At 34.3% G+C, this 69,310-nt stretch overlaps 9 protein-coding genes, 1 long non-coding RNA gene and 1 pseudogene across 13 annotated transcripts; 6 read left to right on the forward strand and 5 right to left on the reverse strand.

Moving 5' to 3' along the window:
- The first annotated feature begins 8,090 nt into the window (after positions 1–8,090).
- Positions 8,091–9,797, forward strand: LOC120206585 (spastin-like). Its single transcript, XM_039206194.1, has 5 exons — positions 8,091–8,279; positions 8,345–8,483; positions 8,666–8,734; positions 8,804–8,929; positions 9,684–9,797. The coding sequence occupies exons 1-5, from the start codon at positions 8,104–8,106 to the stop codon at positions 9,795–9,797; spliced, it is 624 nt and encodes a 207-aa protein (XP_039062125.1). The 5' UTR covers positions 8,091–8,103.
- A 615-nt stretch (positions 9,798–10,412) lies between these two features.
- Positions 10,413–11,080, reverse strand: LOC120206697 (heavy metal-associated isoprenylated plant protein 39-like). The gene is made up of 3 exons (XM_039206276.1): positions 11,035–11,080; positions 10,851–10,926; positions 10,413–10,771 (listed from the first exon to the last, which is right to left on the reverse strand). The coding sequence occupies exons 1-3, from the start codon at positions 11,038–11,040 to the stop codon at positions 10,443–10,445; spliced, it is 411 nt and encodes a 136-aa protein (XP_039062207.1). The 5' UTR covers positions 11,041–11,080; the 3' UTR covers positions 10,413–10,442.
- Positions 11,081–16,761: 5,681 nt separating this feature from the next.
- On the forward strand, positions 16,762–18,536 carry LOC120206696 (40S ribosomal protein S10-2-like). Its single transcript, XM_039206275.1, has 5 exons — positions 16,762–16,889; positions 16,991–17,039; positions 17,142–17,418; positions 17,507–17,636; positions 18,281–18,536. The coding sequence occupies exons 1-5, from the start codon at positions 16,887–16,889 to the stop codon at positions 18,362–18,364; spliced, it is 543 nt and encodes a 180-aa protein (XP_039062206.1). The 5' UTR covers positions 16,762–16,886; the 3' UTR covers positions 18,365–18,536.
- A 589-nt stretch (positions 18,537–19,125) lies between these two features.
- On the reverse strand, positions 19,126–21,080 carry LOC120206586 (BTB/POZ domain-containing protein At1g63850-like). Its single transcript, XM_039206195.1, has 2 exons — positions 20,082–21,080; positions 19,126–20,007 (listed from the first exon to the last, which is right to left on the reverse strand). The coding sequence occupies exons 1-2, from the start codon at positions 21,078–21,080 to the stop codon at positions 19,129–19,131; spliced, it is 1,878 nt and encodes a 625-aa protein (XP_039062126.1). The 3' UTR covers positions 19,126–19,128.
- A 3,046-nt stretch (positions 21,081–24,126) lies between these two features.
- LOC120206699 lies at positions 24,127–24,964 on the reverse strand. Its single transcript, XM_039206278.1, has 3 exons — positions 24,887–24,964; positions 24,443–24,688; positions 24,127–24,189 (listed from the first exon to the last, which is right to left on the reverse strand). The coding sequence occupies exons 1-3, from the start codon at positions 24,957–24,959 to the stop codon at positions 24,167–24,169; spliced, it is 342 nt and encodes a 113-aa protein (XP_039062209.1). The 5' UTR covers positions 24,960–24,964; the 3' UTR covers positions 24,127–24,166.
- Positions 24,965–25,031: 67 nt separating this feature from the next.
- LOC120206588 (hydroxyproline O-galactosyltransferase HPGT1-like) lies at positions 25,032–25,872 on the reverse strand. The gene is made up of 3 exons (XM_039206196.1): positions 25,553–25,872; positions 25,409–25,502; positions 25,032–25,172 (listed from the first exon to the last, which is right to left on the reverse strand). Exons 1-3 carry the CDS (start codon positions 25,870–25,872, stop codon positions 25,032–25,034), a joined length of 555 nt encoding a protein of 184 aa, XP_039062127.1.
- An 874-nt stretch (positions 25,873–26,746) lies between these two features.
- Positions 26,747–27,941, forward strand: LOC120206698 (annotated as a pseudogene).
- Positions 27,942–28,080: 139 nt separating this feature from the next.
- Positions 28,081–28,518, forward strand: LOC120206700. The gene is made up of 3 exons (XR_005524137.1): positions 28,081–28,130; positions 28,219–28,287; positions 28,378–28,518. It is a non-coding gene; the product is annotated as an uncharacterized LOC120206700 (long non-coding RNA).
- A 2,981-nt stretch (positions 28,519–31,499) lies between these two features.
- LOC120206701 (mitochondrial aspartate-glutamate transporter AGC1-like) lies at positions 31,500–36,443 on the forward strand. Of its 3 annotated transcripts, none has more exons than XM_039206279.1 (10): positions 31,500–31,706; positions 31,784–31,877; positions 32,526–33,857; positions 33,957–34,075; positions 34,220–34,344; positions 34,529–34,628; positions 34,893–34,970; positions 35,090–35,173; positions 35,631–35,716; positions 35,904–36,443. In XM_039206279.1, exons 3-10 carry the CDS (start codon positions 32,591–32,593, stop codon positions 36,052–36,054), a joined length of 2,010 nt encoding a protein of 669 aa, XP_039062210.1. In that variant the 5' UTR covers positions 31,500–31,706; positions 31,784–31,877; positions 32,526–32,590; the 3' UTR covers positions 36,055–36,443. The 3 variants fall into 3 exon arrangements, with proteins under 3 accessions (XP_039062210.1, XP_039062211.1, XP_039062212.1); XM_039206280.1 differs by having other exon boundaries at positions 31,500–31,685; XM_039206281.1 differs by lacking the exons at positions 34,893–34,970; positions 35,090–35,173; positions 35,631–35,716; positions 35,904–36,443 and adding an exon at positions 34,717–34,793.
- A 1,967-nt stretch (positions 36,444–38,410) lies between these two features.
- Positions 38,411–44,261, forward strand: LOC120206702 (glutamate--cysteine ligase, chloroplastic-like). 2 transcript variants are annotated; one of them, XM_039206282.1, is made up of 16 exons: positions 38,411–38,500; positions 39,653–40,001; positions 40,326–40,476; positions 40,638–40,745; positions 41,065–41,157; positions 41,339–41,422; positions 41,507–41,575; positions 41,654–41,724; positions 41,816–41,884; positions 41,991–42,084; positions 42,255–42,344; positions 42,432–42,512; positions 43,134–43,226; positions 43,402–43,482; positions 43,614–43,683; positions 43,965–44,261. In XM_039206282.1, exons 2-16 carry the CDS (start codon positions 39,664–39,666, stop codon positions 44,051–44,053), a joined length of 1,581 nt encoding a protein of 526 aa, XP_039062213.1. In that variant the 5' UTR covers positions 38,411–38,500; positions 39,653–39,663; the 3' UTR covers positions 44,054–44,261. The 2 variants fall into 2 exon arrangements, with proteins under 2 accessions (XP_039062213.1, XP_039062214.1); XM_039206283.1 differs by lacking the exons at positions 43,614–43,683; positions 43,965–44,261 and having other exon boundaries at positions 38,414–38,500; positions 43,399–43,417.
- Positions 44,262–45,728: 1,467 nt separating this feature from the next.
- LOC120206703 (serine/threonine-protein kinase BSK7-like) lies at positions 45,729–51,730 on the reverse strand. Its single transcript, XM_039206284.1, has 11 exons — positions 51,437–51,730; positions 50,830–51,107; positions 50,525–50,745; positions 50,010–50,145; positions 49,642–49,775; positions 49,293–49,398; positions 48,700–48,785; positions 47,971–48,159; positions 47,412–47,564; positions 46,763–46,876; positions 45,729–46,453 (listed from the first exon to the last, which is right to left on the reverse strand). Exons 2-11 carry the CDS (start codon positions 50,906–50,908, stop codon positions 46,208–46,210), a joined length of 1,464 nt encoding a protein of 487 aa, XP_039062215.1. The 5' UTR covers positions 50,909–51,107; positions 51,437–51,730; the 3' UTR covers positions 45,729–46,207.
- Positions 51,731–69,310: the final 17,580 nt, after the last annotated feature.

The raw sequence follows: 69,310 nt of genomic DNA on the forward strand, positions 1-69,310 counted from the left end.
ATTGAACAAATTTTAATCTTTAGTTCTTTGAATATCGAATGAATTACATATTCTTTTAATTCTTCAAGAATTATAGATTTTTTGACATATGGCAAGATTAGACCTTTTTTTTATCCTGTCTAAAACCCAAAATAAAATCTCTCGATTTTTTTTTACCCGAAATAATTCCTGGTCACTACCAAATAACCAATTTTTGACATTCTATCTCTTTGAGACCTTGAAATATTCTTTTCGACCTTGAAACATTCCCTCTCTTTGAGACCTTGAAATATTCTTTCCACCTTGAAACACTGTATTTATTTTTTAAGACAAAAGTCATACCCGTACATTTCTTTGAGCCAATAAAGTCATCATCGTCTTCTTAGACGTAAAACCAACATTTTCTACCAATAAAACCTACAGACATTGAGTACAAGATGTTCAATTGAACATGAACCTTCCTACAAAGAAGACACAGTGTGAGGCATCTCGCATCGATTTTCTGAAGACGAGCATGAGCAATTGAGACATGTTGAGAGCAAGAAGCGAAGAGAAAAAAATAGAATTCATTCAAAATAATTCTATCATGCATTAATTACTGTTTTCATTTAAATAAAAATTAATCCTGAAAATCTATCCCCCTGGGGATACCTCTTCTGCAAGGACTTCTGTGTATGAGATGATGAACAGCTTTCTTTCTTTATCCCTTCACAAAAGGAGAAAATATATCCCTTGTGTCCCCATTTGAGCCTGAATGATATTTTCTTCTGATTCAACCCTAACCAAGGATCACCCTCCACACTGGGGGGCAAGTTGGAGGAAATCTGCGCTTGAGTAAATACATTGATCCAGATGAGATACTGAAAGGTGAACCAAACATCAAGTGCGAAGATCCAAGCAAAAACAAAGAAAAATCAAAGCAAAAATAAAAAAAAGGCAGCAAAGAACAAAAAGAGGATAAAGAATACAGACGAAGAGTCCCTTGACTCAAATGACGCATTAAGCTTCAAATCGTGAGATTAATCAAACACAATCACTCTAGAATCATTTGACTCGAAGATCATAAAACATCAAGAGAAAGACATGCGAGTAGATTCAAATTGAGCAAAACAAGATCGAAGGCATCAGAGTTAATTGATCCTTGGTTCAAATACCCTTAAAACACATGTTTGGGCCTTTTATCCCTTTCTTTCATTACCCTGAACCATGACCCACATTACGTGCCTAAAAAGTCCCTTCTAATCATACATGGATTTCTAAACAGAAGAGACTATCTTCAGATTTCATCCCGCTCATCAGGATTAATATTTTACTTATAAAGATTTTCTAAAAATCTTTAATGCATGATAGAGAAAAATAACAAAGGGGGGTTAAAGACGTAAAATTCTGAGTAACGTCTTGAAGCCAAAGGAGGATTCGAGTTGAAAACCTGAAAGGGCGGCTCGAATATGAAGATTAGTACATAGGAGACGATTGCTCAAATCCCTTGATGAGACATCACACGACATGAATGAGAACATGAGAGTTGGGAGTCAGAGCACACTTCCAATAACTGAGTACAGAAGCTACTCCATCAGATCAGAGAATATCAAATAAATGAGAATATCAAACCTTTGACCAAAATTAACCACTTGAGACTTTTTTATCCTTCCTTACTTAACCATATCTCAAAGATAGCATTGATCTTGACACTTGTCAAAAAAAAAAAAAAAAAAAAAGCTATAATTTATTGAAGGATTAAAAGAGTAATTAATTCTTTGATATCCAATGAACTCTTGTTTTATGACTTGTCAATTGTGAAACCTTAAAAGCGGCAATATTTTCAAATCTTTTGATTAAACATTTTTCAAAACTATTGATATTTTCAGACTTTTGAAAATAAAAGAAGAAGAAAAACATTTTCAAATAAGATAATCTCTCTGGAGGCATATCTTAGAATTCAACAAATATCTCACCGAAGCTCAGAATCGAAGCTGGGGCAAGAGAAAGTTAATTTTTGGACAAAATTTGATGGGACAAACAAATGGTCTCAGGTAAAGGTTTGCAAGAGTACACCATGGTGGAAATACGGACAAGTTGAATCAATGATAGACTGCTCTCGCGATCATTCTCCTTCTAGATCGAGAAAAGTATATACATACATACACATGCATACATACATACATACATCCATGATACATAAAATTTGCATTAAACATTTATCATCATGTGTATTAAAGACATTTTTCTCCTCACTTGAGGACAAATTCAATAAAAGAAGATCAAATAAATTTCATCTTGACATCTATCATAACTTCCAAAATAGTTAGTCAAAATTGCATCATTCTGATCTTTTCAGGAAATTAGAGCTCGGAAATAACCAGGTGTTTTCAACCTGAAAGGACAATGCAATCCACATATTTGGCTTCCTGAAGTCAACAATCAGATCTTCTGAAGATGTTTCCTCAACATGCAGGAATCAATAGATAAACTTTGAGCTATTGAGATTATTTTCTTTTAAAAAAAAATAAAGTGTCGTCTCACTTGAGATAGTTTTCTTAAAAACAAATTTTATTTTGTCTCGCTTGAGACAACTTTCTCTTTAAAACAAATTTCATCTCGCTTGAGACACTTTTCCCCAAATTTTGAGAATTTTAAAACAAATTGTGTTTCGCTTGAGACATTTTTCCTTTGAGATACAAATTTTGAATTTGATTCACTAAAAACAAAATTAATCTCACCTTAGATTGTTGTTTCTTTCAAAACAAATTTTGTCTCGCTTGAGACCTTTTCCCTTTGAGATCCAAATTTCGGATTTGTTTCACATTAAACAAAGTTGATCTCACTTGAAATCGTTTCTCAAAAACAAACTTTGTCTCGCTTGAGACAATTTCTCTAAAAACAAATTTTGTCTCATTTGAGACTATATCTTAAAGCAAATTTCGTCTCGCTTGAGACATCATTTTCTCTCATAATACAAATTTCAAGGTTGTTGTACTTAAAGCAAAATTAATATCACTTGATATTTTCAAAGCTGATTTGTCTCGCACGAGACATTTCCCCTCTTAACAAATCCTGAAATTGTTTCATTTGAAACAAAATAAACGCTTTTGAAAACACCTTTGAGATTATTTCCATATAAACAAAATCGACAATATTTGAATCTTTTAAAACGATTTTTTATCTCTTAAAGACAATTTCTTTTGAAAAAAAATCTTTGGGTTTGTTTCTCTTGAAAAAAAATCTTTGAGTTTGTTCCTCTTGAAAAAATCTTTGAGTTTGCTCCTTTTGAATAAAAATCTTGGAGTTTGTTCCTTTTGAATAAAAATCTTTGAGTTGTTTCTTTTGAAAAATATCTTTGAGTCTATTTATTTTGAAACAAAGTTTTGTCTCTCTTGAGACAATTTCGTGAAAAATCTTTGAGTCTGAAACAAAGTTTTGTCTCTCTTGAGACAATTTTGTGAAAAAAATCTTTGAGATTGTTTCTTTTGAAAAAATCTTTGAGTTGGTTTCTTTGGAAATAAAATTTTGTCTCTCTTAAGATAATTTCTTTTGAAACAAAAATCTTTGAGTTTGTTTCTTTGGAAACAAAATTTTGTCTCTCTTAAGATAATTTCTTTTGAAAAAAAAAAATCTTTGAATCTGTTTCTCTTAAAATGAATTTTGTGTCTCTTGAGACAGTTTCTCTTGAAGTAAATCTTTGAATATGTTCATTTTGAAAATCTTTGAGTTTGTTTCTCTTAACAAAATCATCTTTGAGTCTATTTCTTTAAAAACAAATGTTGTCTCTCTTGAAACAGTTTCTAATGAAAAACTAACTTTTGAGATTGTTTCATTTAAAACAAATTTGGTCTCACTTAAGATGTAATCCATCTTTGAGTCTGTTTCTTTTAAAACAAAATTTTATCTCTTAACGACAATTTCTTTTGAAAAAATCTTTGAGTCTGTTTCTTTGGAAACAAAATTTTGTCTCTCGAGACAACTTCTTTTGAAACCACCCACATTTTAGATCGTTTCTATTAAAACAAATTTTGTTTCCCTTGAGGCAGTTTCTCTATAAATATAAAATCTTTGAGTTTGTTTCTTTGGGAACAAAGTTCACCATCTTTGAGTCTGTTTCCTTTGAAACAAAACAAACAAAGTCTTTGAGTATGTTTTTCTTAAAACAAAAAAACATCTTTGAGTTTGTTTCTCTCGAAACACTAATCTTTGAGATCAATTCCCTTTAAACGAATTTTGTCTCATTTGAGACAATTCCCTTTAAACGTCATCTTTTGAGTTGTTTCATTTGAAACGAATTTTGTCTCTTTCGAGACATTTGCTTTTGAAACACATTATCTTTGAGCTTGTTTTTCTTGAAACAAAATTAATCTCCTTTGAGACAATTTTTATCAAAATCCAATTTTTGAGTTTGTTTCTATTGAAACACATCTTTGAGTTGGTTTCTCTTGAAACCATAGCTCCTAAAGATGGTCAGCCGTCCTCATCATGTAGGAACCGTGTCATCCCCAGACCAGATTTCCTTATCACGTAGGAGCCGTGTCAACCATAGATAACCAGCCGTCCTCATCACGTAGGAACCGTGTTATCACCTTTAGATGGCCATAACTCTTCATCACGTATGAGCCGTGTCATTCCCAGACCAGATCTCCTTATCACGTAGGAGCCGTGTCAACCATAGATAACCAGCTGTCCTCATCACGTATGAGCCGTGTCATTCCCAGACCAGATCTCCTTATCACGTAGGAGCCGTGTCAACCATAGATAACCAGCCGTCCTCATCACGTAGGAACCGTGTTATCACCTTTAGATGGCCAGAACTCTTCATCACGTATGAGCCGTGTCATTCCCCGACCAGATGTCCTCATCACGTAGGAACCGCGTTAACCTTAAAACGACCCGAACTCTTCATCACGTATGAGCAGTGTCGTCCCCAACAACCAAAATTATCTAATTTCTAAGGGAGAGAACCAGACAAAAACATGATGTCTTGTCGTCTTTGCCCTATTCTTGTTAACACAAGAATGGGCAAAGAGGGGCAGCTGTAGACACCCGTTTTTGTCCGGGTCTTTTTTATTATTATTTATATATATTTATTATTATTTATTATTATTATTATTATTATTTATTATTATTATGTTTATTAATTACATATTACAATTTTTGTAGGCCACTAAGCCCAGATTACAGAAGGTCCATTCCCGGAGCCCAACTAGCTAAACCTAATGGCCCAGTACCCTGAACCAACCCATCAGATTAGGGTTTTAAACCCTAAAACAAATTAGGGTTTTAACCCTAATCCCCTAATGGCAGCCGCCGACTTCAACTCCTCAGCTTCCCAGCCATGAGCCAATCACCGAGCCACCAAGCCGAGATGTCCTGTCGCCACCGACTGTTCTCCTGCATGAATAGTGACCGAACATCCACCTACAGTGACACCTACAGTGACCAAATCAACCAAAAACCAAACCCCAAATTAAAATACCAATAAATCCCTAAATATTCAGGATTTATATCTTGCAAAATCAGAGAAAGCCATGGGCTATTCTAGACATCATCATCTCACCAAACGAAGCAAAAATCAACCACATGCAAAGCAAGATAAAAGGAAGGAAGCAAAGAGAATAGGGAGAGAGGCGGTGATAACAAAAAAAGAGAGAGGCATTCGGGTTCAGAGAAAGAGAAAAAAAGAAAACAAAAAAAAAACAGAAGATAGAAAAAAAAGAGAGATTCGAAACAAAAAAAAAGAGAACAGGGGAGGAGAGAATCTCACCGTGGGTTAGATACTAGTGGGGGGAACGTCAAAGGTCGCTGGAGTCGTTTTGCCGAGAGATAAACCTCGAAGATCTAGGGTCCTAGAGGTCTTTTTAGGGTAAAAGGAGTTGAGATCGGGGTTGAGAGTTGAGAGAGGAACGCTCTGGGGTTTTTTTAGCTTCCTCCGGCCGCCGCCGCCACCGCTTGCCACCACGAGCTCCGCCGTGGCTCCATCTCCTTGACGAGGAGAGGTTGAGAGATTTTAAATCTCTCTTTCCTCTCTGTTTTGGCTGAAGGCAAGCAAATGAGGAGAAGTGAGTGACCTAAGCCCGATTTTGGGCTTATATTATTCAACCAAAACGGCGCCGTTTCAGCAAGGGACCTTCAGCGTGTTTTATCTTGTGGGGTAACTACAGTTTAGGTCCCTCCTCGTATGTAATCTGTTATTTTGGTCATTAATAAAAATTATGATCTTTTACTTTGGGCATTTATCTTTCGATATTTATGATTTAGCCACTGAGTTCATGAATTTGAATATTTTCCTTGCTATTTCGAGTGGCCATGATATTTATGTTTCTTACATTTTAGTCACTGATTCTGTGTTATGTTTTTTATGTTCGAATTTGGAAGCAATATTTGTAAATCAATCATTTTAGTCACTGGTAGCTTGTGTTGTGTATTTTTGTTGACATTTGAATCTGGTCATATCATTTCTAAATATTTTATTTTAGTCACTGCTTCACTTTTGGTTTAATTATTAGTCGGTCTTAATGTTTTGTTTTAATTCATTTTAGTCCTGTATTATGTCTTTTAAATGTTTATATATCTAGCTGTTAATTTCATGTAGTTTTCATTTTGGTCATCAAGTAATGATTTATATTTATTCTATTTTGGAGTTAATATTTTATACCTTTTTCATTTTGATCCCTATTTGATCACTAGTGTGCTTTGGGCAAATACTTTGTTTTGAGCCCTGATTTGTGATTTATTTCATCTTAGTCACTAATTTTATATATGGTGTATTTTCTTTGATGTTTTGATTTGGCCATGTCTTTTGTAGGATTTTTATTTTAATCATTGTTGGGCTTTTGGTTTAAGTATAGTTTGATCCTTTATCGTCCTGTTTATCTCATTTTGGTCACTAACAATATTTATGAGCTATTTTCATTTTTAACACCGGTATTATTTAATATGTGCAATTTGAACTATGGATTACTTTTTAGCCCTGTTAGTTTATGCTTTTACTAATTTAATCCATTATGTTTATGTATTTCTATTTTAGCCCTATTAATGTATGTTATGTCATTTTTGTGGATATTTGACTTTAGACCCAATGTTTGTAATAGTTTCGTTTTAGTCTCTGATTTCATATGATAGATATTTTGGTTGATGTTCGAATTTATCCCTGATATTTATGAATATTTTATTTTAGTCATTTATGTATGATTTTATTGTACTTGTTATTCGGTTATTTGTATTATGTAAATAATGTTTCATTTAATGTAAATATTTTATCTTGTATTTGCAATTACATTTGTTTATATTACGTTTTTATCCATGAAATAATTTTTGATTTTATTTTCAAGTACGTATGCGTAGAATGAGCGTGGAAAGTACCACTTGATCGAAGTGGTGTGATCCGGTACGGCATTTTAACGACATAGAAACTTGAAATAAGTCGAGTATATTTTGCTAATTAATTTGTTCAAACGATGCGATGTGTGTTATTTTAAGTAGTAATTTATTTTATTTTATGTAAATGTCAATTTCAAATTTTGCAGTTGTATTCAATTCACATTTTAGTTAATCAATTTATTTTGTTGTATGCAAACATCAATTTTATTTATATTCGATTCACATTTTATCAAGAGGGAAATATTCTTTATGGATGAGAAATAGTCGAGTTAGCTTTCCCGATGGAGGATTGCTAATTTCGAGATTTCTTTTCGAGTTAAAGAATTTTCTCTAATTATTTAATTCGAAGCAAATTAATCAACGTTCGATAAATAGATCATATTTTAACTTTATATTTGATTTATAATTTCCACCATTTACAACGATGTGTAAGCGACACAGTACCAATTTTGGGCGTTGTGGGGGGTGTTTACCCTTCCCCGCACGTAACCGACTCCCGAATCCATTTAAATGAATCTTTGGTAACGCAGACCGAATCTTGTCTTAAAAAATGATTTTTCTTAAAATTGTTTTAAAAGACGTTTTTAGGTATTCGACCTACCTAACCCAAAGGTTGATGGCGACTCTTTTTAATTTTATTCAAATCAATGCAAAATCACCCATTTTTTCCAAATTAAAGTCATAATTGTTTTTAAAAATAATATTTAATAGTTCCACCTAAAAAAATGGTTATGACATGTAGATGAGGTAGACAGCATGCTCGGTCAGAGGACTCGAGTCGGAGAGCACGAAGCTATGCGGAAGATCAAAAACGAGTTCATGGCTCATTGGGAAGGGCTCTTGACGAAGACGGGTGAACGCATCCTCGTCCTCGCTGCAACCAACAGGCCGTTCGACCTCGATGAAGCGATCATTAGGCGATTCGAGCGAAGGTACTTATACTCACTGATTTCGGCAAATTATGTGCTTTCATATTAATACTTGCTCGTTTAAGCAGAATCATGGTGGGGCTTCCAAGCATAGAGAACCGGGAAAAGATTTTTAGAACTCTTCTGGCCAAGGAAAAAGTAGACCAGAATGTCGATTTCGCAGAGCTTGCTTCCATGACTGAAGGATATACAGGAAGTGACCTCAAGGTATCGTAACGTTTTTCAAGCTCAAGCAACACCGCAAATATCATCCGTCACATAAAATCATAATTATCTTTATGAAATAAATCATGCCGTAATGTCCGCAACACCCGCTATCGCGACCTCAGTATATTACTATGTTACAAATAGTAGAAATATAATCACTCTCCCTTGTTGTTTTAAACCAGAACTTGTGCACAGCGGCTGCTTATCGTCCGGTCCGGGAGTTAATAAAGCAAGAGAGATTGAAAGATCAGGTAAGTTGTTCACAAGTGAATGTCAAATACAGATGTATTCTCATGCATATTCAAACAATCAATTTGCAGAAGAGAAAGAAGAAAGAAGCAGAAGGGAAGAACTCGGAAGGGTTGTCCACTAAAAACGAGGCAGGGGAAAGAGTTATTACCTTGAGGCCATTAAATATGGAAGATTTAAGGGAAGCCATGAATCAGGTAAACCTCACATAATCAAAGTAATTCCATTGTAATGTTACAGTTAGGGACGTAAATGAGACGAGACGGATGGCTAGTTATTTGAGTTTAATTCGGTTGAAGTTTTATCAACTCTCGAATTAAATGGCTCGACTCGGACTCGAGTTCTTAACTAGTTGATACAAACTACTTGATACCTGACTCGAAAAGCTCTTGAGCAACTCAAAATGATAATATTACATTTTTAATTTTAAATATTAATATTTATATATTGTTCTTTTAAATACAATATAAGGATTTTATATATTTTAGGTCCGAGTTTAAATTGACTTTGAGTTTGAGCTTTAATCGAGTTAAATATAAGAAGTTTCAATTTCGAGCTAAAGTTTTTTTGAGTTCAAGTCTAACTCCAATTTTTTTTTTATTTCGAGTTTGAATCAAATTTAACAATTTAAGCTCGTGAGCTTTCGATTCGAGTATCAATTTGCTCTTGAGTCATATATGTATATATATATATATATAGCTCGTGAGCTTTAGAGTCGAATCAAACTTCAATTTATAATTTCGAGTTCGAGTCGAGTTTGACAACTTTTAACTCACGAGTTTACAACTCGAGTCGAGATTCAATTTGTGATTTCGAGTCCGAGTCAAATTTGACTATTTTAAGTTAACGAACTTTCGAGTCAAACCTAACAATACTTAAGCTCACCTCGACCCGGTTACAATTGCAAAAGGTCTAGGGAAATACTCTACCTTGTGTTTTCCATTTGAGCAGGTGGCAGCTAGCTTTTCTTCGGAGGGAGCCGGACTGAATGAGTTAAAGCAATGGAATGATTTATACGGGGAAGGGGGTTCCAGGAAGAAGGACCAGTTATCCTACTTCCTATGAGATGCTCAACACTTATGAATACACTAACAGTCGGTGACGGATCGAGAAATTAAAAAATAAGGTCCAAAAATTTAATTACTTTTTTTTAATATAACGGGTATGCAAAATTTCTTATTTTTTTCCTTCTTTCTTTAATATATTGAATTATATTTAATATCTAATATAAAATAATGAATATGCATTTGATCTCCTACGGGGCTATGTGCATCCACCCCTGCTAATAGTGGTGTTGTTTTAGTTTTACAAGTCATAAAATTTTTCGCAACTTTTTTAGTTTTAAGCTTTAAACGTCCAATATTAACTTTTCGGTTACAATCGAAAATGTTATGAATTTGGGAGTACTTTGAACTCATTGTATAATGCATAGTGAATATGTTCGGATCTTATAACATCATAATTTTATAATATGTTCGTTTATAGACTTCATATTCTCGAAATTTTATAACTTTGTACTCTGAAATTTATAATATAATCTTTTAGATTTACGCTCTTTATATAAAATTATATGTTCGTCCTAATAATATACAAATATGTTTTGGATTGTAAATATTGAATACTGAAAGTAACAAAAATAATTATCTAAGCAAAGTAGGTAAAAATTTATTCTATTACCACTTTTTTTTTTACAGCACAGGTCTGGGAAATTTAGCAGATGACACACGAATTCGGGTTTTCTTCGGCACTTACGACTCGGTAAGGCATAGTCATGTAAGGGTTATAGGCCTTGTAAGCCTCAACAAGCTTAGCAATCTGATCACTCTCCTTCTTTTTATCATCTTCCGACTTCTTTCCGCCGCCGCCGCCGCCTTCATCTTTCTTGGCTCCGCCGTCTTTTTTCTCTTCTTTGGCCGGCCCGACCGTTAAAATCTCGGTGTGCCATTGTTTTCTTAACTTGCCCACAACGTGAATCGGGTCAACGTCTCCGACCACCGTCAGCTTCTTGTCCTTCATGTCCATCGCAATAGAATCGATACCTACACGAGAAAAGGGGCAGCAGCCGATGGTATTAAACAAACATTACAGAACCAGAAAAGATGTTTTTTGATTCGGTACCTGAGAGACCAGAAACAGCTTTCATGGCTTTCCGTTTATCTTTGCCATCGTGTACATCCAGTTTCAAAACAACTTTCTGTAAGAAAAAGAAAACAAGAATCAGACAGAAACATAAGTGAAGATCGAATATCTTGGTAAGAAAAACTTGGAGGAAACTAAGATGGAAGGGAATGAAATTCTTGACCTTCATGGCACAGCAAAGTAATGATTGATGTGATCATAGAAACCATCTACACACGCAAATTGTAAGACGATATATAATAAGTGACAAACTACGTACCATCGGAAAATCAAAGTGAATAAAATTTTATTTTATTTTATTTTATTTTAAAAAATATTGGATTTTGAGTTAAAGGTTATAAAATAAAATTCGGATAATTTTAATAATAATTTATTGTTTTAATTAGTGAATTAATTTTTAAATTAATCATTGATATATAGAGATGGATCAAGGGGACGGGTGCAACAGTCGCCCCTGAAAATTTAAAATTATAATACATTTTAGATTTTTTTTTCTTTATGATTCAAACTCCTAACTTTGCTTAAAGAATTTAGTGTCTCATCCAAATAGACTAACTAGTTGTTGGTGATTGATTTTCAAGTTTGAGTTGAATCTCTTAATCAGTGATTGAAATATCGGCCGGATAATGGTATAGCGACCGCTATGGCATCTGAGCCCAACATCACGGAAAATAGCGGTGTGAAGAGGAATCACACCAATAGTGGAGGGTCGCGGTTGTAATTTAACGGATAGCGAGCAATCGCGACAATAGTGGATCGCCATTCCGCTATTTTAATTTAAAAATTAGTTTTTTTTTAAATCAACTCGTTTGGAAAAAAATTCATGATCGCAATACTCGCAATGACCGCAATAACATCCGTTATATATCCGCAACAACGATAAACAAAACGCGACCGAAAACGCGGCCGCAATTGCAATTTAAATCCCTACTCTTAACCCTGAATGACATAGGCATATCACATATAAAAATATGAAGAAATATATGTATATTGTATATGGTTATAGAAATTCATTTAAATCGAAATTAAATAGTACTGTAATATTATAAATATTTACAATTAAATTTAAACAGAGACTCGAATCATTCAGCTCGACCGAATTTTATAATTTTGAATAAAAAATTCAAATAAAATTTGAGTTATAAAATATAACTCTTCAATTCAAATAACTTCAACTTTTTTTAACTTGATGCGACTTGATCGAACGCTCATCCCTAATTTCCATTACCATATATTAAAAATTCAATTTATTAATTAATTTATGTGATCGATGATCGGATTGGTTATACTTTAAGTCGATCAATTATTTTTATATTAATTCAGTTTTCAATTGTTATACTGAACTAATTTAGAACATATTAAATCAATCTAAGTATATTTTAAACTCAACTTGTATGGACTGACGTTATCTAATCGAACGATCAACATCGTTGACGGCAGATTTGAAGAAGTCAAATACTTTGGTTTGGTTAAATTCTTGGGTAAACTACGCATTTAGTACACAAACTCTTAATTACTTTTTGTCTGTTTTAGTATCTAAACTTTTAAATTTTTAAAATCATACCTAACGTTTAGTTCTTATTTAATTTTAGTACCTAAACTTCCAATCTTTTCAAAACTTGACGTTAAATTTTGAACAGGTGTACTAAAAAAAACAAAAACTAAAGTTTTTAATAACGAGTACTAAAATGAAACAAAAACTAAACTTTATATATGGTTTTGAATAAATTAAAAGATTAGGTAATAAAATAGACTAAAACTAAAAGTTTAAGTACTAAATGCATAATTTATCCTAAAATTCTTTTTGGGTAAACTACATAAATGGTCTCTTAACTTTTAGAATGCTTTCATTTTGGCCATCAAGCTTATAAAACTTCCAACAGAGTTGCAAGTTTTAAAGGTTTAGTAACCAAATTATAATCGCCCTAAAATTTCAAGGGACATTTATGAAGTTTACCCATTCTTTTATTAGCTCTATACTATACAAATTTAGCCATTATGTTCTAATTTATTTATTTTAATCCTGATTTTTTTAAAGAAATATAAAATTTGCTTAAAAAGTGAAAGGGTTCAACTTTAAAATATTTTGACATGTACATTGGCATAATAAATTAGGTGTGTGGGAATAGTCCAAACATATATGGTGTTGTATGATGTTACATGGGATTCAAGTTAAACCTGGTGAAGAGAGAAGTTAACATGACTTTATAAAGAGAAAAAAACAAGTTTATTTTAGGGTTCATTATACGGATCATCATTTATATTTATGTTTTGTCCATTTTTTGTCACTGATTTCAAAATATAAATTTAACTTTCGCTCTTATTTAATTAAAATGTGGCCATCACGAGTTAATTGTCGTTAAATATTTTGGTATAATCACACATTTGATATCTGTTATTTATATATTCTCTCAATGTAGTCATACTTTTAATAAATTTATTCCAATCGAATGATGCTACTGTCATTGGTACCATATGTTGTGTCATGTGTTACCATTCGATTAGAAGACTAACTTTATTTTATTTTAATTTAACAAAGCAAAGCAAATTGGTGAAAAATAAATATATTAAATCAAAATAAAGTTAGTCATCTAACCGAATGGTGACACGTGACACGAAATATGATACCAGTGACACGTGACACGATACATGGTACCGGTGAGACGTTACATCATTCGATTGGAGGATTAAATTTATTTTAATTTATTAAAAGTATGACTAAATTGATAAAACATATAAATAATAGGGATCAAATGTGTGATTATACCAAAATATAACGTCACTTAATATTTTAACTGTTGTCGACAGTTAACCCTTGGTGACCTCATATTAAATAAATAAAAATTAAAATAACTATATCTTAATTAAATAAAAACAAATGTGATCATACCTTATGTATATTTTGAAATCAGTGGCCAAAAGTGAACAAAACACAAACATAAGTGATCACCTGTGTAGTTAATCATTTATTTTATTAGTTTGAGGTGATTATAAGATAATATTTATTCGAAAAAATTTTAGGAATTAACGTGTAACCACTCTTACAGATGTTGTGCTCGAAAAACCCAGAATCTCTATAAAAAAAATAAACATCCCTTTAATCACAAAAATCACCGCAGAAAAAACACAAATTAATATAACGTGGGACTAATTGTCTTTTATTATTTATTTAATCCATATTTTAGTTAAGGACGGCACCTCATTTCACAGCTGAAGTTGATATCTGGGGGGAGATGATGTTGATTTGTGGTTGTTTTTTTCCTCTTTTTTAATTGAGGGAAAGAAAACCATTTGATGTAATCTATATGCATGAGAAATATCTTCCATAATTTAATAAGGAGAAAAAATGGCAAATTCCTCAAATAGTGTGTGTTTTTTTTAATTCTCTTATATTGTATTGAGAGAATTATTTTTTATCAGGTGTCAATGTTACGATTCATGTCGAAAGATGTTTAGACGACACAACAATTTTGAGAAGACATTCGGATGATACAATAACTTCCCTCAAACTGCATGTATGTTCACAAACCGATAACACCACAATCTTTTAAAGTCGTCGAGTGATCCGTACGTCTTTTTAAAGTCGTCATGTCATCCGGGCGTATTTCGACATGTACTATAACATTCACACTATATAGAAAATAATTTATCGACGCCTTATATAACATACGGGGACATAGCTCTGTTGAGGCCTAAAGGGGCTCCAGCCCCATAAAAAATTTGTATATTCGATAAATTTTGGTCTAATAGTATTTTGGTTCATGTGAAAATAAGTATTCAAATTGAAAAATGCTTAATAGAAAATAAGTACTCAAACTATACCGCTTTTCCGAAATAGGTGTCCAATTTTTTTGATTCGTCTAGGTGCCTAATGTTACAAAAATTACCATTTTAGGTGTTCGGGTCGTAATGGTTGTTAAAAAATTACGTTAATTGCCACATGTCACGTTCTGGTAAATTTAAAAATTTTATTTTTAATTTTTTTTAAAATATTATATTTATAAAAAATCTATTTTTTCTAAAATTATAAAAAGGTAACAAATCCTTAAAAATATTAATTCCCTAACTCTAACCTTCCTTGTCGGCCACGATTGCCGTCGCTGATGCCGCCCTTGTCATCTCCCTTAACGGTTGTCGTCTCGTTTGCCATTGTGCGCATCGTTGAATCTCCTAGGTGTCGCGAATTTGGAGGTTTGAATTCGCTGGAGATGTGGTTTTGGGCGTTTCGATTTTGTCATTCCTTCGTCGAAAACGCGATGTTGTCATAGGATAGAGGTCCAATCGATGTCAAACGGTGACGGTCGTCGTGAGTTTAGGGATTGAAATTAGAGTTTTCTAAGTTTTGAGTTTTTTTAAAAGTTTTTTTCCAAAATTTTTGGGTTTTTTAAAATATAAAATTTTAAACTAAAATGCAATTTTTAAAATTATCAGAACATGACACATATCACTTAACGTTAAAATTTAATAATTGTTATGGCTCAGACACCTAAAATGGTAACATTTGGGCATCTGGATGAATCTAAATGAAGTTTGGGCACCCATTTAGGAAAATGATATAGTTTGGGCACTTATTTTACAATTAAGTCTAAAAAACTACAATAATTTATTAAACATTTAATCAAGTAGGGGCTGAATCAAAGAACGATAATTTCATATTTTCAAAATTTTTGGTCTAAGACCAATTTATATCATCGTAAGTTTAAATATTAGATAAATTAGACATTATCTTCTTAATTTTAAATTTAATAAATACCTAATAAGCTATTATATTTTTCTTAAAAAGTTAATATTTTGACTACTATCAATATTTATTTATAACTCGTGCCTGATAACATAATATTTTTTCATCAAATTATCTAACCAATTTTGTCGGACAAATATGTTGTATTTAATTTATAAAACATATGATATTTCTTCTTATTTAAAAATTATAAAATAACGAATAAAATATGTTTAATTAAAATTTTTGAAAATGAAAATAAAATATGTGAAAAATATTTTTTTTCCAAACAGAATTTCTAAATTTGAAAATATTGAGTATTTTTTTTAATTTAATGATTTGGGTTCAAATATATATTGATATAAAAAAACATTGGAAAATTCTACCATGCTCGACGAGCTCTGCTGAGCATCATTAATGATGAGCATCACTGAGTACTATTAATTTAATTTATAAAAATCTAAAATTTTAAAGAACTCGACACATAAATATAAATTAATTAAAAATTTAAAGGTAAGTGATTTAAAATAAAATATTAATTACGTTATTTTTCATAATCCTTTTTAACAGTTTTTTAATAATTTTTAAAGATAAATTATAAAATTGTTTATTGTTGAAAAAATTAAGATAAATAATGTAATTAATATTTTATTTTAAATAATTTACCTTTAATTTTTAAACTAATTTATAATAATACGTTGAGTACTTTAAAATTTTAAATTTTTATAAATTAAATTAATAGTGTTTAGCGATGCTCGTTTAGCTTGACATACTCATCCAAAAGGATTTCGATAATTATTAAATATCAACGTTTCTATTTTTACAAACTAACCAACAACCAGTCGATCTAGTGAAATGAGGCACTAGATCCCTTAAGCAAAGTCAGATGTTTGAATCCTGACGTTTGCGAATGGAATAAACTGGGTTAAGAGAGTCGCCCTCATCTTTGCAATATTCAATCTAGATTAGTCTGTCATTAGATCGGATACCAGTGATAAATTTAAATATATATATATATATATATATATATATATATAGAGAGAGAGAGAGAGAGAGAGAGAGAGAGAGAGAGAGAGAGAGAGAGAGAGGATTCAGTTATCAAAAGTTGAAAATTTTGAGCCCATATTGCTTTTCAATTGTTCCGAAAGAGAAGCCCAAATGGAGAGAAAACAAATACTATAAAACGCTTATAATAAATTAGGGTTTCTCTGTGTAGGTAAGACGGTGTAGAACATAAGCCTCGTCTCTAGCTAACTGTCTTAGCTGCTGCTGCTGCTTCAGATCTCATCACTACCATGGTAATTTCTCCTCTATTTATTTAAACTCTTGTTTGGTTTCTAAGAAAATGTTTCCATGGAAATGTGTTCGATATACTTGGTTTTGTTTTATGATTTGTTAGATCATCCCAGAAAAGAACCGCCGTGAGATCTCCAAGTACCTCTTCCAAGGTACTCAAATGATAAATAGGCTTTGTAATTTCAACTTTCCCCCCATATTTTAGATAGATATTTGGATTTAAGATTTGGGTTTTGTGCTTGTTTTTGGAGTAGAGGGCGTTTGTTATGCAAAGAAAGATTATAATTTGGCAAAGCACCCAGAAATCGATGTTCCGAATCTTCAAGTGATTAAGCTGATGCAAAGCTTCAAGTCGAAGGAATACGTGCGTGAAACTTTTGCTTGGATGCATTATTACTGGTACCTAACCAATGATGGTATTGAGTTTTTGAGGACCTACCTTAATCTTCCTTCTGAGATTGTTCCCGCTACTTTGAAGAAACAAGCTAAGCCTGCTGGTCGTCCGATGGGGCCTTCCGGTGATCGTCCACGGTAATAGTTTTGGTTTTTTGTTTGTTGTTGCTCTTTGTTTTATTGTAACGTGATTTGTTTTTCATATGTTATCTTGGTTATGAATCAGTGGTCCACCACGCTTTGGTGATGGTGAAAGGAGATTTGGTGACCGAGATGGATACCGTGGAGGCCCTCGAGGAGGTGGTGATTTTGGTGACAAGGGAGGAGCTCCGGCCGATTATCAGCCTTCATTCAGGGTAATGTTTAAGGGTTCTTACAGTAGTTAGGCTTGTGTGTCAAGGTTTAGGGTTCATACAATAGTTCTTGGTTCTCCCTAGGGTGTGTGAATGTGTGTTGTCAATAGTCTAAGAAAAATTATGAACATATATTACCTTGTAATCACCCCAGACTATTCTTAGTTTGTTTAATTTAGATCAATTAGGGAATTATTTGGCTTCTTTTTGTATATGTATGCTATGTTACTTGGAATTGATTGTGGATGTTGCATACATGTATGTATCTGACGCTTCTGTGCTTGGTTTTTCTATGTTTCACCTTTTATGTTGTAGGTTATTGGAGAACATTATCCCCATACTCATAAATGAAACGTTTCTGACATACATACTTTTAATGATAAAACAAAGAGTCGGTACAAAATAGTTTCCATGCTCTGTTGCATTTGCACCAGCATAGTTTCAAATATGAAGATAAATTATGCTTTGTAACTCAGAAGTTAATGCCTGATTGCCTTATTATAAACCGGAAGCGGGCACTTTGAAGAATGCATTTTCCAATTAATTGAACTCAGATATTTCAGTTTTCAAGAGGCCACCTTTTCAACTGAGGTTATTTATCTATAACAGAGAAGCTTATATAATTTTATTTTCTTATGAACATCCAGGGCCCTGGTACAAGGCCTGCATTTGGTCGTGGAGGTGGTGGTTATGGTGGTGCTGGACCTGCAGCAGGTGCCGGTCTTCCTTGAGAGATGATTTGTTGTGAGGGATGGTTTTGCCCGTTTAGGTTTGTCTGCATTCGGACTTTATTGTTGTACTTGTCTAATGCTTCAATGTTTGATAATTTTTAGTTTGATGCTTAAAAACGCTGTGTCTGTTTTTGTTTATTTAATGGCGGAATTTAGAAACAACGTTCCCTTTCCCCTGATCTATATTAACATTTTGTGGTGTTTGGTGCTCTAAGCGCTTGATATATCTATTTTGTTTCCCCCGTGTACTGTTCTTGTTGCATTGAATTCTTTGTTTCAAGTAGACATCCACTCTATGGCTTGAATTAACACCTAACCTCGATGGTGATCGGCATAAACCCAGACTCAAGGTTGAATGTCGAATATGGTATGTGCGTTACTTGTATATATTTATTCTTTCCATAGATTTTCCATATATTTATAGATCCCTTTGATGGTTCCATTAAAACGAGTAGTAGTGCGTGTCTTAGACCAACATCGGCCTTCCTTGTTAATGCTCGATAGTGGAAGCTCCATGGCTCAATGTAAAGATTGGGTTATGGTAATTTGTGTTAAGTCGGACTTGATTCGTATGCATTTGACATGAATATGTTCAATGTTTTATGGAAAGTTTAATGTATTTGATCCTCCCAAATATTTCAAACGTATCAGCCGCTACAATAAGGAAAAAAAATACTAAGAAAGTCTACCAGGATGCTGTCCTTCTCCAGACATAAATCTGTCTGTAAAGAAAGGTTAGCATCGATTTATTTCCGTCGATCACTTCATCGCCAGAAAGCTCTCCTCCACCAAACTTCGAAACCTCTCTGAATGTTGGGACAATCTTCACCAGAGTTCAAGAATCTATCAAGCCAAGCAAGGAAAATGTCCTGCTGCAATGGCAAAGCCAATGTAAGAATCATGTTACTAAGACCATCCTCGATTAAATGTCGGTCGAGCCCCTTCGATGCCCGCATCATCATCCACCTGAAATCATCGTAGAATGGCACCAACCATGTCTGTAGAAGCAAGGACCTCACTTCCTCTGATGCCAATAGCTGCCCCTTTCCAATACCGATGAACAGCCTTGCGGTAACTCTGCTGATCTCGAACCGATGGATAGCTGGAACTTTAGAATGAGTCTCAGATAATTCAGATTGAGAAGCCCATGATTTTAGAAAATCCTCAGCAATCTGCCTATCAACCAAAATGTCAAGGATCCAATGCAGATTATCCGCTTGTCTTGCAATCTGATTCACATCCTGCAAATCCGATGACGCTGCTTGGAGAAAATGGTATTGAAGCAGTTCCAGACAGCCGTCGCAAGCGGAGTATAACGACGCTTTCCGGAGATCATTCCGAGAGGGATTCTCACGAAGCATCTTCAGGACCAATTCTTTCATTTCACACCTTGCTTTCTCGTCATTGCCTTGAAGAACCAGATGCAAAAGCTTGAGAAGCACTCGTTCATTGTCGCCACCATCGATTCCGTTAGTTACTTCAACAGATACCCTCTTCAAAACTTCCCCAGCTCCGACGTTTTCAAGGTGGAGCTCCGCCAATAAAGAAGCTACTTTCTCTTCTTCGTCCACCGTCCACGGCGCAGCTTCCAAGTACTCCAAACATGAAAGAACTCCAGCATCAAATCCAATTGCTACTGAAACCTGAACAAAAACAACCATTTCAACATCAAAATAAATTGTTATAAACGTTAAAAATGGAAATTTTGAATCTTTACCTTCAAAATTCCAAGAACACTGGAAACCTCCTCTCTCATTAACATCTTCCTCAAATCTTTACCGTACATCAACCTCAAAGTCTCTATATAAACCTCAACGTCTTCACAATCCGCTATTTCCAGGCTGTACGGTTCACCTGAACCGTTCGTCTCTGGGGACCGGTCCGATAACTTCACCGCAAAAAACCTACTGTGAGCCACCAGTATATGCCTGTGCACGTTCATCGATACACTAATCCCATCTTTGGAGCTCAATGTCAGTTTTATATCACGCGAAATCGGGTCGTTGAACTGGTTCCCTGGGCTCCGCGTCGACAGAAGATCCGAAATTCGTTGCATGGTCAGTGCCTGCATGTCGACGATAAACGGAGGTTGGTTTTGTCTTGGAGCTGAAGTGGGTACTTGGATCTTAGCTTGGTTTTGGGTTTGGTTACTCGAATGGATATCGGGTTCGTTACCCATCATTTCGAAAAGGGTCGGAGTGGAGCGTGTCTTGTCCGCCGGAGGCGGCGGGGACATCGGGTTTAGAAGACCCGCCGTGAGGGCGGAATTGAACTCAATGAAACTCCACGGAGAGTGGCCGTTGGAGAGCGTAGTCCTACCGGTGAAGTCCATGACGGGAGATACCCTACCGGGACAATATCGGATCTTGAAACCGGACAAAGAATCGTTTGAACCCAGGCCGGGAACACCAGCAGCTTGTGGGGGAAGCGGAGGAGGGGAAGGCGGGGGAGGAGACGGAGCAGGGGAAACAGGAGTGGAGTGGGAGCAGTTGTTACCAGTGGCGGAGGAAGAAATGGTGGTTTCTTTACACTTGCGGCGTTTTTGCTTGATGTATTGCACTTGAACTTTGAGCTGAGCAGTGGTCGTTGCCATTAATTCAATGTCACTTTGTTTCTTTGCCTGAATTTTATTGTCTTTTACGCTAGTAACAGCATTGGCGGTGGGTACAAGAACCGGAGCTGGCCAATCGGGTGAAAAATTCGGGTACAAGGACATGAGCCTGTGGCTGTTTGAATGATGAGAATTTTTTTTTGTTTTCCTGGAGTTTCGAGTTGTTGTTGCATCACAGATTGAAAAAGAGAGCAAAAGTTAGCAGCATGGCTACCCCACCAAAAGTGCAACTCAGGCCACCATTATTTTGCTGGTCAGTCTTGCTATACCTTCTTTTTTTTTTGGGGTAAATTCATTTTTTCTATTTTTTAGCATTTATCTTTTAATTTTATTATTAAATTATATGCCCTAAGTCAGGTTTAGGTTTGAGAGTTCATAGTCAGAGGTTATAGGGCTATAGTTTAGGGTTTAATATTTATAATTTGTGGTTTTAAGTTAGAAGTAGTAATAAAATGATGCAATTGAGAAATTTTGAGGGTTAAATTGATGTAAAAATACGATAGGGATGAAAATGTATCATTTGATCTACTACACGAGCAAAAGTTACCCTTTTGCCTTTTTTTATTAATCAAGATATGTATAAAATAATATCTTTTTAAATATAGTTCTTAATCAATTGATACCGAAGGTTCACGACCTTAGCATTTATAGGGTTTAAACTCGAAATATCATGAAATAACAATAATTCATTTATTACTGAAATTATTTGTCTGTACATCACTCTTAATATTTAACTTTTTAATCATTATTATATTAACTAATTGAATTAAACTAAATTATTATTTTTAGAGTTATGATTAGGGATGCGCACGTGACTTGAATCCAACGAGTTCCAACTTGATCCGATCTAATCGAATTAGATTTTTTTTTAAAATTCAGATTTGGGTCGAGTTGGATTTTTTGGAGGAAATATTTGGATCGGGTTGGGTTAGATTTTTTTTGGAGGAAATGTTTGGATCGGGTCGGGTTTAGGTTTATGATGAAAAATATATGACTTGACCCTACCCAAAAAATAATTTAAATTTACCTTATATATTTAAAGATAATGACAATAATAACCCTCTATACATTATTTTTTTCAATTAGAACCCTATTTTTAATGAATATATATATAACCCAAATTCGACCCGAGTTTAGGGATGACTTCACCCGACAAGAACTTAACCCGACTTTTTCGTATAAATCCCGAATCCGACTATACATATAGTCGGATTCGGGTTTTATATCAAAAAGTTAGATCGAGTTCTAGTTAGGTGAAATCACTCATAAATTCAGATCAAGTCGAATTTCGAGTGAAAAATATATATTTTCCGATCAACCCGAACCCGACCCATGTCCATCTACTTATACTCCATTAATATGACTATTCTTTTCCGGCCCAACTTCGCATGTGAACGACAAATTACCACGTGGATCGAATTTATATTATATTATTTTTATTTTGAAAATAAAAATAGAAATGCTTGAGAGAAAAATAATACCATGTCATTGCAGTGACAAAATAATTATTTGTCAGATAAGTGGAAATACTGAAGGGAAAAAAAACAAAAATGATGAATTCGTGGCGTGCAAATTTCTTCACATTTTAGTTTTAAAAAGTTCAGTCTTAACAAACAAGTCAATCATATAAGTACCCCTCCACTCCATTTGGCTCAAATTATAAGCAATGCTTGCATTGCATGTTTGATAAAGTTGCTTCATTCTTTTATCAATTCTTATAGAGATACAAATGTTAATAAATCATTTGAGATCAATAAATCATTTGAGATCGATTATTTTAGATGGAATAAACGAGTCACGATAATTATAAGGGGTTCGTTATTTCTGATTTGGATAGAGAGTGATAGATGGTGAAAAAACGATAGTTGGTCAGTGTTGAGATATTCTATTTCCATAAGAAGATAGAAGAGAGATAAATGGAGATAAAGTTTTTTTGCCACGATCTCGATCAAGGGATTTTATAGTGATCTATAGTGCAAATGTTAGACTATTTGTAGGCCGAAGGAATAAGTAAATTAGATTAATGTAATTAGCTATCAATTAATTTTGACTTCTTACATGTCACATGAATCATGTAAAAAAATTGTAATTTCTCGAGAGGTGTAAAACTCTGAAGGCCTTGTATCTAGAGATACTCTTATGAGACCTTAGTCACAATTATGCTTTCGATGGATCTTGATATTCAATAGGTGGTACAATTAGGGTTAGTAATTTAATTCGAATTTGATGAGTTTCGATCTTACCTGACTTGATATGATAGGGTCGGATTGTTTAAAAAAAATCAGGTTCAGGTCAGGTTGAGTTGAATTTTTTAAGGGGTGAGGTCGTCGGGTTGAGTTTGGGTCGAGGGTGAAAAAACTCTGACCCGACTAGACCCAAGGATAATAATGTAATTTTCTTAAAAAATATTATTTTTTAAATTAAATCCTTACTTTATAACGGGTCGGATCATGTCATACTTATACTCTAAAAAATCAGGTCGGAGTCAAGTGGAAGATATAAAATTTTCAGGTCAGGTCGGGTGGAGGATACTTATTTTTGAGTCGGATCAGATTGACCAAAAACCCGACCCTAACTCGACCCATTACCATCCCTAGGTACAACAAGCGTAAAGAGAAACTCTTAAGATTTAATATAATTATTATAAAATTATTTTGAACCGTTCACACTTTTAAAAATTCGAGTTGTTTTTTATTTCTTGAGATCCAGAGTTCGAGTACAAAAAATGCTAGGATATAAACATTTAATGTTAGATGATTGATACTCATCTTTGAACAGATGCTACCTTGTACTTCCGTAAGATTAATGAAAAAAATTGACTTTACTATAAATCTTTACGCTTTATACTTTGTTCATCATTTCAATTTTATCAATCAATGTCCAAGAATAAACTTTGAAATATACAAAGCTACGATGCATCAGCAATGGGACTAAAATTGTTGTGCCTTGAAGAAGAATGAATATGTTGTCCTGCAACTGCAGCTGCTCGGAACAAATAAGAACTAGGATTGAACTAATAAAATCGATTCCGAAATCTTCGGCAATTCCACACTCCAGACGCAACCGATCGTTCTCCGTGGGTGTGTTCTGAGCTCTGGGTTGGTTCCGGCGCGGCGTAATGTACGGTGCGAAACAAGAGTGGCCTTGCTATATATAACCAGTAGTGTTGAAATACATCTAGTTAGTTGATATTATACCGTGGCACATATCGAACCTGAGGCATAAACGAGAAGATTTTGTTAACACGGTGGACCGGAACCTCGAGTTTATGTTCATTCAGTTCATATGTCGAAAAATACGACACTTCTGCAATTGTTTACTGCATCTTATGCTGAACATGACAGGAGGACAACGGTATGAACAAATGAATGCATGTTTCAAACTGTTTCTCTTCATCTTAACCTGTAAATCACCTCAGCAACCGTATAGTATACGTGCATTTGATCGGAAAAGAGACAAATTTTGACCTGTAGACGACGGAGAACAGCAAAACTTGCTCTCATCAACATGCTTAACATCGAGTCCGATAAACCATGATCCTGCACTCACATCATCGTGGGCATATATCCGAAGAATAGACCTGCAAAGAGGCAAATTATGATCAACTTGGTTCGGTTTAGGCCGAAAAAGGTGTTGAGACTTTATTAATGGAGATAAACTGAGCCAAAGCTCTTGAAATAGCATATATTTCGTCTGAAGCATGCCGAAAGTATCTGCACCATACACAAGAATTGTAGGATGCAAAGGGAAAACATATGAAACTATATATAACCTTGAAGACAAACCATTGATCTGCTGTTGCATACATTGTTCGAAAAATCTGGAATTCGAACACGAATGCTATTCGACCCGAGATTATGCAATCGTTACTAAACTTCCACGACATATATGAAGGAAGAAGATTCTGTTACGATTTTGCATCACCGAATTTCCACCAGTCGGGTTCATACCATTTGTGAGTCCTATGAATGTGTACAAGAACATAAATACAAGTGCTCATGAATCTTTAGAAAAGGTCTGGAAGGGGGTGATCGCTGTACCCTACATATGGTATCGTCAAACAACGTCATTGACTTTAACATAGAACTCGGCATCCCAGCACTCCACAGCATGTACAAAGAGAAGTTTTATCTTCTTCAAACGTTCCTCGGGTGCCTCGACATGATTCTGATGAGACGACGATTCTCTTCTCTTCTTCTAGTTTTTCCAAAGCAGCACATGCACATATTAAATGGAATGCAGATATCTATTAACTAAAGTAGCAAAGTATTTTTTCAAGATCCATCTAAGTTAGGACAGATTAATGTTACACATGTTCTCATCAGTGAAATTTAATGCTATTGATGCCAAGCCACCTAAACTTACAACGGAACAGTGTTAGTCGGTCATTTGGCCTCATAGTTTACCGAAAGCAATCTCGACTTTTAACTTACTATCGATATAGGTAACCATGCCTGATTGCAGCCTTCTAATTTACAGCTAAACAAACCTAGGAGGCAACTCAATTGAGAATCAGCATAAACATGTCTGCAAGTGACTGAATATTAGCTGTAGATAGACAACATTTTCTCATGTGCCTGACTGAAACTCTTGCAATGTCAAGAGAAAGGAAGGCATTACCGGATCGCATCGATGCTTTCCGGATCACGTCTCTATTTTTCTTTCGTCTGAATGTTGTGATGATACCTATAACAGCTAAAAGCCTTCTATTAGAACGAGTACCGTCACCCTCCGATCTTTCCTTTGAAATGAAACCTTCGTGCCTCTCAGCTGATAAATCCATCTCGAGGGCCGATAACTTCTTCTGTTGTTCCCTGGAATATGAAGCATCGTCGGGATCAGGCTTGACATCCGAGACATAGCAGGCTATAACTTTTAATGTATCATCCAGAGACATAGCAGCAATGCATGATTTCCCTGAAAAAAAAAAGAGAATTAAACAATTAAATGTACCCTTTTCCAACTCTCAAACATCAACATTATCAAAACTACATCAAACAATTCCCAGCTATCACTTTTATGCTAAAGAATCAAGCTTGAAAGTGAATCGAAATATCAGTATTACAATAGATGAGATCAAGAACGAGAGCGGAAAAAAGAAAAGAAAACTACATGATCAGTTCTCCTGTCATGTTGTTGAATTAAGTTTACTCTGCTCTCCTCTTCTTGCCACATGCTACATTCAAAACACACCCCCAGAAAAAGAACTCGTTAAATGTGTGTGTGTGTGTGTATACATGTATATGCATTCAAAACCCACAAAGTAAAAGGAAAAAGAAAGAGAAGAACCGGCCGGCAACGTAAATTGTGGCCATGGTTAATTGGGTTAAATGGGTTTTATTCACTTTTAAACCTTTTTTGTTGTTGTTTGAGATTCCGTTTCCTTTTACAGTTTAAATTTTCTCAGCAACCAAACATGATTTCTCTACCTTGGCTTTTGATGTGGTACACAATTTAGCTTTTAAAAAGCTTTCATTTCGTTTTTATTTCAGGGGTTGTTGATTAAACATGTTGTCAGCTTTTATCGTTTCAAGTTTCTCAATAATTAGGGTTTTTGATTTCAAATGTGTTTTGTTTCAGGTGATATCAGCAGAATCTTAGTGATGAAATAACATCGTCTCCTTTTTTTATTTTTCTATTTTTGGGTTTCATTTATTGAAATCAATCAATGCCCGTGACCCAGCCATTGGATTCTCCATAGCCAAGACTCGGCATTCAACTCACCTCTCAAACTATTCGTGTCAGTGACTCAAATAGTCAAATCTCTCTCTCTTTCAAATTAATTACTGTTCATAAAAATCTGGGATTCTCTCTGTACTTCATTTAAAGCTTGTCTTCTGTTTTTACAGGGTCATGAACAAAGCTCAGAATCCTTGACTACAAAAACAAAAAACAAATGAATGAATGTACAGAGTTGATGAGTTATAAGTCGACTTTTCTTTTTGAGAATCTGGGAATTTGGATTGAGGGAGTTCCAATTTAGCTTAGTTTTAACAGTTGAATTTGGGGAACAAAATGTTGCAGCAGCAGCAGCATGAACTGTGTTCTCGGATTCTGTTCCGTCCCGAGGCAAAATCTGCGACGAAGAAGCTTTCGGTTCTTCCGAGACACACGAAAGTTATCGTCACCGGAAACAAGAACAAAGTCTGTATTGGTTGGCTTGCAAGGTGTCGTCAAGAAGGCCGTCGGCCTCGGTGGTTGGCATTGGCTGGTGTTCTCATTAACCATTATAATCGACTCGAATGTGTAGTGTTTATCGCTATCAATTGGTTCTTGCATATATGATTCGTTTGTTTATATTAATTACCTGGCATTCTTTAACTTAATAAGGCAATATTTTCTCATATGGAAGCTAAGTATACAGTCCTGGATTATTATTTGCTTTAAACTCAACTTTTTTGAAGATTGAATGGTTGGAAACCCCGAAAAAAGTTAAAATCCATGGTCGGACCGACGTAGGATTTGTTAGAACATTTTCATGGTCCATTTGTACGGCGAAGCCTCTTTTGCGGTCGTAGTTGCGAATCCTTTTATAGTTAAGAATACTACTCGATAGGCTTTGTTTGTAGATTGTAATGAGTGATGCTAGTGCTTGTTTTCAAAGGTTTTAAAGAATGGGGTTGAAGTAAAGCTGCAAAGGAACGCATTGAGTGTGCTCGAACACCCTACAGGGAATGAAGTAGACGGTGATCATGATTTCGAGAAATCAAGCAGTGGCTCGGACATTGGTAAGAACCACCATGATTTCATTTCACAATAAGCTAAAAATATGTTCATGTGAAATTTAACGTTTTGACGAGACCCTTTTTTCGTTCTCTCTTTCGACAGCTAGTAGCATCGAGTTCCAGAGGGTTTGGTTTCTAAACCGAGAGTTCGACATACGAAACCATGGGTTCCATCTGCATCCATGAAAGTATCTAACTGAAGCAGTTACAGAGATGTTCAATCCATTATCAGTGTACCCCAGTCGGTTAGTATCAAACTTTGCAGCATTCATCCAAGCCTTTTCGTATAGCAACACGCACCTAAATCCGGTGCCCTATTTGTCGGAAAAATGAAACCTTTGTATCTGACATGTGTTTCTTGATTCCGAAGGTAAACTTGGCAAGACTCGACAGCGACTCCTGGAGAAGATATTGCAGGCGCTTCAAACTTGTAGGCACTACAAACCGTAACCCCGACAATTTTCTTCGATAGACATAATTACATTTATCTAAATAAGGGGTTCGGTTTTGATTTGTAGGGTAGCATCAATGCTTATTCACCAAGGGAACTAATGCTTAACACCGTGCAGCAGCGTTTTGGATCACAGGTATATTCCTTCTCGGAGAGCAAATGCGACTAAACAGGCCCGCCACATTTAAGCCCTCTGTCTGAATCTAACATCCTTTCTTCGATACAGCCACCACTCAACGACGTACAGGTAATTTCGGAATTCATCACTGCCGCTAAGAGACTGAAAACCGACGACTCACAAAGTGAGCAACTCTGAATGTTCCTTCAACATTGCAGTTGATGCTTATTTTAGTTCCAACTCTAACATTAGATTAGTTCCCATTAAAAGACTAATAGGGAGGATTAGTCGATCGACCGACCGACCAGATGTTGTCCTCAGATTCTAACTTTGTAATATAGGGCTTGTGGCCTCTGTTAGGGTTCTAGTATGTCTACCATTCGTTAATGTGTTCTGAATTTTCTCTTCTGGGTTTCTTGAACATGGCAGCATGATGTTAATTCTGGGAAACTTTTAGTATCTTTCGAAAATAGATTTTATTATCTCAACCATTTGAAAATGAATGTTTATCCTACATACTCGGTGCTCAAATTTAGAATCTCAAGAAATAACAATAAATTCTTTAACTATTAAGATCATTTGATTCATGCTACGATGTTATAATTTTAAATTATAATGTATGAATAAAACTATACTCCATAGATTATTTAAAAGTATAAAATAAATTTTATTTTTAAAAGTGTCAAAATCCTTCTAAAAGTTGTCATTTTTATTATATATAAAAAAACTTACATAAAAATTTTTCGTTTAGAAATTTTGACACCCCTCAACTTAGCTAATATTTAATTTGAAATTTTATTTGTAATTATATTGTACAAAATTTTAAATTATTAACATATATATACTCGTCTTAAAAAAATCAGGGATGACGATGACGACGATAATAAAGATTTGTATTATAAAGTTTTAACTGGTGGAGATGAAGACAACGACGAAGATCGAGGCTGCGAATCACATGGTTTCTTCACGAGGATTTTGGTTTGGATGAAGGTGTCCTGTTCTGTTTTTTGTGACTTTATATTTAACGTGATTATGTTGGCTATTAGTATTTTTGCCGCCCTTTCCATTAGGGTTTTAATTCGATCACTACTTCGTTCTATTCTATCACTGAATCTTTACATATGTAAGGGGTTGTTTGTTTGCCTCTTAATGGAATTATTCAGCGCTGAATGTTGAATCGTTCAGCATTTAGCACGTTTGTTTCGCACCTCTGAATGATTCAGTGATGACTGATTCAACAAAACAGTGTTGAATTATTCACCACAGAAGTAAATTCTGAATGATTCAGAGTCATTATCAAACAACATGTCACATTCAGAACTAATTCATACAGAGCCTCTGAATCATTCATCATTTGAATCATTCAACGCTTAATCATTCTGAAGTAAACAAACAGCCCCTAAGTATCATAATATTGATTTAAATCTATTTAATATTTATTTTAGGATAAATATGCCACAAGAGCCATTGTGCCTTTTTTCAATATATAAAAAATAAAATAAAATATATTACTTAAATAACACACAATCTTAATTATTTTTTAAATTGATATCCTTTTAAAAAAATATTTTTATAAAAAGCTTCCATTGTAAATGTGAAAAATATACTCACGGTAGAAAACACATTTACATATGTGACTACATCGCTAAAAGACATATCATGGAGATTACATTTTTAAACCTTAGCAAGAACCAAACGACTTCGGTGGTAAAAGAATTGTTATTATTTTTTGAGGTTCCAGGTTCTAGTACCACGAATGTTAGAGGGTGTGAGCGTTCAATGTCAAATGGTTAAGAGTTATTTTTTAACAAATATTGTCTTGTACTTAATCCAGATTAATAAAAAAAACGCTAAAATCAATTCCAATTTCTTCTTAGGTGTTTGGTTTTAGGGTGGTTTATGTTTTTATGATTTAGGTTACTTTTTAGGGTCGATGGTTCAGGATTTTTAGGATTTATGTTTATATTTATACCAGGGTTGAGGGTTTTTAGGATTTGTGTTTATTGTGAGGCCCCAAAAAATTTTGGTATTAGATTTCGGTTGGATTAGATATTTAATTATGATTAAATATTGAATACCAATTCCATTATTATTTTTGGAAAATATATTAGAGCTAATTTGAGTTAATATAATAATTTTATGGGAAAAGAATGTAGAATTTTAAATTAGACCAACGACGATTGGTTCAAGTGGTAAGCAACTTCATATCGCTTAAGTAAGGTCTCATATTAGAGTCCTAGTGTATGAAGAAAATTCCCGCTAGAAGACTCACCCACCAAAATCAGGTATGCGACCCGCGTTGGTCCAAATTAGTCAATGAGAAACTTTAGAATTGGAAGGCAAAAAAAAAAGAATTTTAAGTTGGACTAAATCATAAATTTTGAAAGTTTGATTGGTAAAATAGTCATTTTTTCCAGAGTGAGGAAATCAAATATTAAAGTCAAATTCGATTAAAATGAGAATGTTAGCAGGATTTGGATTGTGCTGGTGGAACAAGTCGATTTTCAGCAAAATTTATTTTGTTTTTGTTGTTGACTACCAGGGAAGTTTTATAGTGCAAATATAATGTTAAAATAAAGTGTTATTGGTTTTATTATTATTTAAATAATAAAATCGGTAAAAAAACTACTTAAAACATTATTATATTTACTTAAAACATCAAATTTTTAGTATTTCCGATAAAAATGTTTAATAATAATAAAATCGGTAGCGTTTTATCAAATTCGGTAAAATTTTCAATAATAACAAAACCGATATAAATAATAATGTTTTCAGTAATTTTTTTACCGATTTTATTATTTAAATAATAATAAAATCAGTAACATATTTTTTTAATCATATATTAAGACTATTGCACGTGAAAATTATAAAGGGATAATAACAACACGTTTTAAAATATAAATAATAAATTTTATAATTTTATTAAATAAACACCAATTAGAGAGTGACATAAATAATCATGTCAACTTTTTTTTTACGTGTGCAGTTTATTTTAATTTCAGACGTTGATTGTTAGTTGACTAATGAGTTTTATTTAATAGAAGTATTTTTTATTTAAAATAAAACGTTTAATGATCAAATATTTTAAAAAAACTTGAATAAATTTAACTATATTATCAAACGTTAAAGTTATTTTATTGTATTATGTATTTTAGATACTTATAAGATGTTATCTGGATGCTTTGTGATTTAGAAATCACTAGAAGTTTATATTATGCTACTGAATTTTTAAAGTGGAGCCGGGTTACTATAGTGGACCGGCATATGGTACGAATGGGAGGAGGAAGGGGCGCAACATCTCAATTTATAAAACCTTCCCTAAACCCTAATTTTCTCGGGAAACAAGCATCCCCCATTCCATTTTCTCGAGAAAATGGTCCTTCAAGTGTCTCTCGTAATCAGCCACATTCACGGAGGTCTAACCCTATGCGGAATTTGTAAATCTCTTTCTTGACCGCTTTATTGTTTATAATTTTGATTCCTTTTTCTAATGAAAAATTTCTAATCATCCCAGGGATGTTTTGCTGCTGAGCTTGATCAGTAATCCCGTATCGAATTGGTCTGTTTGCTCAAATTGCCGGAAATAGAAGATGGGAACCAATTATCTGGTAAGTTTGTTTTTAATTGACTTTCTTCTTCTAATCATTGCTTCTTATTGTTTTCTGTTTTATTTTTAGTTTATGACTATTTATTGAGTGATTTTTTTATTGATCTGCATTTTTGCCCATTTTTTTTAGATTTTTGGTCAGAGAAAGAGTTAAATTGATTAACTAGGCAATATTAGGGTTCATTAGCAGCTGATAATACATTAGTCTGTTAGATGTATAAATTTGCATTTAACATTGGTTCTCTTAGGGTTAAAGTATCTAGGTAGCTCTTGTACTATAGGCAAAATTGTAATTTAGTATGACATGCTGTTTAAATGCTAAACTGAACTTCTGAAATGAACCATGTATTGAACTAAAGCAGCAAAAGACTTATTCTACTAAGAAACCTATAATTTGCCAGATTTCAACTCATATACAACATCAAAATTGAAAAGTCTATGTCAACATTTGGGAAAAAATCCATTGGTACTGATATAAATTTGACTTGTTTGTTGTTTTTACCGGTATCAGAACAGTTAGATTATTGAATTACATGAGTCCATGACTAAATTGCATTTTTTCACCATAGTTACTGTCTTGATACTTTAAACTTAATGCGGCTTTTATTAGTTTATGTTTGATGATGTGTTTTCTCAATCCACGTTGCAGTTATTTTTTGTGTGAGATACTGTTGTGATCTGTTTTTTGAGGAATTCTTGAAAGATTTTGAGAAAATGTCTTCCTCTAGAAAGCCATGTAAAACTAGTCAACCTTCAATCAAGTACAGAGTGAACCCAGCTGAGGGAGCTTTCTTTGAGATTGGTGAGCTTGTTCCTGAAGAATATGCCCCTTCCCTGCCTGATAATAATAGGAAAACCCGAATAAAATCTGATGCCAAGCAACCTCAAAAACTGAGCACTGCCGAGTTTATCTCGTCGTTAAACCATATATGGAACTCAGCAAGCTGTCTTGCTATTCGTCAACAACAGACAAATCTTGAAAGAGCCTGTTGTGTGTCTCAGAAAGAGGATATCCTGGTCAACCTGCAGTTGGGAGAAAATGGCCCCAGATCTGTTTCAGCTGATAGTAAATTATTTTGCATTGATTCGACAACAGCTAGGCAATTGCCATCTGTCATGAAGCCCAACTTTGGTTTTGTCAAAATAACCAAGAAGATGTCCAAGATTGATTTTTCTATTGAAAATATTAATCATTCATTTTACCAGGGGCTTTTATGCTGTGGCTCTGATTTCTCTAATGAGAGTTGGAAAGGGAATGGGCTTTCAGCTGTTGGATTCTCATCTGAAGTTGGAAATGTCTATAAATGGATGAGAAAGATGATTCCTCCTGCTGGACTTCATCATTTTGCCAGTGTCCCAGATCCAGAGATTGTGAATAAGAAAATTGATGAATATTGCATTGCTACAAGTAGTGGTGTAGGAAACTGCATTTCATCATATAGAACTAGTCCGATAGATAATTTGCCCATTGAAAATGCCGAACCTTATTCTCATCATATAAAATCTAAAGATCTATCCTCATCTCATGATGCAAGGTTGATTTTTAATACAAGAGCAACCTCCTCCCTACGCTCGGATTATTTCCTCACTGATGTTCGAGAAACCAAGGCAGGTTGTAGTGTTCTGAGGACTTCGGATTCCAATCTTTGTGCAGATTATCGTATCAACTCTTTAGTTTCCCATTACAGTACATACAAAGAGTGGCAACTTCTTAACAACGGAAATGAATACCTTGACAATCAACTAAAACAACTGGAACCATTTTCCAGAGATGACAGTAGAGCAGAAAGTCACTCAGGAGCAAGTGAAAAACATCAATATGCTCTAGCTAAACATGAGCATGCTTTTGCTGGGGCTTTTGCTGGAATATTTGTTAGCCTTTGCCTACATCCAATTGATACAGTTAAGACAGTCATTCAATCTTGCAATGCAGAGCAGAAGTCGATCTTTTGTATTGGACGATCGATAATTGCTGAAAGAGGTATATTCTTTCTATAGAACAGAGATGACTGAGATTGACTGTGCTCATTTTTATTGTGAATTATGCTGACCTACTTGTTTTCTACATTTCAATCTACAGGTTTAATTGGACTATATCGTGGCATTGCTAGCAATATTGCAACTTCAGCTCCAATATCTGCCCTTTATACTTTCTCATATGAATCAGTCAAAGGGGCTTTACTTCCTCTCCTCCCTAAGGTAACTTGCATCTTTCAATGTGATATAGTGTGGATCACATATCCTGACACACAGAGTTGTAACTGTTTAGTAATTGCCTGTCCATTAGTAACGTGCTAAATCCTTAAGTGTGACTAGCTCACCTGTTTTTCTTATTTCTTGCAGGAGTATCATTCTTTGTCTCATTGCATGGCTGGTGGTTGTGCAAGCGTTGCTACTTCTTTTATTTTTACACCTAGTGAGCGTATAAAGCAGCAAATGCAAGTTGGGGTACACTATCAAAACTGCTGGTATACCTCCAAATTCTTGTACTATTGTCAATATCAGAAGATTAATATGTTAACATGTTTGTGGTTGTTTTCTGCTTATTATATTTTCATTCAAGTTCATTTCTACCCGCAATTACTATAAATTTATCGTCTAGTATGGTTCATTTATTAGTCTCTCAATGACACCCAAAATCTGTTTCTGCAGGAAGGTTTTAGTTGAGATTATCAAAAAGGGGGGTCTGCCTTCACTCTACACCGGGTGGGGCGCTGTACTCTGCAGGAATATTCCTCACTCAATTATCAAGGTCTAATCTTGTTAAATTCATAGTTTAATTGTGTTCTATGCCATGTAAGCTTCAAAGCAGAGGCTAAAGAAATGGCTCTCCCGTGCAGTGGGATGTTGCGAGTTCCAGGAGATTAAAAAGGGTTAACATAACAAAGATATAACTCCATGAAGTACAAATTTGTTTGTAATTCCTCCCATAGTGCCGACCATCCTACCACTGTTCTCTTTACCATCCATAATTTCTTTATGTGTAATTTATGATTCCATCATTGCTTATATGCAGTTCTACACATATGAAAGCTTGAAGCAAGTCATGTTGATGTCATTGCAATCCCCTGCTCAACCGAACACATTACAGACAGTTTGTCTTATGCATCCTTCTTTTTGAAATAACCTTGATACTTTGACAGTTAAATTCTAGTATTTTGGTTTCAACCATCCAGAATCACACTTAGGCGATGATATGATCTTATGCTGCAGCTAGTTTGTGGAGCCGTGGCTGGTTCATCCGCAGCTTTCTTCACAACTCCCTTTGATGTGGTTAAGACAAGATTACAGACACAGGTGTGCAATCTCTTTGTATTATTTCATTTTAATCCTGTTTTCAGCTGCTCGGAAACACTTGGCCTAGTATTCTTGTCAACAGGCTTAAAAGTTTTACACTTTTGCATACATTTCCCTGCTTGCAATCATGCTTACTTACGTCCAAGTTTTTATCAAGGGGACACTATTGAGACAAAATTTTGAAGGGCGCAGGTTTTATATGGTCTAAAATTGCTCAAAAGACCAAAACCCACAAGCCATACTGTTCTCCGGGTTTCATTGAGAGACGAATATATAGAAACCTATGCACTTTAAACACAAAAAGTTTGACCTATATATTGCAGGTTTCAGTCTTTTGAACAATTTATACACATAAATGTGATTAGGTCATATCAGGATCTTTATATCTTTTGTGTTCTAGGTGTTTGTTCTGGTTTAATGGATTATTTGTGTTTCTGACATGAAGACTATAATGCAGATACCTGGGTCTTTGAGCCGATACAATAATGTGTACAATGGCCTCCAAGATATATGGATGCATGAAGGGTTGAAAGGTGTATATAGGTAATCTCCAAGTTCATATATTGTCACTAATATTCTGTTAATATTGAAATTCCATGTAGATCAACTTGGCACAAGCACATACTCTCTTGAGTCATTTGTCAGTCGAAGATTACTTGACGTTTGATAGCTGAACTTTAGTTTTTGTTCTTTTACAAACTAGATGATTTTGTTTCTTAAATGTTGTTAGGGGATTGGTTCCTCGGATAGTTATGTATACGACACAAGGAGCACTCTTCTTTGCATCATATGAGTTCTTCAAGCAGTTATTATGTTCAGAGGCACCACGATCAACCACTCAAAAACAGGAAAAAGAAAATGAAGACGATTCTTCGTTATAATTACCGTCACCAACATTGACATCGACTACAAGACACCATCATCACCACCATCAAGGTTGCACGGTTGACATTCATAGTGGTTAGAAAAGCACTTACATGGACGCATTGTTGGCAAGCTGATAATGGCATGTAGCATTAAAGCATTTACATAACTAGTTTTTGGTTGCTGAGACCTTTCCGAAGGAAAATCTTCATCCAAATAATGGCGGAAAACTAATTGATTCAAGGCAGAGCCTGACATGTAAATTTACTGTGTTCCATCTTGCCTTCTATGTAAAGTTTCTTTTGTGGTAAACTGATAATGGAATCAGGGACGACTGGTGCAAGCAGACCGCTCATTATTACTTACATGGACACTGGTATGTGCCCAACACAAGTGCATTCGATTTTACTCAGAATCTTAGTATTTAGGTTTCATGTGATGCTATGATTTTTCTTCAAATGAAGCTAGTCAGTAGCTGCTTCAACTGCGGCTCTGATAACTAGATCCTTCGGTGTGGTCAAGACAAGATTATAGGCAGGTCTACAATTAATCTCTTTGTATCATTTCATTATTGACCTCCGAGTCCATACATGTTCACTAATATCGAGTTAATCCAGTTAGGGTCATTTTTCCGATCGAGATTACTTGATTGTTGAATCTTTAGTTTTAGTTCTTTTACAAACCGTAAGATTTTGTTTTGTTAAAATATGGTCAGGGGATTGATTACTCGGTTGTTAAAATATACATATGGAGTATAGTTCTCCTAATAGGTCTCGAGTTCGAACAGTTGCAGTTGCATCTGTAGAGTGTATGCACGTTGTAAATGTCTAAGATCATTTATGACAACGAAGGAAAGCTCATTTTACATCCATACGAGTGATTTGTTTTTATAAATGATAATACATTTATTAAATGTCAGAAAATCCATCATATCATCGAAAGAATTTAGTAGAGTTCAATGTGGATTAATTGATTAAATCGAGCTCTTGAATTATCTTGTATTTATTGTCCTTTAATTGGAAAATCTCACTTAGTATACCAACAATTATACAAACTTATCTTAAGGTGCGATCGGGTTATGGGTTTTTATTTTATTTTATTTTATTTTATTTTATTTTAATGGGATCATAAATATTATTTAGGGACTCTCTTCTATTTGATATTTTAAAATTTCCATTGTACACGATGAAATCAAATTACTAAAGCTATGTAAAAAAAAAATCAGTCTTTAATTACCCAAATCTCCAATAGTCTTGAGAAATTCTTTGAATCTAACCAACAAAATAAAATTAGATAACAGCCACAAAATCTCCATTAGTCATGATAGTCTTCAAAGCAGCCATCAACAAGCCAAATCAAGGTTCAAAGCAGTCATTGGTTATATAGTGTTGTTTGTTGAGTCTCTCGACTATTAAAAGTTACAAAATGGTCACATGTCTATTCATTATATTTCAAACTCGTATTTTTTTTGTTAAAAATGGATGGTGTTTTGAGTTGAACGTTAATCTATTGACTGTGATATAATAAAATATGATCCTAGAGTCTCAAATGATTATCATATCTCAGTCATCATGTTGACATCATCTTAAAAACCGCTATTTTTTTAATAGAAAACTATGAGTTGAAACAGAATGGATAGCCAAGTAATCATTTTATAACTTTTAACAGTCTGAGACTTAACAAAGCAACATGAACTATAAGCATTTTATAACGTTTAATAGTTAAAAGACTTAATAAAATAATACTCTATAATCAAGGGACCATTTGTATGTTTTACCCTTCTTTAAATTGTTGTTTAATTCATTCCCATTTCCTAGCCGCCAACTCATAATCATGTGGCACCCTACGTATTAGATACACATCAAATAGACTATATTAGCCTCTTTTTTACTCGAAATAATTTAAGGCGATTATAAAATAATAAAATTAGTTAATTTGATGTTTGATAATTAATATTAAAATATTTTATTGACAAAGGCGACCAATATCAAAATTTAATAATCTTTATATAATTTTGTTTATAAATAACGAGTGAAGAGTGAATTAAATAGTCTGGTCCATTATATATGAACACAACTTCATATGAATTTGAATCGTACCGAAAGGTCCATTATATATCAGAAATTGTTGAAGAAAGAATAAGATGTTACGATCAGAAAACAAAAAGAAATAGTATATTAAAGATCAAATTATTTTGTGAATAAGTGGTTTGATTGACAAAATTTAAAGATAGGTGATAAAAATAAAAGAACTAAATAACTAATTGACCAATGATATAATTTACCCGAAAAGAAATGCATTTTCTTTTCTTTTCGTTGGAATCTTTCTTTTCTTTATTCTTTTCCATTCCAGAAGTTATATATACACTTTCGTAGTCGCCCTTTCCATCCGCATCTATCCTTTTCCATTTCACGGAAAATTAAACCCTAGAATTTGATCTCGAATCGCTCGATAACAGCCAAGGTGATAATGTTAACTCCGAAGAATCTTGTCTTTGTTCTTTTAAACTTGGCTTAGATTTGTATTATTTACTTCAAATTATACCTTCACCTCGAAAGGCTTGCTTAAATCTGTTTCGCTCTTCTTTTTTTTCTTTTAATTTTCTGTGAATTTGACTCGAAATTGAACCTGCATTCGTTTTTTTTTGTCAGTTGTGTGCTTGTTATTATTAGATTATTGAATTGGGAAAAACTTTTAGCGGTTAGTTAGAAATATATGATGCATGTTTTAATGGAGGAATTTCAGTTTAGGTCTATTGATAATTGAATTTGAATGTTGATTTTGTTTTTTTTTCCAGAAAGTTACTTGGATGATAGGCTGGACCTGGTTAGTTTTGAAATTAGGCTCGTTAGTTGATTAAGATTTTGAATTTCTGTGAGAAGCAATGTTCAATGCTTGACTATCTTGTGGATGTTGGTAATGGAAATTTTTGGTTTGATAACCTGTGATATGTAACTGAGAGGCTTCTGTTGTTCTGTGTTTGTTATTATTAGATTATTGAATTGAGAAAAACTTCTAGCGGTTAGTTAGTTAACAATATGTGATGCATGTTTTAATGGAGGAATTTCAGTTTAGGTCTTTTGCTAATTGAATTCGAATGTTGATTTTGTTTTTTTTCAGAAAGTTGCTTGGATGATAGGCTGGTTAGTTTTGAAATTAGGTTTGTTAGTTGATCAAGACTTTGAATTTTTTTGAGAAGCAATGTTCAATGCTTAACTATCTTGTGAATGTTGGTAATGGAAATTTTTGGTTTGATAACCTGTGATATGTAACTGAGAGGCTTCTGTTGTTCTGTGTTTGTTATTATTAGATTATTGAATTGAGAAAAACTTTTAGCGGTTAGTTAGTAACAATATGTGATGCATGTTTTAATGGAGGAATTTCAGTTTAGGTCTTTTGCTAATTGAATTCGAATGTTGATTTTTTTTTTAAGAAAGTTACTTGGATGATAGGGTGGTTAGTTTTGAAATTAGGCTTGTTAGTTGATCAAGACTTTGAATTTCTGTGAGAAGCAATGTTCAATGCTTAACTATCTTGTGGATGTTGGTAATGAAAATTTTTGGTTTGATAACTTGTGATATGTAATTGAGTGGCTTCTTTTGTTGTGTGTTTAAGGGAGCGGATTGATGGCGCTTGTTTCTAAGGCAGGCTCACCATATTGTATCCGTGGTGATATAACTTGGGGTAGAACCGGGCAGAATGTGGCCTTTGGTATGGTGAAAAATGTTGAGGTTCCTCTAATGAAGGAAAAATCTGTCGTTTTTCCTTCTTTTTCATGCAACAATGTGAAGATAGCTCGTAAGCTTCCTTTAGAAACTCTGGGATTTCGAGGCAAAAAAAGGAATAGTGTGATTGTTGCGGCAAGCCCTCCCACAGAGGATGGTGTGGTTGCTACTGAACCATTGACGAAAGAGGATCTTGTTGGATACCTTGCATCTGGATGTAAGCCCAAGGAAAATTGGAGGTAAGAATTATCCTTCTTTGTTTTGTTTGGATTAGAGTATCTCTTACGCTCTTTTATTCTTATTTGAGATTAACTTATCATGTTAACTTGACCTTTTCATGCTTTTAAATTTGTATATCACCAGTTTCACACATGATATTTTAGGAAACCTTTGTTGCCTTTATAACTTGTTGATATCAATAGCTAGCCGTATTTGTCCTTGATATGTTTTTACTTTTTAGTATTTATATTGGATCGAGTTATAGTTTAAATCTTTCCATTAGCAAATTGACCCACTTTCTATATTTACACTTGTTTGCTAATGCTAGTATTTGGTTTACTCAGAATAGGTACAGAGCATGAAAAGTTTGGTTTCGAGATCAAAACTCTGCAACCTATGAAATATGAACAAATAGCAGAATTGCTGAATGGTATTTCAGAGAGATTTGATTGGGATAAAGTAATGGAAGGTGATAAAATTATTGGACTTAAACAGGTAAACTGGTTCTCTTTACTTATGGTGGTTCATTATGCTATTAATTGCAATGCTTAGCAATTCTATTTAAGAAGAGAATTTGCATTGCAGGCTACCTGCATTCTTTTTTTCTTCTTATTTGCATATGGAATTTTTGCAATACCTTTATTTTTTGTGGTTAGGGGAAGCAAAGCATATCATTGGAACCTGGGGGGCAGTTTGAGCTCAGTGGTGCACCTCTTGAAACTTTGCATCAAACATGTGCCGAGGTCAATTCACACCTCTATCAGGTTTGTTAAAGAGAAAAGAATAATCTAGTGCATGCAACCTTTTAACTAAGTTCTAGATTCTTAAGAAATTGCATGCAGAAGTAGCATCTATCAAGAATTTGGACTATGTCAAGACTCATACTGCCCAGAGATGATGTGTTTTTGTGATAACTTCTAAATCATTTAAATTACATTGTGGAAAACACTTCAAACTTGTCGGAAAGTAATCACTTCTAAAGTATTATCTAGTTATCCGTTTCTTTTGTTAATTTTTTCAAGTACTCTTAACCTTTCCGGTCTCACTTCAGAATATATCATGCCTCTATTACCCTGTTACTAGGTTAAAGCTGTTGCAGAAGAAATGGGAATTGGATTCTTAGGGATTGGTTTCCAGCCCAAATTGGGAATAAAGGACATTCCTGTCATGCCTAAGGTATAACTGACTACGTTTTATGGTTTTAAATCGAATAAAAAGTAGAAATAACATATTGTTTTATGAATGTAGTAAATGTCATGTTTTTTCTCATCTTTCACCTTTGTGATACCTGATCTTTTCTACTGCAATTTTATCATTCTATCATTTTATTATAGTCTGACCTAGTACTTTTGTTCAGGGAAGATATGAGATAATGAGAAATTACATGCCTAAAGTTGGCTCACTTGGTCTTGATATGATGTTTAGGACATGCACAGTTCAGGTAGGCAAATTTTACATTTCCAATTATCCAGCCTTTATGAAGATCCTTCTAACTTTTTCCCACCTCTATGATTTTTTATAATAGGTTAATTTGGACTTCTGTTCAGAAGATGACATGATTAGGAAATTTCGTGCTGGTCTTGCTTTGCAACCTGTGAGAACATTAATACTTTGTCTTCCACTGAATATATCTGCCTTGCTTTTCTTCTAACTAGTGAAGCAAATGAAACAGATAGCAACAGCTTTATTTGCAAATTCCCCCTTTACGGAAGGAAAGCCAAATGGTTACCTTAGCATGAGAAGGTTTTTCAATCTTTTACTATAATTTCATATTTCCGTATTCTCTTAGTTCATCCTTTTACTGATTTTTCTATAAAAAAATGAGTTTGAACAGTCATATCTGGACTGATACTGATAAGAACCGAACAGGCATGCTTCCATTTGTTTTTGACGACTCCTTCGGGTAAGCATTCTTCGTGTTGCTATACTGTGACAATTTAGATCCATTTGTCGTAAATCATCCCTTGTGTTTAGAGAATTTCATATGGTATTTTATTTCTGTGCTGCAGGTTTGAGCAGTATGTTGACTATGCTCTTGATGTTCCAATGTATTTTGTTTACCGGAAAAATAAGTACATTGACTGCACCGGAATGTCATTCAGGGTTTCCTTCTATCCTTGATATAGCCTTGTAAATTGAAGCTTCTTCTGTAGCCATTCTTTTTCACTCGTGTATTCACGCTGCTATATTGCCCCACATTCTTTTTCCACAAAATCTTGATAATTAGTTTACCTCAATTTTTTCCTGTCATAATATCATTGTTCATGTTTTAGGATTTTATGGCTGGAAATCTTCCATGTATTCCTGGTGAACTGCCAAACCTTAATGACTGGGAAAATCATTTGACAACTATATTTCCAGAGGTAATTGCTTAATTTAAAAATGATCTTAAACTTTGTTTATTCCATATGATTTTATGTTGTTTAATCCATATGATTCTTTGCATTCAGGTCCGACTGAAGAGGTACTTGGAGATGAGGGGAGCTGATGGAGGGCCTTGGAGGAGGTTATGTGCTCTGCCAGCATTTTGGGTAATTGGCCCCTTTTATCTGCTTATGCATAATCCCTTTGTTTGCGAATTATTTAGTAATACTTTGTAATGAAAATCAGTTTTTTGACAACATTGTAAAAGTTAAAAACACAATCAAGGCTGCTTGGCTTGGCCGAACATTTTTTCTTGATACATTTGGGGTAAATACAATGCAATATCAGTTCAAATACTCTCAACCATTTGACAATGAACGTTCATACCCTTAGCATTTGTGGTGCTCAAACCCGGGACCTCAAGGGATAACAACGAGTCCCTTAACCACTAGCTTGGTTGAACCTGAATAACATTGTTCGGCGTTTCCAGCTTCTGTTGGTCCACATCGACAAAGCTATTGAATTAACATGTGTTACAGTCCTTTTATTTTTTGGTGTTAGGTGTATTTAGTAAACTGTTTCAACATTGCTATTACAGCTATGTAGCTGACCTTAAGGGCTAAGTTTCTTGTTATGTAATTTTGATTCAACAGGGCATAGCCTAAATTATGACTTTGGACGTTTTCTTCATTCTCTTGACACGTTAAATTCTTAATCTAGTTGTGTTAATGCCTACTCTCTTGCTTGTTGAAATTACAAAACAGATGTTCGTTTCTTTCGGTTTTCAGGTAGGTTTGTTATATGATGAGGTTTCGCTCCAGAGTATCCTAGACATGACTGCTGATTGGACTCCCGAAGAAAGACAAATATTGAGAAGCAAGGTAATTAAAACATTTCCATAGCTAATAAATTTACACGTCCCTTTTGTAGGTGAAGAGTACTAGAAATTTTGTTCCATTTGTAAGGTTGAGATACGTGTATAAATCTCTTGATTTGTGCTTCTGTAGTACTAAAGAGTGTAAGATTGCATGTCTAAGTTAAAGATCTGTTTAGTAGGTTCCAAAGACTGGTCTTAAGACACCATTTCGAGATGGGCTTCTGTGGCACGTTGCTGAAGATGTTCTCAAATTGGCCAAGGTATCATACGACATGTCTTTCTCGTTTTTCCAATTTTACATTAATCCTAGATCTGGCATTACCATTTCTGTTGCTGCTTTGACAGATTTTATTTTAATGCTTTTTTTCAACTCGATCAATTATCCATGTAGGATGGCTTGGAAAGGAGAGGCTTCAAGGAAACCGGGTTCTTGAATGAGGTGGCAGAGGTGGTTCGAACAGGTACGCAATCGAGAGTTCACGTATTATTTAGGTTTCTTTCTGGTATTTCCGTTTGCGAGGAACTTAGAGTTGAATCAATTAGAGCTTTTCAAACCCCCCGTGTTCCTTTCTAATTATTAAACGAGAGGAGAACCAAATCTAAACCACGTGCCTCCCCATGTTACTCTGATTCTCCATTTCTATTTCTTCCATTAGACAGTCGGTGTATGAAACAAGTTCGAGTAATATGATTTTGTCTTGCCGTCGTGGCATGGCTATATTTGAATGCAAATTCATGGCAGGAGTAACACCAGCTGAGAGGCTCTTGGAAATGTATCACGGGAAATGGGGACGATCTGTTGACCCTGTTTTCGAAGAACTACTTTACTGAGACGAATCGGGAATCAAACTCTTAGAGTGCTGTGATTTCACGCATCGTCTTTTTTGTTGTAATTCGCTAAGTGAACTTCGGATGCACTTTATGTGATCTTTATGGAGGAATAAGCGATGCCTTGAACGGATGCATAACAAACTTTGTCCCAGTTTAGGGTTTTCATCACAACGTTTATGGTAATGTCGTTGCTGCTGCCTTTTAACAGTATATCTTCTTACCGTGGTAATTACATTCTTTTCTTGGATAATGGTAGTATAATTTAGAGGGGAGAGTTCCTCAGTGATGTTCTTTTTATGAGATATATTATCATGTTTGGTTTAGGTTCTTTATGGTAGGGCTGTAAATGAGACGAGACAGATCGCGAGCTACTCAAGTTTGATTCGGTCAAAGCTCGATCAACACTCAAATCGACTGAACTCGACTCCAGCTCGAACTCGACTCGAATTCTTAACGAGCTAAAACGAGCTACTTAATACTCGACTCGAAAAGCTCGCGAGCTACTCAAAAAAAAATATTATATTATAATTTTAGATTTTTTAAAATTACATTATTAAAAATATATTAAAATACATTATTGATAATTATAAATATAAGATAAGATTTTTGTAGGTTCAAATTCGAGTTCGAGCTTGAATTGAGCTCAAAATCGAGTTCAAGTCTCGAGCTTCAATCGAGTTCCTGAATTTTTTTTGAGTTCTAGCCTTTTCAAGTTCGAGTCGGATTTTAATATTATATTTCGAGTTAGAGCTGAGTTTGATAATTTTTTGCTCGCGAGTTTTCGAGTCGAATTCAGCAATACTCGAGTTCGAATCGGTTAGTTTACAACCCTACTTTATGGTGAGGGCTAATATTGTTTCTCTACTATAGTATCTTTTGGGGTAAAGAGTGGGAGTGTCATTCTCATTTTAATCTTGGTAGGTGTTAGACAATTTTGACCATTATAGACGAAATTTTCCCTTAAAAAGTGGGGTTTTTTTTTTAAAAAAAAATACGTTAACAATCAGGTACCTAGGCGAATAGATCATTTAAAGAAAAACAATAATGGATGAATAGTGATCTAAATTCTTCACGGTTTTACATCTTATCAATTCAATCTCCCTGATGTAATAATTTATATTCTATTTTAATTTCAATTAATTTTGTTTATTTATTTTTTTAGTCTCAGTTATAATTTTTTTATGTTAAGATTATTTAAATATTTTTTTATTTAATAAAGATATTTATTAGTCGTAATTTTTTTTATACGTATAATATTTTTTATCATAATAATCTACTATTTTTTGTAAATATTTTATATACATAATTAGTTTGAATATTTATAATTAAATAAGTATTTATTTAATTATTTAGTTATAAATATATAAATTATTATAATTAAAATATAACTAAAAGTTTATATTAATTCAATAACATTTTACATAAATATTTATAATTTAATATTAAAAATTTAATTTGTTTAAAAATATATATGATAAAATTAATGTGATAAATTATGCATTCAAATAATTTTATATTCTTCCGATTAATATTCTTAAGCCAAACAAATCAGTTAAAAAGTAATAAAGGTTTCACGAATCATACGTTCCCATAATCCGTAATTTTAGTATAACAAAACATTCTTATCGAAAACATGAAATTATTGTGCTAGTTTTTGTACCGTGTTAGTCGAGTTTAGAAACATTTCCCATCCCGTTGATAGTGTATTAAATACGTATCTCTTAGTTTGATAATAAATAAACATACAAAAAACAACCAGTTTAATCTCCAGATGAGCAAACCATAATCATCGGTACTGTACATAATTACAAGCATGGCGACTACTCTATTCACGCTTTCCTCTACAAATATATACTGTGTTCTCTATTCGTTTCTCCAAAGATCATTGCATTTGGGAAGCGTCGGTAAGAGTGAAAGCAAGGAGAGAGATTTATGGAGTCGCTCCAAAGCAAATTTTCAAGCTGATCACGGACCGGATCGAATCAAACCAAAACGAAACTGGTCGTGCAGAGTTGATTATATGTACTCGTCGTAACGCATGGTTTCTTTTGAGGTTTTAAGATGGTTCCCTTACCTGGAAACCGACAACTTTGTCAAACGGATGGTCATCTTCGGGTTGATCGGAGAGGCGATTTATTTGGGCTTCGGTTGCGGTCAAGAAGTTGCGTTCTTTTTGTTTTCAAGCCCGGTACCCTCCTTGAGAGCGACTTGTGCCTCGTCCTCTTTCCCTAGAGCTAATAGAGAAGCAGCTTGCAAGTAGGATGCAATATGCCAAACAGGAGATATTATCTGTGCTTGCATAGCATCATTGAGGGCCTCCTGGGGCATTTTGTTCATGAGGTACGATAAACTCCGTCGAGCATAAACCGTTGGGGAAACCATGGTTCCAACATCAATGAACTGTGACATGAATGTACAAACTGTTGGGTCAAAGATCTACTTTTGAATGTCCTTCGCAAAACTAGACAATTTCCCAAAATTACATCTTGATAATTTTTAGGACACAAATGCCGCTAATATGAGGACATTTTCAGTCCGGATGATGCAGTAAAAGATACAATAATGCAGCAGAAAAGTTGCTAGGTTGTATGAAATAAACGGCAAAATCTACTGGCTACCTCGATATGCCTCCTAAAAAAGGTCCGACTTAGCAAGAAGACGTGTGTAAATTATTTGAAATTCAGAGGACAATAGTAAGCAAATTCTAACCTGGGTATAGTATTCAATGGCAGCTGTGAAATCTTTATGCCTAAAAGCAGCATCACCCTTTTTCTTCGATGTCAATGTTTCCTGCATCTGGTTCGTCCACATCTGGAATGAAAGCTGCAAGCCATAAAACTAGCAGTGAGAAAAGCAGACACTGGACAGCTGAAACAAGCAAGCTAACCTGAAATACTAATTCTATGCCATTGACAATAACCACTCTTGGCCTAAACCACTAACACGATAAACAGGCGTAGCCCCATCTAAATTTAATATTGTGCATTAACCACCTCAAACCCACAAAAGAGAAGGATAAAAATATTCAAACTCAAATCATGGTTATATCGACAATTTTAATCACAACTGTGAAAATGATATATACGAGTCGTTATCCTTGCCACAGCAACCACAAATTAAAGTAAAGAAAATCAAAACTAAATTGTGATGACTGATTAGAAATGGCTAAAGTTATTTTTTTGTCTTTTTGGTTTGTGGGTGGGGTCGTGGGGGAAGGACATATACGCAAGGCTGAATGGGGATTTTATTCTTGGACCATGTACCTTTCCCTGAGAGGTAATCGTCACTCCAGTTCAGGCTTGATTAGTCAAGTCTATAGGAAAAAAGAAATCATTTACTTGACAGACGAGAAACATACCTCGGTAGCAGTACACTCATCATCTTTATATCCAAGGTTTTCTAAGACCTCATGAATGGCAGTCAAATCCATTCTTAAGCAGGATTCTCCAAGTGGTGTCAGAGGTACGGCATCAGCCCCATTACGTATGCCCATTAATACATAAGAAGGAACCTTCAAAATTAATTGAAAAAAAAAGGAACTTCTCAGTATCAGAAAAACAATACTCAGCCTTGAAACAGATAAGACCCTGTTAATCTTTGACTAAACTGGCATCTACATCTATTTGGACTTTGGAGTTGATATAATAGTACATGTTATGAAGGAAGAGCAACTGCATCTGCCTTGCTTATATGGAATGAACAATGAGAAAAAATAGACATAAAAGTCATAGAATGAGGATTTGTCTCTACAGACCAAACAGACAAATCAAAAGAAACTATAATTCCTAATAAGAGAAGAAAAGTTAGGGAATAGAATATGTCTTTCTATGGAAGCTCTATATGGACAAGTAATTTGAGAGAGTTTGAATTTAGGAAATAATAAAATGAAGTTACTTGAGAAATAAAAGACAAACAACCTCAGCATCCCTCTGAAGAGGAATTATTGCAGAAACTAATGACTTTGGAATTGGCCGTTCACGGGGTTCATATTGCAAACATCGTGAAGCTAAACGTACTAACTCAGTCCCATCATCATTTGAAAATTGCCCTTCCAAACAAGAATCTATCAGCATCTGGATGTTCCTGTCACGTATAAGGTCCAGCGCCTGAACGAAGTGATACAAGTAAATATTAGGTGCACCGCAGTTGGCATAACTACACCGTCCTAATATGGGAAAAACAAGCAAAAAATTATTTTGGCGGGGCACAAAGTGCCATTCCCACAATAACGCACCCTCAAAACAATAATAACAATGAAAAGAATAGCTTATAAAGTTTTATTCCATAAAAAATATATTAATATTGACAGGAAACAGCTTAAGTGGTACCATTAATAGGTTCCGGTTTGAATCTTAACAACAGTCCAGACAAACCAGAACCGCTGTTCAGAGTTAAATTGTATCTCTGAATAAAAACCATCAAAAACATTAACTTACAGTCCAAAAATTAACAAGCACGGTCCTTAATCACAGTCCAAAAATTAACAAGCACAGTCCTTAATCACAAATCAAGTTTCAAACAGGTACAATATATAAGACATGTTACCTTCTACATGTCGGACAAATGACAACTTCATAGATAGATAATACAAGGAAACTAGTATTTTTCAAGAAATCTGTTGCATCAGATGTCTTTAGTATACTTACGTGACTTGGAGGAATATGTTTTCCACTGAGAAGATCAAGAAGAAGGGTGCCAAAACTATAAATTACACTTTCTGGTGTTACTCTACCTGCGGACACAAGAACAATTTAGACTACTGAACTCCAAAAGGATAAGCGACTGATATTGATATTCCTATCATAAAACCGGATGCAAATACAGTGTAATAACAAAGTTCAGGGAGCCACACAACTACAGAGGAGAGAGTGAAAAGAGTCAACAGATATTAACACATCTTTAATCTAATAATTTCTATTTTCTAAGCAGAATTCGGCCACAAAATAGTATAAAGCTATATCTCCTAATGAAATGATACCTTCTTCAAATCTGCTTGTTTTATAAATCAACATAAAATTACCTAGATTAAAAATTACTAGCATGAAAAATTGAAACGAAAATAACATGTAACATGAAGTGATGGTAGATTACACAACTAGAAAAAAAAAACCAATGAGAACAAAAAAAAAGGTCAGACAAAAATATTATGTAACAGCTTCGATATTCAACAGTCAAGTCCATAAAAGAGGATTAGCATGCGTGTAAAGAAGCTTATCGTTTTATTAAAGAGGATAAGTACCTGTCCTCAAATACTCTGGAGGAGTGAATGCCAAGTTCGTGCTGTAACTTTTTCCATCCCTGCTGTTCTTCATTAGTCCGAAACATGAAAGTCTAGGGTTTCCCTCCTGAAGTTAATTTGCATAATAACCAATTAAGTCATTATTTACTAACAAAGTGGTTGTAATTTAGTGGTAAGAAATCCACGTTGTGGCCGTGGAGATCTGGACTCGAATCCCAGCAGCCACATGAAGTTAGATTTTCCTTTAATAAAAAGTTTTGGCTAGTTTTTCCTTTTCTTTAATAAAAAGTTTTGGCTGAGTAAATTAGAAAAAAAAATCATAGAAAGAAGAAAATGTTAAGAAACATACGTCATCGAAACCAATTCGATATGCATTTAGGTCATGATACAGGGCACGTCCTTTGCTGGTGCAGTATTCTAGAGCTTCTGCAAGATGTAAAGCAACCCTTAGTCGCATTGCCCATTTCAACGGTTGTGCTTCCCCTGTAAACCCATAGGTTCAATATGAATGTGAGTCTGAAATAACCATTCCTTTTACAATGATCCAGATATAAGAAAGAAGACAGAAGTACAAACTAAAGATTTCAAAAAGGAGAGAACCATATTACAGCTGATATTAACAAGTTATAGATTTATATCAACAAAATAATTGGAAACAGAAAACAAAATATAAACTAAATTCCAAAGCTGAAGCAAGGGAACCAAACATGAACTTACAATGGAATAAGTGTTTTGCCAATGTGTCATTGTTCATAAATTCTGCAACAAGTAACCTTTCATCTCCTTCACAGCAACAACCAAGTAAAATAGCCAATCTGTGGTTCCGAAGCTGACCAACAGCTCTTGCCTCTTCCTAAAGTTAAAGAATCTGAAGTCAGAAGTCATGAGTTTTCTATTGTAATCTAGAATATTATACCACATTGAAAGCAATTTTACACTATAAATATAATGATAGCAGGAAGATATAGATTCTTGTTAGAATGGGTAGTCATGAAGGTTACCAATAAGAGTTATTATGGAAGACATACATAAAACATATCAGCATCAGAACTTAAAGAAACAAATCCCTTTAAGATGACAAAAACTCTCAATGAACTTAACTTCATAAGTTCAGAGTCTAATACTATAGAAAGGCTTTTCCTTTTCCTCTGCAGAAATGATTGATGAACACTTGGGGAAAGACTGGCATGAAATCTTGAAAAGAACATACTACGAATTCAGCATTTGCTTACCAAGAACTGGTGGGCATCAGGCCATGCAGACCTATTAAATCGTTTAACAGCAATCAGCCTTTGATTTTCCAACTTGCCCTTGTAAACTACATTAGGAGCCTTCTCACCATGTTCTGAAACTATATTCTCCACAGCGAATCCAGATGTAGCCATCTTGAGTGTTTCAATTGAGTATTCACGGAATGCAGGTAAACCATCAACTTCACCCTTTTTCGCACTTTCTATAAAACAACATAATTTAGTATTAAAATCAGCCTCTATTAGCATGATTATAATTAATAACGAAACTCACTATTCATACTTACCAACATTAGCAGCTTCAGGAATTGATCCATTCGGACCAAACCTCCAACAACACTCTAATTTCGAACACCCACAGCCCATCCTACACCTCAATGGGATTTCTTCAAACGGTAGGAAATCAATGGAGATTCCAAAGTAATACAAACTTTTTGTATGTTTTTAATATTTACACTCAACTTCATAAATGAACTTCATCGAAGTAATTTCAGTCTTATACCCATTTTGACCAGATATCCTTTTATTTTTCAAAATTTCTGTTCAAATCAAAACCTCAATGGACCTGCAGCATAAGAATTTGAATTCAAATATGCCACTAACGAACCAATCATAAAACAGAAGTTTATTAAAAAAAAAAAACAGAAAAAGAATTCGAATCTTATAAATGACATTCAATTTTATTCTCCCACTGAAATCTAAAACCTAGAATCAAACCATTGATCCTATTTGAAACCTCGCCGTTTTACTAGCCGAGATTTCCGTTCCATTTCAACTAAACAAAAATGAAACAAGGAAAATCATTCCGTTTAATTCAACACATATCTCTCGAGTAACTTTCTGACAGCCAAACAACCAAAAAAGAAAAGAAAAAAGAAACAGAATAAAAGATACCTTTAGCAGCATCGAGTTCCAACCGTTGAGTCAAGTGTCAACTCACTTCCCCCCTCTTTAGTCAATTAAAGCTTAGCTTCAGAAAAGCTTCACCTTCTCTGTAACTTCAAAACAATTCCTCTAATCAAATCAAAGCTTAAAAAAGGCTAAAGTTTCCGAAGAACCTGAATCAGCCGAAGAGATTCTTGACTCTCTCAGAAGAAGAAAACAAAATTCAAAGCTATTTTCTCCATGTTTTATATTTATATCAGATTCTAAACGATATTTTCTTCCCAGAAAATGAAATATGTCCTAAGAATCGGCGATCGTTGGAGCTTCTTCAGCGTTGGATAAATATTTATCCAATTTAATAAAAATAAATAAAATTAACATGAGATTAAAAATTTTATTTATTTTCCACCGAATTTATTCTATTTATTTTCCACGCCTAAGTCGCCATAATCAATTGCCCATTATCGGAAAGTTTGTGTTAACATCTTTTCTTCGTCGTATATTAAGTTATCGCTCGTGAGATTTTTTCTTTTAAAAAATAGGAAGAAAGGCAATAGGTGTATAAGTCTCGCGTGTGGCAGACTAATATACGGTTAAGGAAATATGTTATTAGAAATATTATTATTTTTAAATATTTTTGATAAAAAATACCTAAAATATTATTATTTCTATCGAAAATATTATTATTGGACGTTTTACCGTGTTTGTTAACATATACTGTAAAACGTTACCTAAAACATTATTTTTTTCTATCAAAAATATTATTATTAAGCGTTTTACCGGAAATGTTTAAAAAACATTAATGTTTTAAGTAAAAAATAATAATGTTTTATATAATTTTTACCAGAAATGTTAAGAAAATAATAACATTTCCGGTAATGTTTTTCCTTAATCGTATATTGAGGTTGCCGTATGATAGAACTTCCTTTTGAAAATAATTCGAAAATTATTATATTTTTAAGGTTAGAGGATATATTATGGGTGGATATTAAAATTAACCACCATGTTTTGTATTCATTTAAATTTATTATTTTATTATCTCAAATCTTGAGATGTAACTAAGAATTACATGCACGAACTAACTTATTTCATTGATTAAAAGAATCGTTGTTGTTTTTAGAGGTCACAAGTTCGAAAATCAACGATTGCAGCAGGATGATTGAGAATATTTAAAATAAATATTACTTTATAATTACCTTAACTTAAAAAAATTAAGAATTATACAAATTTTGAATTTAATTGATTTTGATCTAATTTTATTTGATAAAATATTTTTCCTGAAAATTCAAAATATAGGGTGGTCTCTTCAAAGATCAGTCGTGTTAATTTTGGTTTGATTCAAGATAATTATAGAAAATATTTATATATATATATATATATATATATATTTATATATTATTATCTAACTTTTTTTTATAAAAATACACGTAAATTTTTTACTGATATTTTTATTACTCGATTTAAAAAATAGTAATAATTAAAATAAAATAATTGTTTAAATGTGACAAAAAATTGAAATTTTATTTTAAAAATGATATTAGTAGGGATGAAGATGATTAAGACAATCATCGTCTTATCATTTTTAAATTATCATATATTTTATATATATTTTTTAATTGATAATCATAGAACTTCTATGCTTGTATTACAGTAAAAAAAATGTCCTAAACATCAAGTTCCTATCACTTTCACATCGACGTGTGTCTAACTATCATTTTTGTTGGAAAATTAACAGATTCTATAAAATAATTCTATTGAAAATGATTTTTTGACATTTATTTATTTTATCAGTGGGAAAAAAACCAATTCATTGTACAAACCAATCCTCGACATATTAGGGATCAATCATCTCTTGAAAGAAGGGAGGTGAGAAAATATCATCTCAACCTATAAAGGTCAATAATGGAAGAGAAAATCGCCTCAGTGACCAAAAAAAAGTTATAATATACGATTTTAACCAATTTTTTTTGGATTTGCCAAAATGACCAACAAAAGCGCAACGCGAAATAACAATCGCAACGCGATCCCCAGAATCGCAAATCAGTTTCCAAAATCGCAACGCGATTCTTGAAAATCGCAATGCGATAGTACAAATTCGCATTGCGATTTTCCAAAATCGCAACGCGAACACATAAATCGCAACGCGTATCCGTAAATTGCAACGTGTATCCGTAAATCGCAACGCGTATGGGTAAATCGCAATGCGTATCCGTATATCGCAACGCGTATCCGTAAATCGCAACGATAATACATAAAATCGCAACGCGTATCCGTAAATCGCAACGCGATATTTAAAGCGCCATTATAATCGCTACGCGTATTTTATTTTCAAATTACAAAAACGAATATTAAGACAAAATCCCGTAATCGCAACTCATAACCTAAAACCTAAAATCACAACTCAGTCCCATCTCCATCTCTCACTCTCTACGGCGAAGAAATCCGTCCCCATCTCCGAAGATTTCCGTCCCCATCTCCGGCGAAATCCCTCACAACCATTCACGGTCAGAAATCCCTCACAATATTCAGAAATGGAAAATCAACCTCCGAGGGTTAGTTTTTTTAATTATTTTTATTTTGAAATGTTTGCATTATTGTAGGTTTTTCATATTGAAACTGATGATAAGTTACTGGTCATTTCAATAATAGATTAACCATTTCACTTAGATTTCATTTCGTTACGATTCTGTCGTTGCGATTTTCATTTCGCGTTGCTATTCTCTCGTTGCGATTTTCAAGTTAGTATTGTCTTGTCTTTGTTTTTTGGTTGAAGTAATGCAATCCATTCAAGTTTCAATTTGCAGAAGTCGCAACGAGATAAATGAAAATCGCAACGAGAGAATGACTGTCGCAACGAGAGAAATGAAAATCGCAACGAGAGAATCGCAACGCGAAATGAAAATCGCAACGAGAGAATCGCAACGCGAAACCAAAATCGCATTGCGATTTTCATTTCGCGTTGCGATTCTCTCGTTGCGATTGTCATTTCGCGTTGCGATTCTCTCGTTGCGATTTTCATTTCAACCAAAAGACAAAAGTGTTGCAAATTTTAGTTTCAAGAATACTACTTTTTATGTTTATTGTTTTTGGTATATCTTCACAGTGTTTTTTGGTATATAACTTGGTATGTTTATTGTTTTGTAGAATTTTTTCGGCTCAATTGACCTTGAGAAATAAAGTCAGCCTGGCCACTACAATTGCTTCGAAGCTTTCACCTGCTCAAAGACAATTGTTTGAGGAAACCTGCTTCGGGCCATGGCTGAGAGTACAGCATCCGGGTGGAGATGCTAATTGACCCATTTGTGGCTTCAGACCATGACATCAAATCTACCCGACAGTATACAACGTGGTGAGGAAGAGATATGGTTTCATTTTCCACCAGCGTATACTTGTTTTGGGCGGAAGGAGTTCTGCTTAATCACTGGTCTACGATTCGGACACGATGATGTAGGCCGGTACACTCGTCATATCGCCCGCCCATCATGGTTATCCGGGTTTTTCCGGATGAGTCAATGGAGAAGCCGAACCTACATGTCGACGACCTGAAGAAATTGTTTAATAAGAAGTGGTTTCACTCGGATGGATGACGTCGATGTTGTCCGAGTATGCCTTCTACTACTTGTGTATGCCGGCTTTTAGGCAGAGAGGCCAGACAACCTATTCCTCGAGAGCTAATAATTGGTAGAGGACCTGAATGCATGGAATCTGTTTCCGTGGGGTTCGTATATGGAAAGCTACCTGGACTAAGTTGTCGTCTGCCTTTGATGACCGCAAAAGTTTGCGGGGCGATGGGTCCAAATACACTTTGTCAGGCTTTGTTTGGGCCTTTAAGGTAAGAATTTCTATATAATGTTTCTAAAATTATAATTAATTATTTAACAATTACTAATTTTGTTATTATATTGTTTGTAGATTTGGATATTCGAGGCTTTCCCCATGCGTACATATGCAATAAAACGTCAAATGATATTCCAGGGCTATTTCCTGGAAGAGGAAAACTCTGTTGGATTGGGAAGACTTAATACCATATGCGACAATAAATAATGTAAGTTAACACAAATACTTTCATATAATATATAAACAAGTTATTAATGTAGACGTTTAACTTTGTTGAGTTTTTATATTTTAGGAGGCCAACATTCCATTACAAAGACTGACACCCACGGAGGAAGAGCTTGCACTGATTGGTGGCAAGCTAGTCAGAGTTTTTTTGATGGCACGGATGATGAGCAGCATCCATTCCTCCAATTCGAGAGCCATCACCACCTAGAGCCATCACCGATCGACCCACTATACACCTCTAGAACGAGAGCCATCACCTATCCCGTCACATCATCGAGCCTCTTCTCCACCATCACCTCATGATAGGCGACCGGCAAAGATGCCACGACTCCTATCTCCTGTTCTCCACCTCCACTCACGGGATGAGTCAAGGAGTTACGTGATGGTCAATGCCTTGCGTGAAGAGATCGGTACTCTACGCGATAACGATGGTGCATGGCGTGTGGAGGTGTCAACTTTACGTGGTGAGGTTGCCGCTCTACGTGAGATGATAGTATCGTTGCAGAATGAGGTTCATACTCTACGCAACGAGGTAAGTTAAGATTTTCCATATTTAACTTAATGATAAATTTACTCGTAATTTCACTTAGATTAGCCATTTCACTTAGATTGCTTAGTAATTTATTCGGTTGCTGCCAATCTGCTAAACTGTGTATTCTTTAACACTGTGAAATAGTATTTGTCTTTGTTTTGTCTTTGGTTGAAAGTAAATTTGTTCGGTTGCTGCCAATTCTGCTAAACTGTGTATTCTTTAACACTGTGAAATAGTATTTGTCTTTGTTTTGTTTTGGTTGAAAGTAAATTTGTTCGGTTGCTGCCAATTCTGCTAAATTGTGTATTCTTTAACACTGTGAAATAGTATTTGTCTTTGTTTGTCTTTGGTTGAAGTAATGCAATCCATTCAAGTTTCAATTTGCAGAAGAAAATAGTTTACTTTCGCAACACGAAACTTAAAATCGCAACGCGAAACCAAAATCGCAACGCGAAATGAAAATCGCAACGACAGAATCGCAACGCGAAACCAAATCGCAACGACAAGATCGCAACGCGAAACCAAAATCGCATTGCGATTTTCATTTCGCGTTGCGATTCTTTCGTTGCGATTTTCATTTCGCATTGCGATTCTGTCGTTGCGATTTCATTTCGCGTTGCGATTTTGGTTTCGCGTTGCGATTTTAAGTTTCGTGTTGCGAAAGTAAACTATTTCTTCTTCTGCAAATTGAAACTGAATGGATTGCATTACTTCAACCATAGACAAAACAAAGACAAATACTAACTTCAGGGTATTAGTTGAAACATATTTTCTTGTTATGATGCATTTTGTGAACTATGATAGAATAATGACTTGGGTGAATCAATGCAAGTTTGAAACATATTTGTCTTTGTTTTCACTGTTTAAATATCATGTCTGTTTATTTACTGATTTTTGTATTTAATTATTTAGCGGCCCGATAGAGTGGATGCTTTACGTCGGGTTATGCTTGCACGACGGAGTTCACGCATCAGACAGCGTGCATGTGCTATTAAGTCTCCGTACACCCCAATAGTGCGAAGACACCGCAATAAGAAGCCCGACTCGCTGTTATCCTCAAGAGTCCACTCCTATCGTTGAAGAGGCCCCCCTATCATTCCTCGAGAGTCCCCTCCCACCGTTCAAGAGGCAACTGTCATCATTGAAGAGGTCCCTCCCACCATTCAAGAGCCCGATTCACATGGCGTCATATGTAGGCTTCTTGAGAAACCCTGATGTGCCGGACATGATGGATTCAAGTTGGCTCTCGTATGAGTTACGGCCAGTACCATACCGGTATCTGAAGAGGAGAGGGAACAACTACGGACACAATTCTGGATAACACCCTTTGGGCTAAGACGCTGTTGATTTTATCTACATGAGCGGAGCCAGGGGTGTTTCACTGACATATGCAAGCTCACGATGATATCTATTTGTTGCTTGATCGGTCTTGGTGGGGCGTATTATTAGGGGTCGAAGACAATGGCTATTTCGATGGGGGGGTAAGTCTTATTTTTCTTATATTTCAATTTGATTAATTTTTTTTTTAAATTTATGTAAGTCACTAATATATGTCTTTTTTGTAAAACAGCATATCGATGCATGGGTGACACGTCTTCTAATAATAAGAAACTTAAGAAAAATAATATACGATATACAATTATGCCGACGTCTTTTAACGCCGTTCACTTGAAGAATGCACGAGATGAATCATTTGATTTGGGCAATGGACAAGCTAAACTTTATCCTGCATGTGGGAGGTCGATAAGGTTAGTATTTATTTTAGATTGAGTTTAAAGGTTTTATGAAATAAGTGCGCAAATGAATGAATTATTACTTATGATTGCAGGTGTTTATCCCTGTTTTGGAACGTAAACATTGGATTCTCGTCGAGCTTCAGCTCCCATCCCTTAAGACAATAGTGTATGACAGCATGATAAATTACATATCATTGGCTGATTTAAGAGATGTTATTAAGGGATGGAGCTCTCATTTGGCTAAATTCTTGGATGCGATCAATTATTGGACTCGTTCTGGAAACAAGAAGCAAAGAAGCTCAATATTACAGTTATTAGAGACGAGACCGCGCCACAACAAACGAGCGGAGCCAGAGGAGATTGTGTCCTCGTATGCTGGCGTTGGAGCGTTTGACGACGGGAAGCATCAAGTATCTACCTCCACCGATAGAGATAGAGCTGCAGTAGGCTTGTGGTTTCGGCATTATATGGCTAAATCGATATACGAGACGCTGCCTACCTGCATCCGCGTTATAAAAATGTCCATAAACAATTGGTAAGTTTTATACTTTGGTTTGAAAATGTTTGGTTAAGTACCTAGAATTCAATAATTTGCTGTTGTAGGTTTTAGATGTGTAGAAAGTGTTGTTTGAGCAAATGTTTGGTTTCTGCAGGTTAATCTCAGAAGTGAACTGCGTGAAAATGATGTATGGCTGCAAAAGTTGATTCAATAGTTTAATTGATTGTTTTTGATTGTTTAATTGATTTGTAAAAGTTGATTCAATAGTAGATGATCGGAAATAAGAATTATTGCTTATTTTTTGATTGTTTAATTGATTTGTAAAAGATGATTTGTAAAAGTTGATTTGTGTAATTGATGCGAATATAATTCTTATTTGTGCTTGTTTAATTTTGAAATGTAATGGTTGATTTTGTTGATTTCAATCTGCATTATGTGAAGGCAAAAATGAATATCGCAATGCGAAATGAAAATCGCAATGCGAAATGAAAATCGCAACGAGAGAATCGCAATGCGAAATGAAAATCGCAATGCGAAATGAAAATCGCAACGAGAGAATCGCAATGCGATTTTAATTTCGCATTGCGATTCTCTCGTTGCGATTTTCATTTCGGATTGCGATTTCATTTCGCATTGCGATTCTCTCGTTGCGATTTTCATTCGCATTGCGATTTTCATTTCGCATTGCGATTCTCTCGTTGCGATTTTCATTTCCGCATTGTGATTTCATGTTGGGATTTTCATTTCGCATTGCGATTCTCTCGTTGCGATTGTAATTTCCGTGTTGCGATAGTCAAATGCATGCCTAATAGTGATAACAACTGAATAACAAGAGTGGTTAAGTCAAAATGGTTGGCCTCATTAATTCAACTGAAAATGTTAAAAGTTCACACATAAATCCACATAATACAACGTTTGCATTTAAAAATCACCTAAGTTAACAGTCCCAAAAGGTGAAGCCAATTGTGATTGGGATTTTAAAGATGATTGCCTTTTGCTTGACACCATATGAGCTTTGGATTTTGATGAGGATCCATTTTGGTAGAGGAAAAGATTTTGATGGCACTGGTGATCCACATGTCAACCTTGTATGACCACTTTCCTTGCACCGACTACATGTCGATCTCTTTTCTTCACCCTTAGACGGTACGATCGTGACTTTTTGGTCGGCCAGGTAGCCTTCTGTCCATGGCTGGTGGCAAAACTGTTTGTAAGTCATCTGGTATGTCCCACTCAGAAGGAGTGGAATAGGGTAGACAATCTCGGCATAAGTTGTCGATAAACTTCTGTAGTGTAGCAATCCATAGCGTATGCGCTTGAATCATCTTGGTTTAAATGAAGAGCAACTTTTATAACATGGCCACACGGATAACCAGATGTTGCCATTTCATACAACTACACGTCTTTGCATTTAGATCGACTAGCCCATTTAAGTTATTATCCAGTACTTGAAAACAAAGTGTTTGAACATGGTTCAACTCTCCATGACGTTGACTTCACAACACGTTTCGTTATCTTTTTTTCAGTCCATGGTGTAACACGATGTTCCAATGTTCCTGTAAATTTAAATAAACAATACTTGTAAAATATATAATATGATAAGTTACGAATTCAAAGAAATAATACCTGCATGGTTTCTTTTCTTGTAGTACCACTGTGAATAGAGGCTCGAAAAAACTCCATTAACATAGAATGGGTAATTTCCGGGAATGACGACTTAGAGCGTGATTGATTCTGCACTATTAGACGTCATGAACCATATCTTGCTCCAAGTTGATGTACTCTTGACCTTTCAAACCCGACATCTTCTAGTGTTTGAGCACACTGAGGCAAAAACGTCTTAAACATTTATATGCTTATTGAAATCCACTTCCCGATAAGCTTTTACAGCCTTCCAGTATGTCCATTGTGCTTTTTATACCAGCAGACCTTGATTTTAGATTTCTATACAAATGAACACCACAAAGTCCATGAAAAGCATCTGGGAAACACCTTCTAACAGCGTGTCAATTGAGTTTGCCCTATCGGATATGATTGTCAGATTGCTAATAGGACCTATGCAATCCCTAAGATGCCCCATAAACCATGTCCATGAATCAGAGGTTTCAGATTTGCCAACCCCGTAAGCTATTGGCAATATCCCATTGTTAGCATCCTGGCTACTGCTAATAAGTTTACTCCAAGGTATCGACCTTTCAAATGTGCTCCGTCAACTATAATAACTGGGCGCATGCAAGTAATAAACGAACGAATCTACAAAATAATACACAAGAAATATAATCATTTAAATGTGAAATGCATGTAACTAACAAAAATGAGTCAACAAAATTATATGATTTACTACGTAGCACCAATGGCGATAAACAGCAACTCAAAGCGTCCATCTCTATCTGTTTTGATATGAGTTACCGACCCATGATTTTTCAGCTTTAAATTGTGACAATAAGCCGGCAGTTGGGCAAACGATGCTTCTGGCCCCCCTCAACAATTCCAAGGCATAACATTTGGCTCTCCAAGCTTGAGAATATGATATACTAATCTTGAACCGAGCATTCATGTCAGTCATAATTTCATGTCCCCGATATACCTGCCATTCAAAACATTAACTCAGCCAGAAACCACCCAACACCTTTTTGTTTGCCTGTCTATGGTGAGGAAAAACTTGGGTTCTTGAACATGTAGTTTATCAATAAAGTCCTAACTTGAAACATTTTGCAATCTTTTATTCTCTTTGCAATCATACGCCACGTACAGTTTTTGTTAATCATACACCTTGTTTCGAAACGATCTTTGCTTGATTTGTTAACTTTTAGTTGATAGCCATCTTCCACACATTTCGTATATAAAGCTATCTTCAAGTCTTCCTTTGTATCAAAACAATCATCTTTCTTGATACGAATAACTTTTGTGTAACAATCAACTGCTTTCTTTATCAACTCTTCTTCCGGTATCTGAAGTAATTCTGGCATATTCCAGTTATACGCCCGTGGCATTTTCTTTCTTCGGGACTTTTTCTTCTTCTTTTTCTTCTTCAGGATTATATGAATTACAGAATGGATGTTCAACATGTTCATTCACAGTCGTAACTTCTCCTCATTATCATCAACAATACATTCTTCGGCAACGGCTGTTTCATCATCAAAATTCGGGTATTGACCAATATCAATATCATTACACGCATGGTCTGTTTCTTCTTCTGAAACATTATCAAAATCCGTGTATTGACCAATATCAAAGTCCGGATATTGACCAAGACCAAATTTCGAATACTGAATAGTACTCACAATTTTTTCTGTTGGCTCATCATCGTCTAACTGGTCAATACGAAAACCGGAATTTGGTGCTGAAAGTTGATTGGATTTGGATTAGAGAAAGGTTGTGGGTTTTGAGAAAACTTAGTTGATTACTACCCGCTACGACCCAACAATACTTCTAGGTTCAACAACATACAATGTAACATCATCTTGTGAAACACTAATGTAAGCAATGAATCGTTCAACATCTTCATTGTCGGTTAACAAATAAACTTTACCATTTCTCTGATAAGATAGCCTAAATCCACTTAGGGGCTCTAAATTCAATTTATTTGAAACACGTAGCATTAGAGTTTCATAAGTTAACTTTTGTAAACAATTTTAGTTGAAGATTCATGGGTAAAGGCATATTGTAAAACACCATGAACATTATCCCATGACCCTCCAAAACACAAATCTATCCAAACATGATCAACATTAGATGATTTCATGGTTGTAAATTAATTTACTAAACAGACGAGCTGCGAAACTAAAACCTGTTGCCGGATTGGGAAGGATGTCGTTGGATATAGGAACGATGTCGGAGGAGTGATAGATGGAGATGGAATGAGTTGCGATTTAGGGATTTAGTTTATGATTCAGTGTTATACCCAAAATTTCAGTGTTGTGATTTACAGATTCTCGTTGCGATTTACGGATTATCGTTGCGATTTACAGATTCTCGTTGCGATTTACGGATTATCGTTGCGATTTACGGATACGCGTTGCGATTTATGTGTTCGCGTTGCGATTTTCATATTCGCGTTGCGATTTTGGAAAATCGCAATGCAAATTTGTACTATCGCATTGCGATTTTCAAGAATCGCGTTGCGATTTGGGAACTGATTGCGATTCTGGGGATCGCGTTGCGATTGTTATTTCGCGTTGCGATTTTGTTGGTCATTTTGGCAAATCCAAAAAAAGTTGGTTAAAATCGTATATTATAACTTTTTTTTGGTCACTGAGGCGATTTTCTCATAATGGAAACAAAAACAAAAAAATATCAATCTCTTACATCTGATAATTAAAATGTAGGTTACATAAAATAATATAAGGTTAAAGTATTTTTTTTATTATTATGAGATATATACAAGGCAATATTTGTTAAAAAATAACTCTCAATCATTTGGCTGCCCTGGTGCTTGAACCTTAGATCTCAAAGAATAACAACAATTCATTTACTACTGAGGTCGCTCTATTCGTGCTAAGGTTTAGTATGGATTCCTCACCCATGTAGGGCGTTGGAAAAAAAAATTCCCCATATACGGCTCTAACCAATTTATTTTTTAAATTGGGTGTTTGCTACAGTGACCTCATTGATCGTCAAGTGCTCCTTGCGAAAAAGCCTCCTCTGTTGCAGTAACTCTTCTCTCTTCCCTCGTTGTTGCAACTCCATAGGTCGCCAAGTGCTTCATAGGTCGTCGTGTGCTCCTGAAAACCTATGGAGGTCGCCGTGTACTCATGGTGACCTATGGTGGTCACTGTAGCAATCATCCTACTTAAGCAAATAATTGTTCGACTGCACTATGTGAAGAATCTTTTTCCATTGCATTATTCAACCATTTTTCCCGTTTAGTATTTGATATACTGATAATGAACTATTTTAGTTTTATAAATAATGTTTAAATATTATCACATACTCTAAACTTCAAAATTCTAAATATTAAATTTTAAATTAATAAAAGCCACAACTTTATTTTATTTTTTGAACAATGTAAATGCCATCACTTTATTGAAACAGAAAAAACACATCGTTCACCAAGGCTTTCTCGCCCAAATAGGGCGTTGGAAAAAAATTATAGTATTGAGCTCTCACCAAATTAATTTCCTAAATTAAGGTGTTTTCTACAGTATCAAAGTAAAGACGCATGGTAATCCATGCGATTTCAATTTTTTCATGTATGCGTCTTCAACTTTGTAGAGCAAAAAAAGGGAATTGGGTGAAGACGCGGAATAATCTTGGGGTTTTCTCCAAGTTATCGTTCAAAATACCCTAATATGATAAATAATTACTTGAGTGAACTATTTGAGAAATTTTTTTCAATACATTATCTCAGTCATTTTCCCCCGTTCACCAAATACATAAAGTAGGAGACAGCTAAGCAAAGCTCACAGAACTAAAAAAACAAAACCCAACAAAATATTAAAGAATCACAATAACTTAAAAAATATGTTGGCCTTTCACCTTATGCCTTCAACGTTTAACTCACAACACGAATAGAGCATAAAGGGATAAAACATCCTCTGATAGAGCCTAGACGAAACCAAACAAGAACGCAATAGATACGGTGGGATGATCCCTCGGTTATCTTCAATAATTTGTACCTCCACGCTGCGAGGCCCCTCCTTAACCCAAAAGCAATCCTCCGTTCCCAGGACATCACCGATGGCCAGAATATTTTCCTCTTTGTTCATCGATCTCCGAATGTAGGTAAACTTGCATCCATGAACCTAAATGTTTATGGTCATGTGTCAATGAGCTTATTGTACATGTATGATAGCCATAGAATTATGATAGCTATAGAATCTTGTGAGTACCCACAACATCTTCCGTTGTAAGTATGAAACTCGTACCCTTCATTTACACCCGTCATCATGGTGTATACACATTATGAAATATGTTCTTTTATAAGACTTTGTGGCATAAAATTGTAGATGACCTTTGATGATGCACTCATTGATTGCTAGTTGTGCATCCTTTTTATTTTCAAATTGGGATCCAATTGCCAACTAAATTTATTCTTTATTTGAATAACCCTAGTGGGCAGTTGTAACACCCCCAACCCATACCCGACCCGGATACGAGTCTGATGTGTCACATTGATGTTTCTAATTTTGACTCTTAATGGAAACCAAAGAAATTTTCAAACTTTCTTTGAAATAACATTGTTACTTTACATAAGTTAACCAAAACAAAACAAAATCGATAAGAGCATTCATAACTAACACATTACTTACATGCCAACACACTATACACAACAAAATACATACGTATCAGTTACTTTTGATATGGTCTTCTAGCAATGATGTTGTTTTTGCCACCCCTATTTCTGCTCTTCTTGATTCTTGGTACCTATGTGTAAATCACTTACACGCTAAGTCACAAACTTAGTGAGGCATAAATAAATATATAACAATAATATCACAAACATACACTAATATCAATCTACTAGGACATTGCGATGCAATGTAGATACCACACTATGACCTATGAGTAGGATATGCATGAATAAACAATTATGTTTCATAAGAATTTCCTTTAGTTTATTTTTGGATGCCCATGTACATTATTGAGAACAAAAGGTACGCGAGTACACTGAGGTTGTGCACAATGCAGTCACCACAGCTCGAATAAAATCCCACTAGGGGCACTGAATATTTGTCCCGAATGACCACTATATACCGAATGACCACTATGTCCCGAAGGACCACTGATAATCCCTCGACTCTTGGCATGCCAATTGTACCTACAGCTCTCACATTAAATAACATGGGCTTAATTATAATTACAATTCTCATTTCCTTATCTCTTTTATCACTTTTCACATAATACATAATTCACTTCATGAATACACATGTTCATTTCCATTATTTCCCATACCTGAATGGTCCTCATAATTGCATTCATTCACATAATTCATATTATGCATGAATAATAAATTATAGTTTAACTATAGGAGATAGACTCATCACAAGTATTATCTCAATACAATTTCATCTAGGATATGCACTCACCTTAGCCTTGCTTTGACTCGATTCTAATCATTCGATTATTCCGGAACAGAATTACGCTCTATATCTACATAGTAATACATTGATACATATCAGTATACTAATTGATATATTCTAAACTATCACTCCTTGGGCTAAAAGGAAAGCCATTTTCATATTTTAATGAAGGTATGCATCGATGCACTCTATAGTGTATCGATGCATTCCTTAACGTATGCATCAATACACTACATGTGCATCGGTACACAAATCACCTTCGATGTTTTAATCTTAAGGGGGTGCATCGATGCACTCCTCATGCATTGATGCACTAATTGCATTTGATGTTCATTTATTTGAGAGTGCATAGATACACATTAAAGATGCATTGATGCACACAACCTAGAAATTCCATTTTAAGCACGAAATTCACTCTCTTTTCATCTCAACTCTTCATCTTTCACCTCCTGTAATATCCCTAACTTGCATACACCTACTTAAACTAGTTCATACCCATTCAATATCTCTTAAACTTCAAAATTCAATCTTCCACATAAAATTCAAGAATCTCACTCAAATTCCAACATGTTCTAAATCTAATTCTAACACTTCATATTCCTTAATCAAGTTGGTGACAAGTCAAATTCAACTTCCAATTCTCATTATGAACTTTATTTCAAAATTTCATTCAAAAACTCCTAACCTTTAATTCTTCCTACACCCTTCATCTTGTTGTTTTAAAGCAAATTAAGCTTTCCTTAAGCTTAATTAGCATCTAAGGATCAAAATCAAACTTAAATCTCAGCTAATAAACAACTAATAAGAATTCTTACCTTTACCTTGGCTCACACGCACAGAGAAGAAAGGAGGAAAAGAGTTGTCTGGAAGCTTGGATATTTGCTTCCTCACTTACACGTGCCTCCATATATATATATATATATAATTTATATTATTTTCCTTGCAAGGACCATTCTATCCTTCAATTCCATCTTCCTTGCAATTTAATCATATGCCAAAATGCAATACTATTCAATTATTCTACTTTAGTCACCAAATTCTAAAGTTTTACAATTTAGTCATTAACTCGGATGTTACAGCAGTATATATCTTCGGTATATCATGGATTTCAGGATTTCTCATAGCATCGTAATTAATGTATTGCATGGCAATTAGATAATAATACATAGACAAATCATTTTGAGGCATTTAAGGTTGAGGTTGTGTTAATGTATGACCCCAAACCTTAGGAGCATTTTACAATCCATGACCATTTGAAACAACTACCTTCTATACATCAACCTTAATATACAAACCTTGTCCTTCTAGAGTAGTCTAAAATTCATAAACTATTGGTGCGTCATCATCTCTCATCAATGGAACAACAGTTTCATCATCCTCCATAAACTCAATAATGCTTTTATTGATCTACCCAACAGGGTTATCAGCTATATCACTTGCATCTAATACCAATGTTCCTAGTTCTTCTATTTTTAGTAGAGCTCCTAATGAGGTCGAAGCATCTGATGTAGTTGTCATTTTAACATAAATCTCGATCATAGCATTATTCAAAAATTGATGTAGTCACACCATAATAGAAACATCGTCATCATTGTTAAGTTGGACTATTCCATATGTGATTGGATTTGATGAGATCAGGTGCTTATGTGGCTTAAACACAATACCAACATCAATTTGTAGAATTTTGTCATTGTAATGGACAACTGTGAAGAATTCATTGCTCATTGTTTCAAACAAAATTTTGTTAGATTCAACCAAGCTGTAAAAAAGTAAAAGTTTTTTTTAGGGAATATAAGTCAATTTAGAAGACCTTTTTGTAATTTATAACCCAATATGAAAATTTAAAGTCCGGTACACTAAGTTGGTAAGCCATATCTTTCAAAGTAATTGTCGCTTCACCACTAGAAAAATAAAATATATGAGTTTCGGGTCTCTAACATTCAATCAACCCCGAAATCAATACATGTATCACCCTAAAACCACAAAGAAGTATGGCAAGATACAATCCATATTGTTGTAGATAAATAACAACCCACTTATATGGCTCAATATTTTTCATTTCTCGATGACGAATGCCTTATTCTTCTTCAAACAATTTAAATTTCAAACAATTAATAACATTCTCAAAACAACAACGTTAATATTATAATTTAAACTTTTAAAAATATAAGAAAATAAGTTTTACTGAAGTGATTTCAAACGAGAAAATATGGACATCATCAAGACGTATAATTTCTTCTCAGGTAAATATTTTACCATAATTTATTCAAAAATACATCTTTTTTCTTCTCAACAAATCACAATACAAACCTTAAACCTCATACCCTTGTTTATAAAAAAAATTCAAATCCAACGACTATAAATGGCTAGTCCGTTGGATTTCGTCACACAACGTGATGAGTTCCAATGTATTAGCTGTTTATAATCGTTGGTGTCTGCCTGTTGTCAAACAGTTAAAAATTTTAAATTTTAACGAAACTTGTCATGTGGGTATGATAAGTTATTATTTTTTAAAAAAATCAAAATAAATAATTAATATATATTACTTTAATTACAAAAATAATTAATATATTTTAATGGGATTTGTCATCAGGAGGATTTATAAGAAAAATAATAAAAATTTTGACCCACGAGGCCCATAAAAGAAAGATATTTTAGGTACTTGATCATTTATTTGATGGTGAAATCCTATAATGGAAGAGTAGTGGGATTGATCATAATTGTTAATTAGAGGGCAAAAAGCACAGAAAGGAGTGATTCCTAGGATTGCATCTATAGATAACGACAAATGAGCCAATCAGAGGGCCCATTTTTCCTCAATTAAACCTCCACGCTCCCTTGTCCTTACGCTTGTCCTCTTCTCTTGTCTTGTCCGTAACAAATCCTCAACTCTCTCCTTAGGTTTAGGATTCACTATTCCTTCGGTGGTACACATTAGAAGGGTAAACCACATACATAATTTTTAGGTTTAATATAAAAATAAGTGTCTTAATTTTTTATTAAAAAAAATTTTAGTGCCTATTTTCTTTTGTTAAAATTAGGTATCTATAGTTTTCATCGGAGCACTTTTAAGTGTCTTAATCGTAATGGTCGTTAAGAGACACGTGTCAAACACTGGTAATTTTGAGAAATTATTTTAAAATTTTAAAAATAAAAATATTAAATTATTTTACATTAACGTTCTAAATTGTTTTTTAAAATATTTATTTTAACTTAAAAACATTTAAAATTTAATTATATTATTTATTTTAAATTTTAATAAATTTTATTTCAATTATCTAATTTGAATTTTTAAACTTTATGTGTGAATTATATATATTATAGGCTTTTAAATTTTAGAATTTTTTATATAATGTTTTTTAAAAATAATATAATTTAAAGAAAAAATTAACAAATTATGAATCGGGTAACTGTGACCCAAATTATATATAATATAATTATATATATATTAACTTAAAATATTTTTATATCAACTTATTAAATATATTTTATTATTGACTTAATTTTAAAAATTTCATTTAAAAAACATAATTTATTTTTATTTATTAATGGTATGACTAAATTAAGAGAATATGTAAATAATAGGAACTAAATGTGTAAATATATTAAAATATTTAACAGCTGTTAACGACAATTAGCTCGGACTGACTATATCTTAATTAAATAAAAACAAAAGTAACAATATCGTATTTTTTTTAAATCAATGACCAAAAGTGGACAAAAATAAAAATAAGTTATCATCCATTTAGTTCACCATTTTAATAAATATAATTTTTTATATGTGTAAAAGTAAAATTTTATACAAAGCATGGATAACACATTTATATATTATAATTTTATTATACTTAGTAGATTCAAAGGGTAAAATAATATTTTTAAAAGTCAGACGGCCGAAACAAAATAAACATTTATCACAATTATTCCACTATATAATATACGTCCAGGGATGGATCGAGGGAACGGGTGGGGTTATCGTCCTTAAAAATCTAAAATTATCATATATTTTAGATATTTTATATATTTTTTATTAAA

This window comes from Hibiscus syriacus, unplaced genomic scaffold, assembly GCF_006381635.1.
Source record: "Hibiscus syriacus cultivar Baekdansim isolate YM2019G1 unplaced genomic scaffold, ASM638163v2 tig00013960_pilon, whole genome shotgun sequence".
Lineage (NCBI taxonomy): Eukaryota > Viridiplantae > Streptophyta > Magnoliopsida > Malvales > Malvaceae > Hibiscus > Hibiscus syriacus.

Excerpts from the sequence above, each read along its gene's own strand:
- LOC120206585 (XM_039206194.1), top strand. The coding sequence starts at position 8,104 with ATGCTCGGTCAGAGGACTCGAGTCGGAGAGCACGAAGCTATGCGGAAG. Across the intron at positions 8,280-8,344 it reads ATTAGGCGATTCGAGCGAAG|AATCATGGTGGGGCTTCCAA; the intron begins GTACTTATACTC and ends TCGTTTAAGCAG. Across the intron at positions 8,930-9,683 it reads TAAGGGAAGCCATGAATCAG|GTGGCAGCTAGCTTTTCTTC; the intron begins GTAAACCTCACA and ends CCATTTGAGCAG.
- LOC120206697 (XM_039206276.1), bottom strand. Across the intron at positions 10,772-10,850 it reads AGCTGTTTCTGGTCTCTCAG|GTATCGATTCTATTGCGATG; the intron begins GTACCGAATCAA and ends TTTCTCGTGTAG.
- LOC120206586 (XM_039206195.1), bottom strand. The coding sequence starts at position 21,080 with ATGTCCTTGTACCCGAATTTTTCACCCGATTGGCCAGCTCCGGTTCTT. Across the intron at positions 20,008-20,081 it reads GTGTTCTTGGAATTTTGAAG|GTTTCAGTAGCAATTGGATT; the intron begins GTAAAGATTCAA and ends GTTTTTGTTCAG.
- LOC120206699 (XM_039206278.1), bottom strand. The coding sequence starts at position 24,959 with ATGTTCTTGTACACATTCATAGGACTCACAAATGGTATGAACCCGACT. Across the intron at positions 24,689-24,886 it reads AAATTCGGTGATGCAAAATC|ATACTTTCGGCATGCTTCAG; the intron begins GTAACAGAATCT and ends TGTATGGTGCAG. Across the intron at positions 24,190-24,442 it reads CTGTTCTCCGTCGTCTACAG|GTTCGATATGTGCCACGGTA; the intron begins GTCAAAATTTGT and ends TTTATGCCTCAG.
- LOC120206702 (XM_039206282.1), top strand. The coding sequence starts at position 39,664 with ATGGCGCTTGTTTCTAAGGCAGGCTCACCATATTGTATCCGTGGTGAT. Across the intron at positions 40,002-40,325 it reads AAGCCCAAGGAAAATTGGAG|AATAGGTACAGAGCATGAAA; the intron begins GTAAGAATTATC and ends TGGTTTACTCAG. Across the intron at positions 41,725-41,815 it reads GGTTACCTTAGCATGAGAAG|TCATATCTGGACTGATACTG; the intron begins GTTTTTCAATCT and ends GAGTTTGAACAG.
- LOC120206588 (XM_039206196.1), bottom strand. The coding sequence starts at position 25,872 with ATGTCTCTGGATGATACATTAAAAGTTATAGCCTGCTATGTCTCGGAT. Across the intron at positions 25,503-25,552 it reads ATTGCAAGAGTTTCAGTCAG|ACATGTTTATGCTGATTCTC; the intron begins GCACATGAGAAA and ends AGTCACTTGCAG. Across the intron at positions 25,173-25,408 it reads CATGGTTACCTATATCGATA|AAGAAGAGAAGAGAATCGTC; the intron begins GTAAGTTAAAAG and ends TGGAAAAACTAG.
- LOC120206696 (XM_039206275.1), top strand. Across the intron at positions 17,040-17,141 it reads CTCCAAGTACCTCTTCCAAG|AGGGCGTTTGTTATGCAAAG; the intron begins GTACTCAAATGA and ends TTTTTGGAGTAG. Across the intron at positions 17,419-17,506 it reads CCTTCCGGTGATCGTCCACG|TGGTCCACCACGCTTTGGTG; the intron begins GTAATAGTTTTG and ends GTTATGAATCAG.
- LOC120206701 (XM_039206279.1), top strand. The coding sequence starts at position 32,591 with ATGTCTTCCTCTAGAAAGCCATGTAAAACTAGTCAACCTTCAATCAAG. Across the intron at positions 33,858-33,956 it reads ATCGATAATTGCTGAAAGAG|GTTTAATTGGACTATATCGT; the intron begins GTATATTCTTTC and ends TTCAATCTACAG. Across the intron at positions 35,174-35,630 it reads AGACAAGATTACAGACACAG|ATACCTGGGTCTTTGAGCCG; the intron begins GTGTGCAATCTC and ends ACTATAATGCAG.
- LOC120206703 (XM_039206284.1), bottom strand. The coding sequence starts at position 50,908 with ATGGGCTGTGGGTGTTCGAAATTAGAGTGTTGTTGGAGGTTTGGTCCG. Across the intron at positions 50,746-50,829 it reads TCCTGAAGCTGCTAATGTTG|AAAGTGCGAAAAAGGGTGAA; the intron begins GTAAGTATGAAT and ends GTTGTTTTATAG. Across the intron at positions 47,565-47,970 it reads CTCTTCAGAGGGATGCTGAG|GTTCCTTCTTATGTATTAAT; the intron begins GTTGTTTGTCTT and ends TTAATTTTGAAG.